General features: G+C 44.2%; 4 protein-coding genes across 4 annotated transcripts; all 4 read right to left on the bottom strand.

Moving 5' to 3' along the window:
- Positions 1-4,560: 4,560 nt before the first annotated feature.
- Positions 4,561-24,165, bottom strand: smg8 (SMG8 nonsense mediated mRNA decay factor). Its single transcript, XM_079508241.1, has 12 exons — positions 23,618-24,165; positions 19,880-20,115; positions 18,776-18,929; positions 17,484-17,797; positions 16,531-16,776; positions 15,017-15,139; positions 13,848-14,110; positions 12,500-12,645; positions 11,647-12,006; positions 10,638-11,117; positions 9,772-9,945; positions 4,561-7,341 (listed from the first exon to the last, which is right to left on the bottom strand). The coding sequence occupies exons 1-12, from the start codon at positions 23,843-23,845 to the stop codon at positions 7,129-7,131; spliced, it is 2,937 nt and encodes a 978-aa protein (XP_079364367.1). The 5' UTR covers positions 23,846-24,165; the 3' UTR covers positions 4,561-7,128.
- A 2,847-nt stretch (positions 24,166-27,012) lies between these two features.
- LOC306928763 (succinate dehydrogenase [ubiquinone] iron-sulfur subunit, mitochondrial-like) lies at positions 27,013-27,906 on the bottom strand (the record flags this gene model as incomplete). The annotated part of the gene is made up of 1 exon (XM_079509035.1): positions 27,013-27,906. The coding sequence occupies one exon, from the start codon at positions 27,904-27,906 to the stop codon at positions 27,013-27,015; it is 894 nt and encodes a 297-aa protein (XP_079365161.1).
- A 3,361-nt stretch (positions 27,907-31,267) lies between these two features.
- kctd7 (potassium channel tetramerization domain containing 7) lies at positions 31,268-41,300 on the bottom strand. Its single transcript, XM_079507735.1, has 4 exons — positions 40,311-41,300; positions 37,307-37,476; positions 36,100-36,278; positions 31,268-34,918 (listed from the first exon to the last, which is right to left on the bottom strand). Exons 1-4 carry the CDS (start codon positions 40,773-40,775, stop codon positions 34,539-34,541), a joined length of 1,194 nt encoding a protein of 397 aa, XP_079363861.1. The 5' UTR covers positions 40,776-41,300; the 3' UTR covers positions 31,268-34,538.
- Positions 41,301-45,540: 4,240 nt separating this feature from the next.
- On the bottom strand, positions 45,541-46,819 carry LOC306928145 (glutamate dehydrogenase, mitochondrial-like; the record flags this gene model as incomplete). Its single annotated transcript, XM_079508071.1, has 1 exon — positions 45,541-46,819. The coding sequence occupies exon 1, from the start codon at positions 46,714-46,716 to the stop codon at positions 45,541-45,543; it is 1,176 nt and encodes a 391-aa protein (XP_079364197.1). The 5' UTR covers positions 46,717-46,819.
- Positions 46,820-62,592: the final 15,773 nt, after the last annotated feature.

Below are 62,592 nucleotides of genomic sequence, written 5' to 3'. Positions count from 1 at the left end.
TTCAGTGCTCACTGCTCACACAAGAGAGTGCTGCATTTGCCTTGCATATTAGGTCTATACTAATTGAATTATTGAATCTGTTATATTTTGCACTAAATGCATTTCAAGACGAGATATGCATTGATTGATTGATTGATTGATATTTTTATTTCACAGTATGCAGACATGGATACATTTCAAAAGAAAGCACAAGTCAATACAAAAAATGTTTTATGGATGAACCATGATTAAGCATTATGTTTACAACAGGGTCCACCTTTTTCAATTCATCAGAACATGCGTGGCAACTTTTGCCATCCATTACGTATATATGTGAGATATGTCTGTACTTCCTAATATGGACAATTATATCTCATGCATCTGTACTGTCTGTTTGCATGTAGGCTACAGAGTGCAGACAATTACTTCAAACGACATTCAGCCTACTTATATAATAAACTCAAGAAATACAGTCTATTATCTTAGATCAGTGGTTTTCAACCAGTGGTCCAGGGACCACCAGTGGTCCTTGAGGGGGTTCTAGGTGTTCCCCAGCTAAATGGAGAGTTGGTAACCAAATGGATGGTATCTCTCATGTAAAAGCACACTGATGGCCTACTGTAAACATGTGTGGCAATAATTAAAGGCCAGCCAAATCCAATGATTCCCAATGCAACTCCTTACAACATGCAACTACTACTTGCAATCATTATTGGAGGTAATGGTGGAGGTGAACGGAACTATTCTTATATGTAAACAACATCAGTATCAGTGTATATTCGTACGTCTAATTGTTTTGATGAATTGAAAATGGTGGGCCCTATTGTAAACAAGTGTAATGCTTTATGGTGTCGTCCACTCACAGTTAACAGTTGTTGTATTGAGTTGTACTTGAAATGTACTGTAATTCTGCAAACTGTTAATAAATCAATCAAATCAATCAATCAAAGCTTGTGAGTGCAACTTGTTCCTGTTCGCGGATGACTCAGCACCGCTGGTCTCAGACAGAAACAAAGTGCAGGTTGAAAAGGCCCTCAGCACTGCTGGTCTCAGACAGAAACAAAGTGCAGGTTGAAAAGGCCCTCAGCTCTGAACTGGGTTTTGATTGATTGATTGATTGAAGAATTTATTAACAGTTTGCAGAATTACAGTACATTTCAAGCACAAACTCAATACAAAGGCTGTTAACTGTGAGTGGACGACCCAATTAAGCATTACACTTGTTTCCAACAGGGTCCACCATGTTCAAATCATCAAAACATTTAGAGACGTACAAATAGACACTTCTATAGACAGAACAGGAATTCATCAAAAAGGAGGTAAAAAGGGAAAAGAAATATATACAGTGAGGGGAAAAAAGGGGGGGGCGGGGGTAGAATCTGCACCTGGCTCGCTGATAACAAACTATCACTACACCTGGGAAAAACTGAACCCATTCTCTTTGGATCAAATAGTAGTCCGGCAGATGGGGTGGACGGGTGGGAAATTTGGTATAGTCTTTTTTATTGGCCTATAATAATATTGTCTATATACATTCATGAATCCCCTTGCTGACCAGCTGTCGGTATTGGGCAATTTGTTATAGGGGTTACTATAAAAACGGCCATAGACGTCATGACAAATGTGATGAGATCAGCAAAAAATTTGATGAGGTCAGCACATTTGGGCAAAGTGGCTATGGCTGTTTTTAGCCCAAGGAGTGTATTTTGTGCAAAACTAATGCTTGGAATGTATTCAGAATCATGAAAACCCCCTAGTTCGACATGTCACATGCTACTTAAAGCATAAGGGAAGTTTGACATTTTTGCCTGCCATAGGATGTTAATGGTAGGGCCACAAGAAACCCCTAAAAAAAAACTATAGGACTATAGTAATCTCAGCAAGGCCGACGGCTTCTAGTGGGTGACAATATTATCACACGAAAAGATGAAATTAGCTACCTAGGTTCCATCCTGGAGGCAAGTCTTTCCATGTGATAAAATGGCCACCAACGTAATCAAAAAAGTCAACCAAAATCCCATTCGAAGCGGGTGTAAGATTCCTCTACAGGATCTCCTCACATGGTCAATAAAAACACCTTGAAGATCCTTAACAGGAGCTCTCATACTAGGTTTCTTCGACTGCATGCACCTCTTGGTACCACAGCACCTCAAAAGGCCCTTAAAACAAGGCTCCAGACTTCCCAAAACAAACTGGGCAGTTGCATTGGTGTGGAGTCTGACCTTATAAATAACACTATAGTAGTAACATCTGGGCACCAGGCTGCGCCTCGATGTAAAATTGGCCATTTCGTCCAAATGTTACAATAGTATATATAGTCTATGATATGAACATCATATCAGACAGATTCCGACTTGATTTTATCCTTCAACTTCTTGTTTAAGCCCCCAAATGATTGGGGTTTTGTAGCAATTGTAGAAATATTATTTATACTACGATGTTAATATTGCTATAAATTATCATTATCGCATCATGAAATTATTTACGTCTCACCTGTAGGTAATTGTGCATTAGCACTACACTACTTTGACTCTAGCGCCACCTCCTGATATAAACAATGGTTTGCTTGACAGCGTCAGTAGGCTATACCTGTATACAAAAACAATAGAAAACAGACAACAGTGTGTGATATGTCATATTTCATTTCCTGTACTGTTTGGCAAAGGTCGCATTCAGTCAAACTAAAGGTTTATTCACATGTTTGTTTGTCCTCATATACATTCCATCCAACATCCAGTTGGCCTCCCAGCCATAGGCTCCCAGCAGATTAGAATGATGTGCTGTCAACATACGCCATCTCGTGGCCACAATGAAAATCCATGATGATCACATAATGGTAGTCCCTGATCAATGGTAGAATTATCAGGGACAACAGCTAACCAAAGTGCATTAATTTAGGAATAATAAAGCAGCTTTTGTTTTTACTCGTTGCATTGGAAATAGTGTATATCTTCTTGTCTTATGCAGTAAAACATTAAACATTTGGCATGATCTTTTCTCATAAGTAGCCGACTGAAGTATCTGCATTCTGAACATGTGACCTATATACAGTATCGTATGCATGAATGGATATTAATCATGATTCACTGTAAATCTAAGACAATATTATATCATAGTATATATTCTCAATTAGAAAGGTAGTGCAAATGCATTGGTTCCCCAACCAACATGGATGTTAGTCAGATGGGAGGGCCGTGTGAATTTTCAGAGCATGTTTATTTTTAATGACCAATCTATCGATTGTGTTCCAGCTTGGATCATTGGAACCAACCTAAATAACTAAGTATAGTAGTAGTAGTAATGTTTCAGGTTAACAGAACAATACCTTGACACTTTATCATTCAAATCTTGTTTTTTTGCCAAGTATTTGATGGCCCACTTGCAAATACCCTCAGTGTGCCAATTCATGCCATGTTGAACTTTAGGCTGTAGTGTCCAAACAGCCACCATGTTGAACTTTAGGCTGTAGTGTCCAAACAGCCACCATGTTGAACTTTAGGCTGTAGTGTCCAAACAGCCACCATGTTGAACTTTAGGCTGTAGTGTCCAAACAGCCACCTTGTTTGTCCTTTCTTCTCCTGTCCATCTTTCTCTCACATTTTTAAGTGGACAAAGTGTTCTTGAACATGTTGGTGCTTCGTTTAACTCTGGACAAGAAGAATCCACCTCGATCAACAGCAGCAACTCGCCACGACTGTAGTCTGTAACCATGGAATGGAGCTCATGTTCTTCATCAACTAACTTTATACAATTTTATTTTTGTATGTCTGGGATAACGCTGACGAAGGCCACACAGGCCGAAACGCGTTCGTTATCAACTCTCGTCAGAGGTAAATAAATTCATGTGAAAAGGACATACAATGAGTGCTGGCATTTTCTTCATTTCAACCTGTATATTCGAGCCTTGCACCGTAAGGATTTTGTTTTAACCTGGAGTGTTTGCGGGTTGTCTGCTTCGGCAGTACTTTCTTGCTCAGTATGTCTGGGCTTCCCACAAAAACACACCAATGAGCTCTATGCACCCATGCCATTTTGGAAAGGACTTGGGCACCTTCCCTACTTCCTTCACAGGTTTACCGCTGATACTAATGAAGGCTCTGTTCAAAGGCTCTGTTCAAGCTCAAACAGAGTCAGGGTGCTGCTATTGTGCGTGTTGGCACACTGGAAACATTCTGCTACACCAGTGAGTCTCAAAGTGTCCTTGAGAGTGACTGGGTTCCAAATGGCCCTGTACAGGTGTGTAACTCTGAGAGTGTACAAATGGAACCAAATGGACCCTTACGGGAGTCCATTTGTACACTCTCAGAGTTATGGGGGTCCTTGAAATGAAATGTGTCGAGAACCACTGCACACTAAATGGAACAGAGCCTTAATTAGTAGCATTGGTAACACCTGTGAAGGAAGTAGGGAAGCGGCCCGGAAGTAGCTAGTTATTCTGTGCGCATATAACTGTACCATGGCAGTAACCTCAGTGATATCATGTGAACACTGCATGCTGAGATGCCGGGCCAAATAATTCATCTATTTCAGTTATGCCTAATAATATCAAAATTGTTTTCAAATAGCAATCAGTGTTACGTCGTTTAACACAGGTGGAACTCAGCTTTAATACCTGAAAACAAGGTCATACAACAATAACTCAATATGGTATATCATCCTCAATATGGTAATATGGCATATCATCCCCCGTGCTGCTTTGCACAAACTCAATAGTACCGAACGGATCCAGCCAGTCATGTCACTATACCAACCACCATTATTCCGTTAACAACCCCAGCATCCATATTGTGGGGGGAACTTTCGCAGGCAAATAGCAGATCGACATGCTCACAACGTGTCGCGTCCCAGCGAACGCCTTCCCCACAATGACAGAAAAACACGGCTATAGAGGTATAGATTCCGGTCAACCATATATATATATATATAGGGTTTAGGTGCCAACGCACCAAATCCAGTTCAGTTCAGTGAAAGGACGGCAATGAAACAACGGCCATGTTGGTTTATATACAGCACCTAAAAGGTACTTTCAGAGGGGCATCGGTTAACGCAGACGTTGCCGCCTGGATCAACGATCAGGTCTGCTCAAGCGGGGCGCAACAACGCGAGCGTAAAAAAAATAGCTCAACAGAATCCGGGTCTAGTTTGTCGCGGGCGTGTGGCATACGCTGATGTTGTCGCCCCTCCACTTCTCCGCGTGTACAGTAAAAAAAGAAAGGCAGGTCTCATTGAAAATGAATGACCAGGTGCGTTAATCACTGCTCATCTGAAAGGACCTTAACCCATTTAGGCCCGACGTCGAAAAAAAAAAAAAAAGTCTTCTGAAAGAATATATATTCAAAGATTTGTGCCGCATTTTCACGATTCTTCAAAAATAGCAGACCTACAAGCTCGAGCTTGTAGATCTGCTATTTTTCAACAGCTAAAGTATAACATAATGCTTAGTTAAAACACCAAAAGGGGTTCCCGCCCAGAATGGGATAATACTGGTAATAAATCCAAAACAAAGCATCCCAATTACAAGCACACATGACGAACACAAAGGATTTTGAGAAGAAAAACAAATCTCTCTGGGAATCAAATCCAACGATAGCCAGAAGGTCAAAGCACAGGTCAGATGGATTATGGATTAAACATCCCTTCAACTGCTGTTCGCACTGGCGGACAGTAACGAAGTACAGTTACTTGAGTGCTTGTAAGAAACTCTGAATGCTTTTGAAAAAATAAACAAAAGTAAATACTCTAAGTACTTTAACGCGGGCACACATTTGACTTGTAGTGGAGTAATATTTGACCAGAAGTAACTAACTAGGTCAGGGGACGAGACATGGCCAAAGCATTTACGGGGGGCCAAAAAACATTGAGAAGCGCTGCTATACTGTAGAAGACACACTGGCTGCTGTGGAATCCCACTGACTGAAATCAGTTGTGAAGAATGAGAACCTGAATCCATGTGTCATTCAAAAATAGCAGATCTACAAGCTCATAGCGCGCCACCGAGTGGCGCGCTACGAGCTTGTAGGTCTGCTATTTTTGAAAAATCGTGAAAATATTTATTTCAGAAAACTGGAGGATTTAGAAGATTTTTTTTTAAATTTCGACATCAGGCCTGAATGGGTTAACCAATAATTCAATCTATCTCCTTCTATTATTCAGAACCAGAAGTAAGCGATCACACCACAGAGTAGGGCCTGGCGATATGGAAAAAAATCCAACAATATCCCAAACCTACACGACATCCAGTCTCTCATATACTATTATCGATATCACATCGACCAGCCCTATCATAGAGTGGGATTATTTGTCGACAACACGTCAATTCAGTTCCGTTACTTTTGTCCTGAAATGACTGAAACATTGCACATTAATCTCTCTGACAGACGCAAGGACCCTCTCTAATCTCTCTAATCCTTAACATGTACTTTAAAACGAGGCCTGTCTATAAATACACATCATGGTGCTCTCTCAATACCAATCACCCCTTCTTTTTGCGATACTAACCGCGTGACTGTGTGTGTGTGTTAATTCCGCCCCCAATTCCCATTCAAGTCAATGACGAAATAAATGACTATGACGTCATGTACCTTTTAGTGGGTGCAGCAGATAAACTCATGAAAGGCACCGCACACTTCACAGCACACTGAGGTGTGATTTTATTTCCTCCTTCTACACACGGGCGACAACCACCAACTCCTACTTAATATTTAGACACAATTAAGTACCCAACATTCAAAATAATAGCAACCCACATACGATACACCAAAACCAGCCTCGCCGTCTCCAACACACTTCAAATACTTCAGTAGGCCGCCATCGCCGAAAACAGTCAATCTACAAGCTCAAAACGCATTGCAAAGTAACGTGCCGTTAGCTTGCAGATCTTCTACTTCGCCAATTATGTCATGCCCAAAAAGATAGATGCTAAGGCTCTTGTGGTTAAGAGAACTTGCAGAATTATCCAGAGAAATTGATTTTGTATGCTCCATTTTCAGAGGACAATGCTCCTTCCAGATGTGTGGATCAGTTATCAGTTCATTCAGTCATTCTCTCAAGCACAGTCAGTACATAGTCAGTAGTACAACTACAAAGCCCGACACCAACCAGAGAGAAGCCAGTGTTTTTTGTTGGCGTTGGCTGTAGCATCATGGCGTTTCACTGTGCCGGTGGGCTTGTGGTGGTGGCACGCAGGATACCTCGCAGCACCTTGTGGTTGTTGAGGGGCTGGTTCTCTTTCGGGGGGTAACAGGGGCCTCGCTCCGTCACATACGAGTACGGGAAGCGCAGCACCCACAGGCCATCGGGAGGCAGTATGATTTCACTCTGCTCTGGGTAGAAGATCGGGCAGGGTGGAGGGCCTGGCTGGACCTGGACAACACCACAAAGACAACAAAATAAAGTTGTTTCCCTGTAACGTATGTCACAATGAATCACATAAAAATATATTTTTTTAAAGTAACCAATAATTCAATCCATCTCCTTCTTCTCCGTCTTGTTCCCTTCATTGTCAATGGCATTTAACCCATTCTGGGCGGGAACCCCTTTTGGTGTTTCAAGCATTCTGTTATACTTTAGCTATTGAAAAATAGCAGATCTACAAGCTCATAGCGTGCCACTCGGTGGCGCGCTATGAGCTTGTAGGTCTGCTATTTTTGAAAAATCGTTAAAATGATTTAGAAAACTTTTTTTTTCAAATTCCGACGTCAGGCCTGAATGGGTTAATGTTTGTGTTGCAGACATTTTGTGGGGACAAAAGCTGTAGCCTATTTAGGAGGGGCTAGCGCGTAGCGCCCCTCAAAATCACACCCCTGTGAAGTAAGGGGCGCTCTTATCATTGTACATCATCATGACGTAAAATAGACACTAAGCCTATTTGCTCAGACACTATGACGTCAAATTTTGTTTAAGACGAAGTTTGTGGACGGTAACAATCTCGGAGAGATTTGTTGTGTGAGCGGTGACCATTATTTGTGTGACTTATTAATCGTCAAATTTGTAACTGTGAGCGCCTCTTCTGTTTAAGAAAGATAGCCAAGTTTCAGGTAGATAAATCTTTAATGATCATCTTCTACAGAGCATTCATTTCATTTGCAGCCATTTGCTGGTTTGGTAACCTTGGAATTAGACAGAAAAATGTCCTTAACGGGTTTGTTAAGGGGGCTAGAAAGATTGTGGGGGAAAAATGTTGCTGTCCGAGTCATATATATGACAAACAGGTGCTTAAAAAGCCTTTACCTGTGGGTTGAGTCAGAGTAATGTCCAGGTGACAGCCCCTATACCTGTGGGTTGAGTCAGAGTAATGTCCAGGTGACAGCCCCTATACCTGTGGGTTGAGTCAGAGTAATGTCTAGGTGACAGCCCCTATACCTGTGGGTTGAGTCAGTGTAATGTCCAGGTGACAGCCCCTATACCTGTGGGTTGAGTCAGAGTAATGTCCAGGTGACAGCCCCTATACCTGTGGGTTGAGTCAGAGTAATGTCCAGGTGACAGCCCCTATACCTGTGGGTTGAGTCAGAGTAATGTCCAGGTGACAGCCCCTATACCTGTGGGTTGAGTCAGAGTAATGTCCAGGTGACAGCCCCTATACCTGTGGGTTGAGTCAGTGTAATGTCCAGGTGACGGTCTCTATTATACCTGTGGGTTGAGTCAGAGTAATGTCCAGGTGACAGCCCCTATACCTGTGGGTTGAGTCAGAGTAATGTCTAGGTGACAGCCCCTATACCTGTGGGTTGAGTCAGTGTAATGTCCAGGTGACAGCCCCTATACCTGTGGGTTGAGTCAGTGTAATGTCCAGGTGACAGCCCCTATACCTGTGGGTTGAGTCAGTGTAATGTCCAGGTGACAGCCCCTATACCTGTGGGTTGAGTCAGTGTAATGTCCAGGTGACGGTCTCTATTATACCTGTGGGTTGAGTCAGAGTAATGTCCAGGTGACAGCCCCTATACCTGTGGGTTGAGTCAGAGTAATGTCCAGGTGACGGTCTCTATTATACCTGTGGGTTGAGTCAGTGTAATGTCCAGGTGACAGCCCCTATACCTGTGGGTTGAGTCAGAGTAATGTCCAGGTGACAGCCCCTATACCTGTGGGTTGAGTCAGTGTAATGTCCAGGTGACAGCCCCTATACCTGTGGGTTGAGTCAGAGTAATGTCTAGGTGACAGCCCCTATACCTGTGGGTTGAGTCAGTGTAATGTCCAGGTGACAGCCCCTATACCTGTGGGTTGAGTCAGTGTAATGTCCAGGTGACAGCCCCTATACCTGTGGGTTGAGTCAGTGTAATGTCCAGGTGACAGCCCCTATACCTGTGGGTTGAGTCAGAGTAATGTCCAGGTGACGGTCTCTATTATACCTGTGGGTTGAGTCAGAGTAATGTCCAGGTGACAGCCCCTATACCTGTGGGTTGAGTCAGAGTAATGTCTAGGTGACAGCCCCTATACCTGTGGGTTGAGTCAGTGTAATGTCCAGGTGACAGCCCCTATACCTGTGGGTTGAGTCAGTGTAATGTCCAGGTGACAGCCCCTATACCTGTGGGTTGAGTCAGTGTAATGTCCAGGTGACAGCCCCTATACCTGTGGGTTGAGTCAGAGTAATGTCCAGGTGACGGTCTCTATTATACCTGTGGGTTGAGTCAGAGTAATGTCCAGGTGACAGCCCCTATACCTGTGGGTTGAGTCAGTGTAATGTCCAGGTGACGGTCTCTATTATACCTGTGGGTTGAGTCAGAGTAATGTCCAGGTGACAGCCCCTATACCTGTGGGTTGAGTCAGAGTAATGTCCAGGTGACGGTCTACTCTCTATACCTGTGGGTTGAGTGTAATGTCCAGGGGAACGTCGGGCACCACGACGAACAGCCGGGTCAGCTGCGCGTAGTGAGGCTTCAGCCCTCGGCCCTGGGCAGGGGAGGGGATGTAGAGAGGCATGTCCGTGTTCAGCACCCTGGTGGCAGGCTCCTTAGGTCCCCCGGGCCCCAGCACCTTAGATAGATAGATAGATATCTTTATTATCCCGTGGGGGGGGGGGGGGGGGCAGTCGCCCAGAGGCGGCACAGCAGTTAAGGTTACAGCTTAACTGCTGAAAAAGTACTGTAGTATACAGTAGAAACATGGCAAAAGACAAGATGCATAAAAAAAACCCAATAACACTAATACTACAGAGCAACGGTAAACAAGGGTAAAAAAAATCTAATCAGGTGTCTATACATAGTCAATCAGTGCGTCAGAAGTGTATCACACGTCTCGTCATAATAAAGACAAGAACAATAAAGTGTCCATTGGTCAGTGTAAGAAAGACGTGGGTGGAATGTCTTAACACATTTTGTGCCCAAAACGTCTGTGGACGTCCTGGGTATTACCGCACGTGCATAGCCCAAGACGTCTGTGGACGTCTTTGAAAAAAAAATAACAACACTTGGTGTTTTTTAACACGTGGTGCCAAAGTTTGTGTTTTCGCCATTGAGAATGCATTTGGCGTTTAAATTAAATAACTCAGAAACTATAAAACATTTCAAAGTAAAAAGTTCCAGCATGTGTCTCCACAGTCAGCTGAATTATAAAAAATGTGAATGGATTTTCTAGGTGAAAGTGATTTTGGGCAGTTTTGCGTGGGCTCTCAATGTGTTAAGAGGTCAGAGTCATGAAACAACCGTTTAATTCCAGGTTTAGGCTACCTTCACGATCTTGTCCGGCCCGGAGCTGAGGAAGCGCCTGCCCCGGCTGTCCTCGTACTCGAACCCGACGAAGACGCGCGCCACGTCGTCCCTCCGGCGGCTCCTCCTGTCCCCCAGCCCGCCGCCGGCGCTCCCGCGCTTCCCCGCCAGCAGCGCCTTGTTGGGCGCGGGCCACGACGACGAGGAGCCGCTTCCGTCCAGCGGCTCCCCGGCCGCCAGCCCCCCCAGCGCCTCTTCCTCGGAGGAGCGCGAGGAGCGGATCACCAGGTCCCACGGCAGCAGGAAGGACGAGCCGGGGAGGAAGCCCGGCTGCTCCAGGCCGGCGTGGGGGTTGTAGGCCTTGGCGGGGCCCAGCTTCACCAGCGACCAGCTGGAGAACTTGGGCAGCAGGCCCTTGAGGCAGCCAGAGTGCAGCATGCCGGGGAGGTACTCCACCGTGGACGGCTGCCGGTCCACCAGGCTGGGCCTCTTGTGCGGCACCTACCAGCACATTTACATTTTAGTTTCAGTCATAGTGTTTTCAGTACAATTGAATTTAGCTTTAGTTGTTTTGGTGTTAAGTCTAGTTTTAGCCGACCAAATATAAGATTTTAGTCGACTAAATCGACAGTTGATTTGGTGGACTAAAATGTATTTTGGTGAGCCTTGATGCCGTCGTAATAAAATATTTGACAAAATAGCCGATCTACAAGCTTGTAGATCGGCTATTTTCAGCATGCAACCAAGTGTAAAATGACTTTTTTTACTTATACTGGAGCTCTTGTCCACTAGTCTCTCCTGGAACATTTTAGTCTGGTTTTTATTTGTTGACATCAATAGATGTAGTCTTAGTTCTATAGCCTGGCTAATAAGCCAGACCGAATCAGCCGTTACAGTGTGATATTAGCCAGGCTATTAGTTCTAGTCATCGTAGCTTGGTTTTCGTTTAGTTTTCGTCAGTGCAAAGCGTTAAGTTGCCGGACATTTTTCGCCCATAGCATTAGTCGAAATCGAAATAAACACTGCTGACCTGCTGCGCCTCGCTTCCCACCACTCCGTCTCCGTAGGCGCCGAGGCTGTCCGTGGACTGGCCCAGGCTGAGGGCCAGGCTGAGGCTGGTGCTGTCCCCCGGCGTGTGGCTGTGGGCCATGGTGGTGCCAGCGCCGGCAGCAGCAGCAGCAGCAGCGGCGGCCGTAGAGGCGGAGGAGGAGGAGGAGGAGGAGGGGTCCTTCAGCCGCTCGCCGTCCCCGCCGCCTGGCCCGGAGGAGGACTCCGACGGGGGCTGCGGCGCTGCTTCGTTGCACGCAGCCGGGGCTGGGTCCGGGGTGCTGGGCTGGAACACGGGGAACTGGATCCTCTCCAGCTTCCCACAGCACTTCTCCTCCAGCATCTATACGAGACCAGGAGGGGAGAGGAGAGGAAGAAGAGGTTGAACAAGACTTAACACACCGACCGACAGCCATGGACGGAGGTCTCCATCTTTTCAAATCCAACCGTTCACAGCCATGGCTATGGGTTATAGTGCGGCAGCGCAGTTGCAGATTAGTTCCGCTCTTTCGCTATGGTAATGTTATGTAAGATAATATATTATATAATCGATTTTTGACATTTGTGAATCGATGATTTATCGACGTCATCACGATTATTTTAATGATTCTTTTTTGCACCACTAGTGAGTACTACTGACCAGAGTAATATAGTAAGAGAGTAGCAACACTAGCGTTGACTCACATTGTAGCAATGGAATGCGGAAGTGCTCATTCTATCTCAATGGGATAGTTCCAGCCATAGGAGCAATGTTTGGAACTATAGTCCATAGGCACCCGCTTTGCGGCGAGATCAAAGCGTGTCGCTACTCTCCTACTCTACACTCTGCTACTGACCTGGTAGAAGTCGTAGTTGGCAGCCTGGATGTCGAAGGGGTCTTCTCGGGGCGCCTGCTTCCTGCCGCAGTTGCAGGAGCTGGTGGAGCGCCCCCTGCTGTTGTGATTCAGGATGGGCGGGTTGTGGTCCATCTCTGGCTTCTCGCCTGCATGCGGAGGAGATCATTCGTCCCCACATTAAATGACTTGACGAAGTACAAATGTACAGGCCCTCATGTTGAAATGAACACAGTTTTACTTGACGAAGTACAAATGTACAGGCCCTCATGTTGAAATGAACACAGTTTTACTTGACGAAGTACAAATGTACAGGCCCTCAGGTTGAAATGAACACAGTTTTACTTGACGAAGTACAAATGTACAGGCCCTCATGTTGAAATGAACACAGTTTTACTTGACGAAGTACAAATGTACAGGCCCTCATGTTGAAATGAACACAGTTTTACTTGACGAAGTACAAATGTACAGGCCCTCAGGTTGAAATGAACACAGTTTTACTTGACGAAGTACAAATGTACAGGCCCTCAGGTTGAAATGAACACAGTTTTACTTGACGAAGTACAAATGTACAGGCCCTCATGTTGAAATGAAGTTTTACTTGACGAAGTACAAATGTACAGGCCCTCATGTTGAAATGAAGTTTTACTTGACGAAGTACAAATGTACAGGCCCTCATGTTGAAATTAACACAAGAGGAGTTGCTCCGCTCTACCCTATTAACCAGTGGTGGAAAAAAGTACTCAAATGTTTTACTTAAGTAAAAGTATCAATACTGCAAATATAGAAATACGTAGAAATAAATATAGACATTTTACAAGTAAAAGTCTGGAACTCAAAATGTACTCGAGTAAAAGTACAAAAGTATCAGCATCAAAATGTACTTAAAGTACATAAATGTAAAAGTACTCATTGTGCAGAATGTCCCATTTCAAAATTGTACAAAAATCTTTTGAAAATAGCCGGTCTACAAGCTCACAATGCGTCGCGATGGCTGAAATGTATATAGCTTAAATAGAAATTTCTCTAAAAGAGACATTTCTCAAGTGGTTAATGTTAGCCTGGCTCCATCCCTGAATCGCTAGCCACGCCCATTAAGAAAATATGTTCTGGCGTGAAACGAAATGAGATTCAGAGTGTTAGGCTAGGTTAATGTATGTTTTGTAATAATAATCAAAATCTACAAAGTAACTAGCAACTAAAGTAGAAGTAAAAGCACTGGAAATTGGAAATACTCAAGTACAAATACCTCAAAATTGTACTTAAATACAGTACTTGAGTAATTGTACTTAGTTACTTTCCACCACTGCTAATTAACTAATAATAACGCAACAACAACAACGGTTCGCACCTGGCTGCGGCAGCAGGTGGAACTTGTGCACGCAGTGCTGGTCGCTGAGGCTGCGCTCCTCGCACAGCTGGTGGCCGTTGCTCCAGAAGGCGTAGCAGTCCTCGTGCAGCTGCACGGCGTAGCGCTGGAAGGCCACGCCGCGCGCGTGCTGGCTGTAGACGCGCAGCGCCGCCGCCAGCTGGTTCTTGTGCACGGCCGTGGTGTAGTTGTGGGGCAGGTTGGACTGGTAGGCGCTGTGGGCCAGCGGCAGCGCCTTCTGGCACCTGCGACGTGGATTTAAAACAAGAATCACACGCGTATCATTAACTGGCAGGTGAAGCAAGCGCCGTCTCCGTTGTGCATCTGTCGTCGTCCCCCCTTTTTTTATTATTATTATTCATATTTTTTTAATGTGTGTGTTTCTCTGTCACAACCTCGCGGCAGTTGGTTTCGTTCGTTTCCGAGGTGCTTTGGTTGGTTCAATCACTGTGTTTTGTTATGCTGTTGTCACACTTCCGCGTTGCGGCGTTTCGGGGACTTCCATTGGCTTAGGGTTAGGGTTAGGGTTATGGTTAGGTTGTGACTAGGTCGCAAAAGAAAAAAGATCTATGATAAGGACAGGTTTCACCTGCCAAACAAATCATTAAGACCTGGAGAACTTGGCGTCTGTGTGAGAAGGTTACCTGTTCTCAGAGAACTTGGCGTCAGCGTGAGAAGGTTACCTGTTCTCAGAGAACTTGGCGTCTGCATGAGAAGGTTACCTGTTCTCAGAGAACTTGCCGTCTGCGTGAGAAGGTTACCTGTTCTCAGAGAACTTGGCGTCAGCGTGAGAAGGTTACCTGTTCTCAGAGAACTTGGCGTCTGCGTGAGAAGGTTACCTGTTCTCAGAGAACTTGCCGTCTGCGTGAGAAGGTTACCTGTTCTCAGAGAACTTGGCGTCTGCATGAGAAGGTTACCTGTTCTCAGAGAACTTGGCGTCTGCATGAGAAGGTTACCTGTTCTCAGAGAACTTGCCGTCTGCGTGAGAAGGTTACCTGTTCTCAGAGAACTTGGCGTCTGCATGAGAAGGTTACCTGTTCTCAGAGAACTTGCCGTCTGCGTGAGAAGGTTACCTGTTCTCAGAGAACTTGGCGTCTGCGTGAGAAGGTTACCTGTTCTCAGAGAACTTGGCGTCAGCGTGAGAAGGTTACCTGTTCTCAGAGAACTTGGCGTCTGCGTCCAGGAAGGCCTCCAGGACCTTCAGCTGGCCCTGCACCTTCAGGGCCAGCTCGGATGTCTCCTCCTCCGTGTTGCTGATCATCACCTGGTGGAGCCTGTGGGTGGGCGTCATGTCACCATCATGGCATTTTACACATATTCATTCAAATAATTACCATTTCATTGTGTTTTTCTTTCCTTTTTTCCTTCCTTCCTTTTGCATTGAACACTGGAATACAACATTACCTTTTTGTTTGTCTTTTACGCTTTGTAAAAAATAAAATAAAATAAAAAAATGTACAGGGTAAATATGAAAAACGACTTAAATATACAAATAAATTACAATGACCGGTACCATTAAAAAAGTAATAATAATGTACTATGGCCAAAATAGGCCATGCGTAATGATAACTAAAAATACATGGCATGGATGCACCTGGGACGTATCCTCAGTGATGTTTCCTGAGGTTCAACGGGGTTTCGGGTCTTCCAACATCATACCCCTCACTCAGACGACCCAGCCGGGGTTGATCAAATCCCGATTTAAGTCCCAGTAGCTACCCTCGATCAGTCCATCAGGGAATGAGCAAGCCAAGGCCACACAATCCGTTGCTCCGGAACTACTCTGCCGGGACTGGGAGAACCAAATTCTGGCGTGTGGAAGGACTAGGCTCTGTGGGTTGACTCCTGTCCGGGCCCCTCCTACGTCTCACCAGGTCCACTCCTGCTCTCACCAGGCCCAGGACCTGTGCGTTGCACCAGACTCCCAGCACCATGCACTCCATTCAGGAGTGGTGGATTATAATGGCCCTCCTAAAGGCCTCACCGAGGTTTGTTGGGCTTCCTCCTCACGGAGGACACAGGCTGGGACGCTAACCCATACTGCTCACCCGGGTGCCATCTACATGCGGGCTGTCACCCGTCTCTCCGGTCGTCACCAGACTATAACCGGTTGTCACATAGTCTATTCCTATGAGTCACTATAAATAGAATAACTATAACTAAAAATACATCGCATGGACGCACCTGGGACGTATCCTCAGTGATGTTTCCTGAGGTCAACGGGGTTTCGGGTCTACGTAAGATTTTATAATGGATAAATTGATTTAAAAAAAATGTGGAAAAAATTTGGAATTGTGAGGACACAAAATTGGAACTGGAACACTATAAAAATTAAGCTCATAAATAGCTACTCTCTCCTGATTGGATGAAATTTTGTCACCTACCTGAAAATGAATGTTCTGTTTATTACTAAAGAGCTGGAGAACAATCACTCTTTAGCAATGATTACTATGAGAATATACTAGTGATTTAACCTTTTAACAAAAAAACGTTTTAGTTTTAACCAAAACATATCACTTACCCTACCTTTAATGGGATCATTTGCGATTTGGAGTCACGATTACGTTAATCGTTCCGACACGCCTGCCCTTACCTGTGAGCCACCAGCGCCCACTTGCCCTACTAGTTGGGCAGCTCAAAGTGTGCGGGCTGCGGGTTGCCTTACCTGTGGGCCACCAGCGCCCACTTGCCGTAGTTGGGCAGCTCAAAGTGAGCGGGCTGCGGGTTGCGGCCCACGCTGTCGTCGAAGCCCTTCTTGGTCAGAACCAGCTCGATGTGCTGCCACAGGAACTCCCTCAGGCTGCAGTCCACCAGCTGACCCCCGCCGCCGCCCGTCGACGACATGCTGCCGGGGGAGTCCACGCTGAAATACGGCTGCTTGGCCGCCGCAGAGCGACGCACCTGCTGATACCTAGTGTTGATTTTGACAAGCAGTTTTTTTATTGACTTGTATTTTAGTTCTAATGGATCTCTTTCCAAACATTTTAGTCTAGTCTTTTTTTTGAGTGGTGCAACCACTCCCTTACGGAGCTATGTGTGCGTTTGCCTGGCTGGGTGCCTGGGTATGAGCACGAAAATAGCATGGTTGTTTTTCACCACCTGTGCGCAACCTAACACACACACACACAAACACACACGCACATTAACTGTAATATGTGTGCCAGTACAGTACAATTACAGTACAGTACAGTAGAGGGTACAGTAGAGGGACCCCCACACAGTAACTCTGTCGGTCTGGATATTCCGGGGAACCCCCCAGGGACTCCCCGGGGACCCCCCCAGACCCCCACATGGTAACTCTCTCATTTCTCTACCGTTTCGGACGTGGGGCGACTCGCCGGAACCGGGCCGGCACCCTGGCTGTGGTCCTGTGGGTCTGGAACTTCCGGAGACCCCACGGGGACCCCCACACGGAGTTGCACCACTCACTTCACACAGGTGTGATTTTTTTATTTGCTGACAAAATTGTCAATAGATTTAGCCTTAGTTTTAGTTATCGTAGCTTGGCTTTTATTTCGTTTTAATTTTGTTTTCGTCAGTGAATAAACGTTACTTCGACAAACATGTTTCGTCATAGTTTTTTAAGTCGACAGAAATCGACACCATACTGATACATACCGCCTCGGCCCGGAGAGCGCGTTGGCCGGCGGCGCATTGGCGTCCTGCTCCCGCAGGGCGCAGTTGGAGCGCAGGTGTCCGATCAAAGCGCCCATGGGGTCCTCGTCGGGCCCTGGGATCACGTAGACGAAGGCCTGGTTGGCGGGCACGGTGAACAGGCAGTTGCTGCTCTGGTTGGTGAGGACTCGGCTCTTGCGGAAGATGCGGTAGATCTGGTCCTCCAGCGCGTGCTGGAGGCGCCGCCGCGGCGAGTGCTTCTTGGGCTTGTCGGGGTTAATGGCCCCGGCGGAGGAGTCGCCGTTTCCCCCGGAGACCTTCAGGTAGGTAGGGGTGGTGGGCGATATGGAAAATACATTATATCACGTTATAAGAGACCTTCAGGTAGGTAGGGGTGGTGGGCGATATGGAAAATACATTATATCACATTATATGAGACCTTCAGGTAGGTAGGGGTGGTGGGCGATATGGAAAATACATTATATCACATTATAAGAGACCTTCAGGTAGGTAGGGGTGGTGGGCGATATGGAAAATACATTATATCACGTTATAAGAGACCTTCAGGTAGGTAGGGGTGGTGGGCGATATGGAAAATACATTATATCACATTATAAGAGACCTTCAGGTAGGTAGGGGTGGTGGGCGATATGGAAAATACATTATATCAGATATTCTTTTCCAAGCAGTATCACAATACACAATATTATCCAGGGACCACCAGTGGTCCTTGAGAGGGTTCCAGGTGGTCCCCAGCTAAATGAGTTGGTAACCAATTTGGACCCTTAAAGATCTTTAAGTTTTGAGAGTAAAATGAAACCAAATGGACCCGTACGGCTCCATTTGGTTTCATTTTACGCTCTCAAGAGTTACATTATTGTTAAACATCTGCATTACCGGTACTTCATTTACAATAAGTCTGCACAATTAGAGAACGTAGAACATTTGCCAACAGCATGGAATTGTGTGTCAACGATAACAAAATATTCTTTGGTTTTGGGTCCGAGGCTAGATTTCATCAAAAATGGTGGTCCGTGGATTAAATGCCGAATAAATAATGGACCTTGATATGAAAAAGCTTGAAAATCACTGATTTAGACCACAATACGTATTATTTTAGGTCGTTTTAGGTCGTTCTACAGAAGTATAAATTAAAGTACCACTGTATCATGATATATATATATATATATATATATATATATATATATACGATATCTCTGAAAAGGCATATCGTGGGGAGACATTGTATCGTCTCGACGATGTTTATCAGGACAATATGGCCCACCCCCTCCTACCTTCAGGGTCCCGTTCATGTGGAAGACGAAGAGCAGGCGGGGAGGGCAGGGCCTGCAGTTGAGCTTCCACTCCTTGGACACGGGGCAGTCTTTGATGGCGGCGCGCACCAACGGCAGGATCTTCTGCCGCAGGGCGTCCAGGGCCCGGAAGAGCCTGTGAGTAGGATCAGAACAATCACAATCAGCTTTATGGGCTCTATCTATGCACACACGCCATTTTGGAAATAACTTGGGTTGGGCCCCTTCCCTACTTCCGTCACAGGTGTGTTACCACTGATACTAATGAAGGCTCTGTTCCATTCTGGTCAAACAGAGGCAGGGTGCTGCTATTGTGAGTGTTGGCGCACTGGAAACACTTCTACACCAGTGGCTCTCAAAGTGTCCTTGAGTGGGTTCCAAATGGCCCTGTGCGGGTGTGTAACTCTGACCGTGTACAAATGGAACCAAATGGGCCCATGAGGGTCCATTTGGTTCCATTTGTACACTCTCAGAGTTATGAGGGTCCATTTGAAATTAAAACGTTTGAGAACCACTGCACACTAAATGGACCAGACAGAGCCTTAATTTGTATCATCGGTAACACCTGTGAAGGAAGTAGGGAGGCGGCCTGGAAGTAGGAAGAGTTATTCTGTGTGCATATAGCCCATTGTCACATCCACACTTTTACAAGTTAAAAAAAGTGGGTGAAATTAGTTGTTGTGCATTGTTCCCATCGTGTTATTTTTCCAGAAAACTAAGAAAGGGAAGGAGAGAGAGAGAGAGAGGAGGTAAGGAAAGAATAAAGGCAGGAAAGAATGAAGTTTGAGCACTTTTACCACAAAAAAGTAAATACGCTCAAACGTCCTTCTTTCCTGCCTTGATCTCCTTACCCCTTTACTGCTGTCTGGGCACGTCTTTTCCGGCAGCTGGTGGATGGAAATTAAGCTGACTGCCACGGGGGCAAGCGTTTCCGGGAATCTGGCCGTCGCGGCATTCAGCCGCTTGGGTGGAGCTTCTTTTCCATCCACCAGCTGTCTAAAAACCCGGAAAAGACGCCGTCAGTCAGCTTCCTTTGGCCGCGCTTGTCTGCTCAAGTGTGGAACCAGTGACAGCCCTCCTCTCTACCTGTCATAGGTGACGTCGAAGGTGCAGTTGGGGTGCACCAGCAGCAGCACGTGGCACAGAGAGAACAGGTAGAGCAGCTGGAGGCAGTGCTGCCTGTCGGTGCCCTTCCAGAAGTCCTGCGCGTCGGCGTGCGCCACCCCGGCGCTCAGCGACTCGCATGCGCGCAGCAGCTGCCGGTTGTCGCACACGGAGGTGAGCATCAGGTACAGCACGCGGTTCTCCTGGCTGTAGTACGCCTGGGTGGAGGACGTGGTGGGAACACAAAAAAGGATTATCGCTGCTGTGTCGGGGCAGACATTTTTGTGTGTGTTTGTGCTAGCCCCTGTGTGTGTGTGCGTGTGTACTCAATACCCTGTAGAGATGATTTGATTGCTTGAGCATCCAATAGCGATGATTTGATTTGAGCAATGCACGTATTGAGGATAAACAAAATCACACCCGTGTGAAGTGAGGTGCGCTCTTATCATCGTACATCATGACGTAAAATTGCCCATTCATTGTCAATGGGAATTTAATGTTTGTGTGCACATACACCAAAAGGTGGACATAGGAGGGACTAGTGCCCTCCTATGAGGACAGAAAATTGAGGACGACACATGTGATTACCCTTGAGGATTAGAGGAAATAAGGACTTGAGGATAAAAAGTGAGGACACTGCACACAGGTGTGATGTTTTTAAACACCAAACCTTTTTTCATAAGTTAACATGCTACTTGACACATATATTGATGAGATGATGTAAAATGATAAGAGCGCCCCTCACTTCACACGGGTGTGATTTTTGAGGGGCCCTCCTATATACAGGTTTAATGTTTGTTTTTAGTCCAACATTTGTTTTAAAAAACGCCATTGACAATGAAGGGAAAATGTACATCCTATTGTCCCTCATTACGTCATATTGTCTCTTTATTGTTAATGGCATTTAATGTTTGTGTTGGCACAGTTTGTTTTACATCACCTAATCAACATGAGTTAGACGTTGATATATTAGCGGCGCTAATTTAGCTCCCCTCACTTCACACAGGTGTGATTTATTTTAATATCAATGATGCTTGATATGGTGAGCTTGGAGATCAGCTATTTTCACTGAATTTGAAATAGGGCCGACGTTAATTCATAGTATATCTTTTGAAAGTTTGGGTCCCATGAGTCTCCTTCTAGAAATGTACAGACTGAAAGTCACGAGCTTGAGCAAAACAACAACAACAACAACAAATAGAACCTCAAGAAATGTACCAACGTGGGAGGTTCTCCAATCTCTCCATCCCCGTCTCTCGGACTCTCTCCAGCACTTTGGTAAAACAGAAAAGTCATTTCCAGATCGGGATACCAATATTATCCAATCATACATGATTATACTGATACAGGATTGACACAAAGAAATGACCCCCGTGTCAATTATCTAATGTGATCCTGGGCTCTACACACCCTCCGCCAACCTGGGGAGAGCAACGGACTTGAACTCATGCTTCCTTCATGCATGAGTGTCCAAGTTGCTCCTTTACACCTGACAGGGGGGAGTTACCCTGGTTGGACGTAGCGCGTGGAAGGAACACGTTATTCCAACCAGTTCCATTCCCCTCCATCAGGCACCCCGTCTGGCCAGGGGGAGGCAGTTTAGAGACCAGGATTACTCTACATTTTAAGCTGACAAATGGGTACTCGCTCTTGATTTGAAATTGGCAACTCACGACCCACCTGAAAATGTATCCGTTTAATTAAAGAGCTGAGATGGAGAGACGGGGAGATCCATCCATGTTACTGAACAAACACAAACATAATATAGAAGAACCCCTTTTCACCATCTTTAAGTATAGTACTCAAATAAATGTACTTAGGGGCATGAAACCCTAAGATGATTTTGTAGGGTTTCTTTTTTCTTTTTTAAAGATTTGTTTTAGGCTTTTCTTCCTTTATTGATAGTGGAAGTGAAGATAGACAGGAAAGAGGGAGGGAGAGAAGGGGAGAGACAAGCAGCTAGGTTGTCATGAACAGGACTGGAACATGAGACGCCTGTCAGGCCGGAGCCTATATATGGCATGCGCCTGGACCACAAGGCCTGTAGTTTGTTTTCCACTTCAGGTTAAGAACTACAGCAGGGTAAACACATGGCAGACTGCATATATCAATGACGTAAGCAACACAGCTCATTAATAATGGGTGGTTGGGTGTGCCTATCATGCTTGGACATTGACATGCCCTTGACCAGTGGTGTAAAGTAAATAAGTACATTTACTAAGGAATTATAATGCGCCAGAAGTGTACCTCCCAGCCCTGGCAGAGTAGTTCTGGAGTAGTTCCAACGGATTGTGTGCCCCTGGTTTTTCCCTAGTGGGACTGATTGAGGGTAGCTACTGGGACGTAAGTCGGGACTTGACACTCCCTGCTGGGTCGCCTGAGTGAGGGGTATGATGTTGAGAGACCCGAAACCCCGTTGACCTCAGGATACATCACTGAGGATACGTCCCAGGTGCATCCATGTGATGTTTTTTAGTTATATTATTAAGTATTTCCAATTGTCAATACTTTCTGCTTCTACTCCACTAGGTCTCAGAAGCAAATATTGTACTTTTATACTCCACTATAATTATTATAGTAAGGGGTTCATGTGGTTAATGCAAGCACAATGTACCAAGTTATCATGTCGAGTTAAACTTAAGAAAAAAGGAGGGGGGGATAAAAAAGAAAAAAAAGAAAACACATGAACCAGTGAACATTCTGCAAAAATAGCCAATCTGCAATCTCTGCTGAAAACTCCCACTTGTGTGAAGTGAGGGGCGCCTTTGGGAGCACACACAAAGTCCATAGACTTGGCTGTCACATGATGTCCCGGGGGGCATAATTAAAAACAAACTCATGTGACCTCAAAATGTCCATAGACTTGAAGCCACAATGAAAAAGCTAGGTGTTGGAGGGGCTAGCACCCCTCAAAAAGTAGAATTGAAGATGTTTTGTGAATGATGCATGTTGTGTTAAATACATGAGCTGGACCCACTCACAACTCAAATCGTGAACAGTTACAAAGACTGGAAATGTTTTCTTTTTACCCACATGTCTGGATACACTGGTGTCTCTTCAGGTCACGTAACACACTGAGACTATTGTCATACTGTTGACATTGGTAAGGCTTTTTTCTGCAGGCGTCTACTGTTAACAATTGTAAAGGTTTTTCTCCAGTACACTGATGTGACTTCAAGTTAGATGAACTGTACTGTTTACAGTTGGAAAGGCCTTTCACCAGTGTGGACACGCAGGTGCCTCTTGTGTTCACACAAACACTCAAAGCTAGGCAGAGGAGGGAGGGGCTAGCACCCCTCAAAAACATCCGCATTACTTAATTTACAAGAAGCCTTGACACAATTAGAGAATGTGTACAATAATTCTTATTTTGATCAACACCGGTTGTCTGAGTCTCTCCTAGCCCCTCTCGGAACCCTCGTAAAAGGTTTCTGACATTTGGATGTTTACCTTTAAACATCCAAATGTCAGAAACCTTTTACGAGGGTTCCCAGAGGGGCTAAGTCTCTCATATGGTACCACAATACATCATGGACTTGTGGACAAAATCTTATCCAACGACAATTAAGTCTTGGATCTGAGCGGCTAAATCTAATCAAATGGTGGGTGGTCCGTGGCTCAAATGCCGAATAAATAATAGACCTTGATCCTTGACATGAAAGGCACATGGTAACCCACTGCTTTAGTTAAGTTACCGTGCACCAAACACACACAACTCGCCTGGATCAGACTGCCTCCCTCGGGGATCATGTCATAGTGCTCTGGTCCTCCGAACAGGGGGAACAGGTGCTTGTCGGCCAACGTGTTCAGGAGGGACTCTTTGGGCGGCCCGGGCTGCATGGAGCTCTTCCCGAAGATGCCCAGGACGCAGAGACCCTCGTCCTTGTACAGCGCGTCCTCGATCACCTCCGACTGCAGCAACGAGCCTATGCTCGCAGGGACTGACATGTTTTGGTTTGTCTCTCTCTCCAGTCCAATCGTCTAGCCAGACTGTTGTCGACACGAGAGAGACCGAGGCTGCTGGAGACTCGCACGGTTTTCAAATGCTTCAAATGGTTAGCATTAGCATTGTTAAAATGTATAGTATTACAACATTCAGTCGCGAGCTTTAAATAAATGCTTTAATACGTGTTTTCACTGGACTGTTTTCCGGTCCACATTATTTCTACATTGAGAGATAAATGATGAGTTCTGTAGTTTGGTTTCAGTCATTTTACGCGACGCGCAGCGGACAGTAAACTTCCGGGTCCCTACGACAAAACAGTCCGTGTGGGAACTATGTCCCGCATAACAAACGGCCCATGTAGTTTTTTCTTTCATTATTTTCTCCTCCTTGCAATCTGAGAGCCCATCTGCAAAACAAAGGGAAAACAGCGACGTATTTAGTTGACGTGTCACGTGAGTCATAAACATCAAGTCGAACGACACCCTTATTTATCACTGACAAACTTGATGTAGCCAACTACTTAAACATCTTCTTTACAAACATTGCAACAACGCTGGTTAACAAGTACAGGACATCTATGGAAAATACAGGATCAACCTCTAACTAATTGCAAAAAAAACGAACTCAGCTGATTTTGCATCTTCAATATATCCTGAATAACAGAAAAGAAGTTGCCTGGAATTGTCTGAGGGGAAAGTGTTGAAAATGGCCTGTACAGTCTGGCCACCATTGACATCCTATTATAAGGCAATATTTTCTAAATGTCTTTATGCTTTAAGTAGCATGTGACATATCAAACTAGAGGTTTTTCATGATGCTGAATCCATTCCAAGCATTAGTTTTGCATAAAAACACTCATTGGGCTAAATTTGGCCATAGCAACTTGCCCAAATGTGCTGACCTCATTACATTTTGGCAAGTTGCTATGGCCAAATTTAGCCCAATGAGTGTTTTTATGCAAAACTAATGCTTGGAATGGCTTCAGCATCATGAAAACCCCCTAGTTTGATATGTCACATGCTACTTAAAGCATAAGGAAATTTAGAAAATATTGCCTTATAATAGGATGTCAATGGTGGCCATACTGTACAGGCCATTTTCAACACTTTCCCCTCAGACAATTCCAGGCAACTTTCTTTCTGTTATTCAGGATATATTGAAGATGCAAAATCAGTTGAGTTTGGTTTTTTTGCAATTAGTTAGAGGTCAAATTACATTATTACTGGACTACCTCCCAGTCTGGGAGCTTTGGTGTAGAGCACATCAAAGCCTTCTACAAAAACCTAGGTGTTTGTAAAGATTTTAAGCTGACTTAAAATCTGAGGAGGTACTTAAAAACGGTGTGCCCTTCAACCCCACAAGGCCACTGGCCATGACAATATTCCCTCAAAATTTGTCAGAGACTCGACTATCTCTGATAGCTGCAATCATCACCCACATAATAAACCTCTCCATCAAACAATATCATTCAAGTGCACAAACAGTATACACCGTAAGTAATAAATAAATAGCTACAGAAGCTATATAATCTGTGAAAATTTGCATTTGGCAATTATACAAAGATCACACCCGTGTGAAGTGAGGGTTTGATTGATTGATTGATTGAAATATTTATTAACAGTTTGTAGAATTACAGTACATTTCAAGCACAAACTCAATACAAAGATTGTTAACTGTGAGTGGACAACCCAATTAAGCATTACACTTGTTTACAAGAGGGTCCACCATGTTCAATTCATCAAAACATTTAGAGACGTACAAATAGACACTTCTATATAGTCAAAGAACAGAACAGGAATTCATCATAAAGGGGCTTACAACATCGAGGACGATTTGCGCAGTAACAGACAAAACAAACACAGACAAAACAAACATTAAACTCTGTCCATTGTCAATGACGTTTTTAATGTTTGTCTAAGGAAAAACAAACATTAAACCTGTATATAGCGCCCCTCAACAATAAAAACACATCATTGCATAACGTACACAAATGCATTAAAATACTATAGGCTATAAAATGCATTCACAGCAACAGTGATCATGGGGCATGGGCATTAGGTGGTATAGAGGCTAGAGCTATTTAAACATTTTTTTATTTATATTTATTTATATAAAATGTCCACTGCAGTTGGCACAAACAAAGTTACAACCCTTATTTTTTGAGGGCCCCTCCTATATACAGCTTTTGTCACGTCTCAATATTTGCCATTGACAATGAAAGGGGAAATTAGGTCAAATGTCCGCCAAATATGACATAAATTTAACCAGATGTTCATGAGATGATGTATGAGGATTTATATTTTTGCTAGTGCCATTAGCACTCTATAGGCTATAGTCTATAGCCTCCTGCCTGACGGTAACAGGTCAAATTCGCAGAATCTCAAACCATGCAGATGGAATTATAGTAACTCTCCCATTAATTGTGGTGGTTTGGAAATAGAGAGGAACAGAACATATATGTACTGTATGTAATTTAATAGATATTGGAAAGGTTTAAGGATGTTTTCATGCAGTAGCCTAAGCCAAAGGTTCTGAAAAATGTTCACGTCAAGGTCAAGGACCCTGCCTGTGACAATAACTTGCACCAGGGACCTGATAGTCTCTCAGGACAGACTTTTTCTCAGATTGGGGACCTGAAGATTATTGTTAAGTATAGTTCTACAATTGTATAGGAGTGGAGAGAGTGAAACCAATGATCCCAAATAGTCATTCTTATACACGTCATTAGGGGCTTAACTTCTAGCCTGTGAAATAGTAGTGAAATTTAAGAGTCTCATTTTCTGGGGACCTCCTGGAAACCCCCTCAATGGTAACTGGAAAGCTTGCCCGAAAACACACTCGCCCTCATTTCTTTCACCGACCACACGCCCCTAGCAGTCAGGTATTCTTGTATTTATTTTACCGAGTATTAGGTTAGGAATGCGTTTAGGGTTAAGCATAGTTTTATTAATGCTAGGTAGAAATAACGTAAGGTTTTGGCATATAGTTAAAATGAGGTTACATTTAGGACCAAGGTCAGGTTTAGGCATAGTTTTACCGAGGTTAGGTTTAGGCATAGTTCTACTGGGGTTACGTTTAGGAATACCCGGTGGCGACTGGCAACCGTTCCGAGGTCACCGGATTTGACCCAGGGTGAGTATGTCTTGGGGCGAGCGTTCTTGTATTCCCCTCAACCACCCATGGGTGTCCCCAGATCCCAGTTCGAGAATGCCAACTGCCGATGTCTCCTCATAGTATTAGTGGGCATCATCTTCTTAATCTCAGCTATGGCCTCACCTGGGTTCAGACCCTTGGGGCAGGCCTGAGTGCAGTTCATGATAGTGTGACAGCGGTAGAGTTTGAAGTCATCCTCCAGCTTAGACAATCGCTCGTCTCTGAACTCATCTCGTGAGTCAATTATCCATCGGTAGGCCTGCATAAGAACAGCCGGCCCGAGGTATTTATCGCCATTCCACCAGTAGCTGGGGCAACTCGTGGTGCAGCAGGCGCAGAGAATACATTCGTACAGGCCGTCCAGTTTCTTTCTGTCCCCCACAGTCTGCAGGTATTGCTCCTTCCCTTCATTTGTCTCATCTTTCTTCTTCAGATAGGGCTCAATGTGCTTGTACTGGGCATAGAAGTTATTCATATCGGGCACCAGATCCTTGATCACGTACATGTGTGGCAGGGGTCGAATCTTTACTGGCCTGTTGAGGTCGGTGTCAATCTTGTCAAGGCAGGCCAGTGTGTTGCCCCCGCCGATGTTCATCGCACAAGAACCACAAATGCCTTCTCTGCAGGAGCGGCGGAAGGTCAGTGTGGCGTCCATCTCATTCTTGATCTTGATGAGAGCATCCAGAACCATGGGGCCACACGCGTTGAGGTCGATGTCATAGGTCTGCATACGGGGCTTGACCCCTGGAGTGTCTGGGTCCCAACGGTACACCTGGAATTCTTTTACTCTGGGCTGTGGTGCTGGAGCTGCTGCTGCTGTTTGGACACACCGAATCGCCATTAATCTGATGGGGGAGCGGAGTGCCAAAACACCACAGCGACTCAAGGAGGACAGAGCAGCAACCAACATGTTGGAAAAGGGAGGTTGATTTTGATCGACATTTAAAGCAGGTGCTCTCAGCTTTAATCCAATGGTCGTAGAGCCAGTTTGGACTGTTTAAAGTGTGTGATGTGAAGGAGCTATCGTTGTTTATTTGCTATGTGCTGTCACTGTGTAACCACTGTGCTACAGAGACCAATGCCTGGTCTGATGTCACACACGACAAACTGTTACCTAACAACACTGATTCGCGCAGTCAATCTTTGACGTCAGTCATCTATGACAGGGGTTCTCAACGTTTTTGGCCGGGGACCCCCGGAAATGCTTTGGCAACGTCTCGGGACCCCCGCCCCGCCCCCTCCCGACCCCCAATATAAATTGACTGCTACAATAACCTTAACCCATTTTGGGCGGGAACCCCTTTTGGTGTTTTAAGCATTGTTATAATTTAGCTATTTAAAAATAGCAGATCTACAAGCTCATAGCGCGCCACCGAGTGGCGCGCTACGAGCTTGTAGGTCTGCTATTTTTGAAAAATCGTGAAAATAAAATTAAAAAACCCCCCTTTTTTTTTCTTTTTTTTTTTATAATTTGGGGACCCCCCTAAAATAATTTGGCGACCCCCCGAGGGGTCGCGACCCACGGGTTGAGAACCCCTGATCTATGACATGTGCCTCCATATTGGGGTTCATCCCAATGCAAACGACATTGACATAGCCAGCCAAAAATAGCCAATAGAAGCTCACAACGTTAGTTAACTGTGGCACCCTTTCCCCCCCATCTCAAAGAGGAATCTTTCAGACGTTAGGATGAGAAGTAACCTAGATGGCGTAGAGATGCTCGATCTAGACATTAATTGTACCAACTTCCATCTGCAATTTTGCTGCAGCATAACAGATCCGTAATAACATTGCTTGGCTACCAAGCAGCTCTGTATAAACAATGCTATTTATCAACCAAGGACTCAGTTGCCTGTCTAGTGCAGCTACAGTAATCATCTTTGGAAGACTGAATGCCAAAATGTGCTCGATCTAATTTCGAAGCAACATTCTCCAAAAAGAAGGAATGAACGAGCGCCATGACCCTTTATCCACCACCAGGGGAAACAAATGACAAAGGAGACATTAGCTTTATACAGAATTAGGCAAACTGTATTTTACTTTGTTATAAAATCCATAAAATATACATAACTTACTATTTGCACAATATAGCAGAGCATTACAACAAACAATGCAATAGATTCATGTTTAACACAAGAGTCATCTGGTAAGACTAGTGAACTAATGGAAGCCTGGCATTAGCCAGACTGATAACTCACACGTTGCTCCACAGTGGAGAAAAACGTGTGAGTGAATCCACGTTATCAGTCTGGCTAATCGCAGGCTAGAATCGTGGGACACTGGTGAAGCTGCACACACCTTTTTACTTTCTTGTGCCAATGGTGGCTAGAGCCAGCAATGAAATGATACACAATGATGATGACATTCACCGGCCAATAAAGGAGCTCCCGAGAGTTCATTCAACTCAGAGAGTGTACAAAATGTACAAATGTAACCGAAAATGTGATTTTCAAAGTGGGCCAGGGCCAAGCGGAAAGAATAAATTCATAATTATTAAAAAGCAATCATTTAAATTCAATTCATAAGATTATTGTGCCAATTCAAACATTTTTAACCTGCCGTCCCCCTTTTGGGCATTCGGAATTTTAAGCCGTTTCGCATTTGGTCCATTTGCTCAAACATTTATACACTTTCAGGGTAAACACTCAAACTCACAATCTGACTGTGATGTGAAGGGAATTAAGAGAGCCATAAACATAATAACCTTACGGGTTGTTAAATAAATTATACCTGCAAAACAACGAAATAGACGCCACTATAGATTTAAAAAAAGAGGACACCCTACACTACGATTGTACTAGCTAACTCATTGCACTTTTTCACCAGTCACTTAAAACAAAAAACTCTGGAAACACATTATAATGGAATGCAAATAATTGGTGAATTAGGCTACTAGTAATTGGAAAACTGCAGTGCCTTTGGGAGAAGGCACTTTAGTCAGCCCTGACTTTAACCTGGACTCAACGGATTTCCATGAAACACCTGGACTCATTTATGTCACGTTGTAAGTGCAGCTGTTGCTATGGTACCATAAAGGTTACAAGGTATTTGAAGAGCATTTATCTTGAAAGAAGTAATCAGGGGTTCTCCAGATAATGAGATCTATAGGGCCCCATCTTGCACTCCGCGTAAGGTGGCGCCCACGATAGGGCCCCTATAGTCTCTTTCTGGCAACCTGAGCTTTAACTGTAATATGAGATATTTTTCTCTGTGCATCACATTCATAGTTAGTCCAAGAGAGGGCGCCATTGCATCTGTATGTAGAGTTTGTTTGCTGACAAATCACACCAATGTATCGCTCACAATGTTCCAGTTATAGAAGCATCATAACATTTTGTCATTAATGCACTTAAAACAAAATAGAATTGGACGTTTTAAAGTACAGAAACAGTACAGAAATGTAAAGAGTGTCTATGTTGCTTTGTACAGTATACAGATATGACTTCTAATAATAATATGGATTTGCAAATAATGTGTGCCATGTGCACAGCATGAGCAAATGCAGTCATATCACCGTGATTGTGATTAGGCCTGTCACAATTATTACATAATCGCAATTATTTATAAATCGCCATAATGGTTACAATCATTTCCATATGTTAAAAATGTCAATGCATTTTCCCAAACTTAAAAAATAGTGGTAATAGCAGATCTACAAGCTCAAAACGTGTCGCAGCTGTGTCGTTTTGATTTGAACGTTCCACATAGGCTACAGTATATTGACATCAATAACATGACGTCCATATCAGTATCAGACCTGCTGTTAACCTTGACCACTTCCAACCTGGTGTCTGTCCCTACCGTACGTTGGCCATGACATCAGTATCAGACCTGCTGTTAACCTTGACCACTTCCAACCTGGTGTCTGTCCCTACCGTACGTTGGCCATGACACTATAGGCATTCTTTATTCTTTCTCTTTCCCCTATGTTTTCAGAAAGATTTACGAAAAGCATGTGCAAAAATAATGTGATCTACAAGCTTGTAGATGGGCTATTGTCCCTTTTTGTCACAAGACGAAGTCCTGTAGGGCTTAATTAGTTAATTAATCTACTGTAGCACCACAAGATCAGTAATCTGGTGATTAAGGCAGTATATCCTAAATCTCTTTCAGTTGCTGTACACATGAAGCCAACAAGAAGCATGTTGGCAGAAATGTGCAATAAGCGCCTTGGAATAGGAAGGCAATAGCCACCACCTTTCTTGATTGTAACAGATAAAAAGCCATTCACTTGGACACACATTTAAATTAATTAGGGTGGTACAGGGGGTAAAAGACAGGTATCAGGTATCAGACGGAACAAATGATCCAATATGGGATGATCAGATAAAAATAAACTTTGGGTTGACCGAAAATAACGCCTGGCCGTTACTTAAAAGTATTAGACCGTCGCAAAGTCTGCCTGCCGAGTGTCCTTGATTAATAATAATGAGAAATGACACGTATAGACTGCATACCGAGAAGAGATATCAATATAATGAGAAAATGTCAACAGTGCAAATGTGTTGACGTTAGAAAAAACCCTAACCAAATTCCTTTTGGAGATGAATGCAATACACTCCTGCAGCAAGCAAGAATTGTGATGCAGTAATGAGTTGGTCAAATACAATCTTTTTCTTGTCTTGACAAAATCAAACATAATGCTATTATTATGATATTTCTGTACAATATCAGATTCAAATTTAGTTTTGGATTGGGGTTGACCGAGTTACCACAACATCTAAGAACACCATTCCATATGGATAAACTAGTATAAAGCTTATTCTTTTCAAGTCAATTGATCAGGTGATTCATACTTAGTTGTGCATCGGTTCCGTGCGATGAAAACAGCCGATCTACAACGCGTCGCAGCGTTATGCCTTTGTGAGCCTGTACATCGGCTATTGTCAGTGTGCAACAATGGCACACAACTTACAAGTATAAATCAAGGGTTACTTTACTAACTGTAGTGTATACGTAGCTGATACTTCAGTATACGTATTGTATACTGAAGAAAACTTTGGAAGTTCTGAATACCAATTATGGCACCTTTTAGTAGTCACATTCCCGCTCTTGAAACCGCCATGAATCTTTTGCCAGTGTTTGCATTAACAGCTCACGATTGAAAATGGTACCATATGTGGTGTTTGCAGAAGAGGAATGTCACCCTACCCCAACAGCTCCAATATTTAAACACAAAGGAAGATTTTTATCTCAGCCAGACTCAACTCAATATGGGGTGTTTGGTGTTTATACTTTGGTTACAAGTTGAAGATGCACTTGAGCCCTGTCCAGTGGAAGCCTTGTACTGTCATATCCTCGATTGATTAACCCGTGTTATTACTTACTATTAACTAAACTAAACTAAACTATGTCCAAAACCTTTACTTTCCAGGAAATGGAGAAAATAACCTGTAATTCAATGGATCCAACCATGCTCTTCAGTTAATACTTTTCATTGGTTATATAAAACTCACAGACTTACTTTTAAAATGTTTCAAAAGTAGCGGAAATAGCTGGTTATACATCAAGCTCACAAACTGACGTGTTGTGAGCTTGCAATCTGGCCTTTTCGCTACTTTTGTGTGATATTCTTGCATGACGAAGTAGGACATTAATTTTACAAAAAATATATAAAAAGTTGAAACATGGAGATACAAGGTCTCTGCCTGACAGCAACGATTTCAGGCCACCTTATAACCGTGTCTTTTTTTATGAAGCTGGCTTTACTATTGGTCTACAGATTATTATGAAGATGAATAGGTGTTATTGATCACCTCAATAGAAGGATAGAAGTCATCAGAACCAAAAGAGTTACTTACATGTATGTAGTATATTCATACAGCGCTGGCTACACTGAATCCTGGGTGAATTTGAAGGCGTACCTTTCATATCAAAGATACCATAGGGTCATAACAGGATGGGGATTGTGGATGAGAATTAAAATGTGAACTTAGCATTAAACCCTAACAATCCTTGGACAGATGACTAGTAGCTTATAGTTGGAGGTGTATGGAAAGCTCGTACATCTGTTTTCGAAATTCTCAAAAAAACGTTCAACATTTTTTTGAAAGAACTTCATACAGCATACATGATCATGATTAACAGGAAAACTGAAAGCAAATGACACCAAACGACTGGCTTACAAAACCTCCAACTTGCTCATTCATTAAAATATTACAGTAGCAGCATGATAAGATTCTCAGGAGATTTTCAGAAACAAATGAGGGAGCCTACTGTCTGTCTCCTAGCGCACGGGACCCCAACTTCAAGTCCGGGGACCCCCAGGGGTCCGAACGGATGCTTATGGGTCTGTAACTTTGAGGTTGTACAAATGGGAACCACATTTTGCAGTGTAGGTTCGGGGTATGTCCAGTAGGAGTTTAGTTCAGAGATTTCCAGCTGTTTTAATTTCAAGGACCCCCCAGTTATGCATCAAGGGCTTTTCACACGTGCCATGGAAATCATTTTCAATGAGCGCCGAGCGGGCATTTAGGGAGTCGCGGGCAATCAGACAGGCGAAGCGACAAGCGGGTGCACTCCTGTGACACTGCCCGCACCTTAGTTAGCCCATAGCACAGTTTGACCTACGTGATGACCACGCAGACGTACCGTGGTCATTTTGTTCTCATGTTTTTGTTCTCATGTTTTTCCTGACCACAAAGTAAAGATTTAGATAGCACGTCATTTAGACAGATTCTATGGTTCATTCATTGTTTACCTGGTACAGTGGTTCAATGTACAGCTTATTATTTTTGATAGCATATTGTTCTTCAGACTGATGCTAGGTTCTTGGTTTACTCATGATGCTAGTTTTTTACTGAGGTACTGCACTGTCTCTCTGCATGTGTTTACCTTGTTTATTGTAAGTCGCTCTGCTAAATGTCTAAATACTAGTAAATTGTGCAAACTGTCACATTTGTTCTACACAACGTGTTAAAAACACATCTATTCCTATGAGGAGCCAGGTGAGACCAACGGAGGCGCTATGTCGCTCCCTGTCTGATGGAGCCCCATTTGATACTAGAGTTACAGACCTGTAAGGGCCCATTTGGATTTTGGACACCTGGTGATGGTCCCCAAACCCTTCGTTGTGAAACTGTATCCTAGAAGATCATTTCTGCTGTCTTTCGGCAATGTCTTCCGTGTGTCTTTAATCAGGGTGATCAATCATCCACTCACATCAACCCAGGTTCGGTCCAAGACAAAAGCACCCATTCAGGACATTCATAGTGTCCCCCCCCCCCCACACACACACACACACGGGAGTCGTAAAGGTGAACATATAGCGCGGTCCATACTCCTTCCGATCCTCCAATCTTTTCTTCGGAAAGGGAGGTGACATAACCATAATTTGGCGTCATTCCGACCTTCAGAAAGGACGGTCCAAGAACTTTTTCCTCTGAAATCCCTGCACCTACACGATGTCCCGACTCCCGAACCCTCCGAACTCTAGCATCGGGAAGCCTTCCCGAACCCCGTGGGAGAGATCTTCCGACGTCAGAAGGAGCATGTCATTTGGCTTTTAGGTCCCCCCCCCCTGCTCCTCCTCCTCCATGTCTCTCACCACCACGTGATCTTGAACTCGTAGATGGGCCTCTTGCAGTAGTAGTGGTTGATCAGGTGCTTGTCACAGACGCCGATGCACTGCTGATCGGCGGTGATGCCGCGCTCCGCCAGGTCGCCCACGATGCAGTGCAGCAGGTCGTACACGTCCGCCACCGCCTCCCACGGCCCGAACGAGACGTCCACCTCGCAGTGGTGCTCGAACAGCTTGCCCTCACCGTCGCCGCTGCGCTCGAAGCGCAGCGAGTTGAAGAGCGGCCGCTCGTACGGCGTGATGGGCATCTCCTCCTTGTACACACAGATCTTCAGCTTGGCGAAGCGCGCCTTCCGCTGCATGGCCCGCAGCTTCGCGATCTCCACGATGCGCTCCAGATTGTCTGAGGAGGAGGGAGAAAAAAGTTTGGGGTTGTTGTTGTTTGTGTGTTTTTTGAGTGGTGTAAACCACTCCAACAACTGGCTTTGTTAGTTTACGTGTCCACGTGTTTGTTCGTACCAAAAAAATTAGCATGGTTGCTATGGTCACTCAGTTCACACGGGTGTGATTTCATTACGTCAGATATTATGTCAGACCACAGCTGATCAGGCTATATAATACCTTACACCACTCAGTTCACACGGGTGTGTTTTTGAGTGGTGTAAACCAATCCTACAACTGGCTTTGTTAGTTTACATGTCTGTTCGTACCAAAAAATGAGCATGGTTGCTATGGTCACCCAGTTCACACGGGTGTGATTTCATTACGTCAGACATTACGTCAGACCACAGCTGATCAGTCTATATAAGACCTTACACCACTCAGTTCACACGGGTGTGATTTTTTAGGTTTAGACTAGATTTAACACTATTTAGTACCCCTCCTGACAAAGCCAGATGTTTTGACAAATAGATGTCGTTTCACGTTCATTTATTGGGCGTGCATTCAGTATGCCAGATGACGCGAAGCGACGTGTTTGGCGACACGCCTGAACACAAACGCATTCCACTGAACAAATACACAGAAGACATGTATTGCAATACGTATATTATCTCCTCACATCGGAACAACAGGATTTACGTTCAAAATCAACTTTGCCTAGTACATTCATTAATCAATAATTAATCAATTATTCCGCCACCACCAGTGATTTTCAGTGTACTTATTTTGTCGACCCACGATGTGTCCAGGATGTAAACAAAAGCTGTCTGGACAATACATTTCATCGGTTCTTCATTTATGGTGCTGTTGAATTTGAATATTGCTCATTTTGACCAAATACGCAATCTGCGCTGGTTGATAGAATATAGAATAAATATATTTTTTCAAAATCTTATAAGGCGGGGGCGAACGGAATGAAGAATAGTTTACTTCTGCTTCATTTCCGGGTTGTATCCGTCTTCTAGCAACCTAGCGTCATTCATACGTCGGCGAAGAACACCCTCTAGCGAGTCTAGCGCAATCGCTGAAAACACAAAGTGTTGGTTTTGGTATGACGTCCAGGGACGTCCATGGCCAGTCAATGTGTTAACACTGAGGCTTCTGCTTTGCAGATTCAGATACAAACGAATGCCAGGCACACACCTTTGTAGTAGGGCAGCAGGTCCAGAAAGGCCTGCCGTACTTTCTCTCCGGTGAGTGGCTGTCGGTCCTCCAGGCTGTCCAGCAAGGGTCCCAGGGCGTAGTACTGTGCTTCCCTGTGCACCGCCCGGATCCGGTCTCTGTGAGGTAGCTCACCTTCTCGCAGGAAGTTTAGGATGTCACTTTGGAAGGGAAACGATATATACTGTTGGCAGACGCAACCCGTGTGACAGTACAAAAGCTTATCATCACGCGACCCAAGTTTAAAAATGGATATACAGCAGCAACAGCATCTGTATCAATAACACACAGACCGATGCGGAATAGAAAGGAGTATTGTACACATGCAGAAATTACTCTTGGCTTCATTGTGGTGCATTTAATTGATACAAGACAATGGATATGCCTCAAACACCACCACAACATAGCATAATGTCCAGCATACATTCACATTCAGACTCACAGATGGGGAAAATAAATGACGAAATTCACTTAAAATTAAGTAAAGTCATAAAGAAGTGATTCTAGATAGGGGGCTGGGTAATAAATCATTATATTAATATAATTATATGAAACTAGATATGGTCTGGGATATCTTAACATCATGATAAGGCCAAGTGTTATTTTTTCCTCTTATGAAAGACTAATCTAAGCATTACAGTGAAGTGATGTCAAGCTGTAAACTTACCTGGCTGTTTTAGCTATACTATTATTTCCCTTTACCCACGTAGTTGTTATATAGACATTGTTACTGATGATTATTCATCAAAAAAAATTATCATTGTGTAAATATTTTGTGAAAGCACGAATAACCATCCACAACGTGGATGGGGTAATTTGTCAAAACTATTGTGACATTAGATTTTGTCAATATCAGCTAGACCTAGTTCGAGATACGCCCAGTGACAATTTAAGGACTTTTAAGACTGTCTGACTACCTCAAAGGAAAATAAAGAGAAGAAAAAAACAAGGAAAGAAAAAAGAGAGAGAACAAAAGACCATTACTGCATAAAAAGTAATCAACAAACTATACTATAAAAACTGGTCAAACAAATAATGTAAAAAAGAGGCAAACATCTTGAAAATAGCTTGTAGATCTGCTATTTTCACAATATTCATCTATGGAACCGAGTAAAAGTAAATGTAATGGATCGAATCCTACGCGGCCCGAAAAGGTTGAGAAGTTAACCACTGGTCGGAAGGTGCTCACCCGAAGTATGCCCCATCCCGGTCAATGAAGAAGCGCCCCTCTGCGTCGCGTGGGATGTGATGTCGTCCGCTGAACATGGCGGCCAGCATGGTGTCCTCGTAGCGCCGCAGTGTGGACAGGCGGGTGGTGAAGTACGTGCCCCCCACGTTGAGGGGGATGACCTCCGGGAACTGGATGGGATCAGACGGAAAGGGAAGCGGCCGTGAAGATGAGACTCACACAGCGAGCGGCGTGCGATAATCCATTTACTCTTGGTGTATTTAGCAGTGATGTAAATAGGTTTTCAATGTACAGTAGTAGTCCTGGGATGCAGGGATGGGCTTTTAGGGGACATTTTATGAGTCCCACTTCAACGACATTATAGGAGTCATATTTTGCCATTTTTACAAATTGCAGCATTTAACTCCCATTTCAGCTTTATATGGTTATATAATGTGGTTATATTCATGTAGAAAACAGAAGAAGAAATTATTATTATAACTAAAGCTAGCAAAATAAACTAGAATAAAAAAACAGTACAGTAGTACAGTAGTGCTATGTAGAGGATGTAGAGGTCGTTGTTTTATTGCATCCCTTAACTATAAACTGCGTTTTGGGATGCAAAATGCACCCTATTTTAATCTCCGATTTAGGAAGTTGGAAATTGTGAGATCCCCCCCCCCCCCCCCCCCCCCCCCATAAATAGCTAAAATTGTGATCTACAAGCTCGCAATGTGACGTGATGTGACGTGTGTGAGCTTGTAGATCAGTAGGGTAATTTGGCCCCACAAACCTTGCGGCCATCTTTTCTAAAAAATATATATAATTTAAATTTATATACAGTATTATCATTGCAAATTCCAGGATCTCTTCTTTCCTGCAATGCATAACCTTAAAGATACATGGAGGGGGGTCTCATTTACGTTGTGAGCTTGTCGATCGGCTATTTTCAGCAAAAGCTTTCCCCACAATAACGAAGAAAAGACACTACTATGGGGCCCTGAGGAACTATACAGGGTATAAAGGGTTAGTTCAGATTTTTGACTTATTTGTTTGTGTCCAGTATCGCTACGCCAGCAGCACAAAAACATAGTTCCATGTGAGAGAGGGGTCAAAGTTGAACAAAAGCGCTATGGTAGAAATAGGTCAACAATACAAATGATGCTATTGTTTTGTATTCATTTATTTTTAATGAGTGGCCCCTAGACCCGCACAAAACCAAATGATTGGAACTACTTAATATTCACCAAAACCAGCCCAGAACTCCCACCACAGGACACAGACAATCAATTAATACCTTTGCAACCACTACTGGTACATATTAATGGCAAAGTATTTCCTACAGCTTTAAGTCCGAAAATCTGAACTAACCCTTTAAGTGGTTAAAGAGACAAGATTATCCGACTGGGTATTATACCGTACTAGCAAGCCCAACACTGTTGACAGGCCATATGGGGATCCATCAGCTCGGCTTGAACATTATGAGACCTGACACTTACAGTAACACGTAGTCATGATCCAGCTAGTAGCTACTGGCTACAGATCACTGCCATATTGTGAGCCAAGACGTGTGGACACTGGACAGACCCCTGGAGAATATGCAGTGCGTGCATGTGTAATATCACTAACCCTAGAACACTAAACCCAACTTTTGTCACACCATCACTAAACCCGGGTATATTTTACCCGATGTAATATATACCATTAAAAAGAAATCACACCTGTGTGAAGTGAGGGGCGCTCTTATCATCGTACATCATCATGGTGTAAAATACCATTCAAATGATTTTTAAATGAAAAATAATGTGATACATTTTAAAACAAACAAATCTAAGAAATCCCATAAATAAAAAAGAATAATTATTAAGAAGTAGAAGTAGTGAAAATAGCCGGTCTACAAGCTCGCACCACAGCGCAAAGCAACGCGTTGTGTGCTTGTAGATCGGCAATTTAAATTTCACTAGTTTGGGTCCCAGGCAAACGTCTAATCTCTCTTTTGGGTCTCTCTCGACCTGAACAGTTTCTGAAACACTAGCTACTGTATGTGTACAGTCACTCAACCACGGCATCTATCAGCAATGACACATGTACAGCGATTATCCTGACTGCAGGCATGTTGTGTGGTGCATTGGTTCTCAAAGTGGAGTCTGTCCGGGGACCCCCAGGGTTCCTTGGGGAGGGTTCAACTTCAGGGGGTCCGCAGCAAAAGTAGTTAATCAAGCATTAATTAAGCATCACAATCATTTTACCATTTTATCCATTTATAAATGTATTTCTAACCTTATTCTCAGTAAAACAAAATAAAGAATACAAGAACCCCGGCACCGATGGTCGGTGTGAGGTCGGCGGAAAGAATCGAGGGTCGAGATGGTTTAGGGGCGACCGTACCTGATACCTTTATATACAGTACGTTGGCAAAATAGACGATCATCAGGTGGGTGGCTCCTTCAGTACCTTTATGATGCTCAGTGACATCAGAAGGTAGCTTTGTTTCGGTGCCCGCATCCCAGGTGTTTTCTACAGGAAGGTGTTCGGATGCAGCGAGCTTGTAGGCTACATCTGCTATTTAGTATTTTTTAAGATGTTTGAATATTATTATTTTATTTTTCATAAATCTTCTCCTCTGGAGGGGTCCCTGCCCTGGAGAAACCTTTTCAGATGGTGGTGGTCCGTGGGGAAACAAATAATACATGTGCATTTGGGGTTATTTTTTGAGAACTACAGGTGTGTAGTCAAGTGCCAGTGCTGGTCCATGATGTGCAACTGTGTCAGAGAAAGTCAAGTAGGACTCAGGAGTCATTCATCCAAGAACAGAACAGAACAGAACGTATCCACGTTGAGGACACACCAAGCCATACCATAATATGAGGCTGCTGCCCTGCATTCTCTATGTGCAATATGCTGGCAGTACAGTAGCAATGACACACGCGCGCGCGCGCGACACACACACACACACACACACACACACACACACACACACACACACAGCAGGGCCCCTACTACTACTACTGTAACGGTTACCTACCTCCTGTGATGCACTGAAGGTCGAGCGGAGCGCCTTGCCCAGGGTCAGACTGGGAGTCGCCGCCGCCGGACTCGGAGCGATGGCCAGCGGCGGCTTTCTGAACTCCTCCTCCGCGGAGGAGTCCGAGGAGCAGCTCGCCATGGCGGCGGCAATGGCATCGGGCTTGTTGTTGTTGTTGTTCTCGCTGCCGCTGTGGTCGCTGGAGAACACCACCATCACTCTGGGCAGCGGCAGCGTCCGCTGTCTCTCTTGGACGAACCTCCTCACCCGCGAAGACGACGACGACGATGATGATGATGTGGCCGCCGCGGGCGAGAGCAGCAGCGGGCCGGCACCGGGGCCAGGGCTAGGGCCGGGGGGGACGTTGTTGAACGAGTGGGACGGCGGTGGTGGCGGTGGGGGGTGGTGGCGGCGGGGGTCGCCGCCGCTGTTGGCCGGTGGTTCGTCGGATCCATTCTGCTGCATGCAAGCAAGCAAGCACACCAGCGACGTGGTTGTAGCGACGGTGTAGATCAGACCGAGCGAGCGAGGCCCCGGCGGGGGTGAAGTGAGTCCGTTAGTCCGATGCAACGATCGCTATGGAAACACACTGCGATCCTCCTCCTCCTCTACGCTGGAGCTGGAACACACACACACACACACACACACACACACACACACACACACACACACACACACACACACACACAGCCTCCCAGCCAGCCAGGCAGCCACGCAGAGAGAACCGAGGAGGGTCTGTCTGGTCTGGGTCAGGAGGGGAGGCACCCACCCGTCAAATAAATCCACTGTACATTCTTCCTCAGTGCAGCCAGGGTTCCGCTGAAGTGCCGTCCGGACCGCGAGCAAGGGTGTTTCATATAGAACAGGAGCTGTTGTTAAATATTAATACAGGACTACAACAACAACCAACCACAAAACAAACATAGGTGGTTGTTGTAGTAGCAGAATGAATGCCGCACACCAGACAGACACAAATCACGTGGTTGACAATAATAAACTAGCCTCTGAACTGAACTGGTGTTACGCCGAAATTGGTGACCTATTATGAGGGCAGCAGCGACAACAGCTCTTCTCTTACTCTCTGGTCAGGTTTTATTAAGTAATGTATATTTACGTTGAAAAACACCCAAGAGGAGAAAGAAACCCCGTGCCAGTAGTGAGTATTGATGAAAGTAGAGTACATATTCTGACAGGTCACCAATTCTGGTATAACAAGAGGGCGGCTCTGTGTGGTGCGTTCAGTATGCTCGTAATGTATAAACTAAAATCGACTAATCTAATATACGGCAGCCTTCCCCGTGTTTCTTGAAATGAAATGAAATGATTACTATATTTACCCAGGGTATCTGGGCTAAGCTCAAGAACTTGTTTCCAGCCAGGCCCTGCTCATAGAACATTTCATCGTAGTGGTTCAATGCCTTGTTCAAGGGCACTTCAGCGGTGGTAATTTTAACGTGTCGGACAGCTGATTCGAACTGGCGACCTTCCGGTATCAAGACCGCTCCGCTATCCGTTCGGCCACCGCTGCCACTAGTCCGATCCAGAAGAACACAGTTTCCCGGCCACTGCTACAGACTACAGAGCTGACTGAGGTTATATCTTCCCTTCTTCTCTGGAGTCCTGCCTCAAAGCGGACCAGACCCAAGGTAAAAATCACACCCGTGTGAACTGAGTGGTGCAACCCCCCCCCCCCCCCCCCCCCTCTCTCTCTCTCTCTCTCTCTCTCATTAGCAGGCACAACAGCGCCACTTTTGCCCCTACTGGTACTCATAGTCACACATGAGTCACACACAAACATAGTCACATATGTTAACACGGACATTGCTGTTCCTTGGAGTGGTTGCACCACTCAAAAACTCTCGTTCCCTCATCGCTAGGGACACATGCATCAGTAAGCAGGAACTGGGGATGGTAATGAAGGGCCGGGAAGTCTGGCATGGCATTGTGAAATCCATGATCTCGACCGCGGTCGAAAAATGATGCTGATAAACTGAAAAGGTAGCCTCCTTTCAGCTGAATACGGTATTGCGTTTTTGTGATTTGATCGTGTTTTCCGGTTGTGTACACGCACTTTTTGTTAATGTCCAAGTTGAATTCTTATGGTCTTTACATTTAATACAAAAATATTGTCAGATGAAGAAACTAAAGGATCTGAACTTGTATGCAAAACAATCACAGTTGAACATTTTTGGAATTCAATGAATTAATCAAATTAATTGAATATAAAGGACCCCAATGGAATAAGCCATAAGCTTTCTTGGGGTTTTAAATCCTCTTAGCAGTTTATTGAACTCTACTTTCCTGTGCTTTTTTCTTTTTTCTGCAAACTGTTAATTAATTAATTATTATGAATGAATTAATGCATTAATACATTCACTCATTCAATGAATTGATTCAATGAATTAATGGATTCATTCATTCATTCAAAACATATATGAGATGAATCAATGTATATAGGATTGGTGACATAGAACAATAGTTTAACAACTATAAGATAAGTGCAAACAGCATTTGCATTTCGAGGAAGGCACGAAGCCATCCGGATTCCAAATGTAAATCTCTAGTTATTTTAACCAATTAAATCATGTCAAAGAATATGACCTTTTCCTGAAAATAGCAAGGCCACATTACACCAATGAATGTTGTTGTTAATGTTACGGTTACCTGATCAATGGTATCAGTGCCTTATAATCAACGCAATTCCAACTTTGTCTCAGTGCATGCGATACTGCCACCTGTCCAAACACTTGTATATGTATATGAATTTCCAACACTGCTCTTTCACAACATGAAACACTGATTGCTGTGTTGTTAAGTGTACTGCAATACAGAGTAGAGCAGTAACAAGTGTTTTGGGCGTAGCGTAGCCTACGTGTTGCCTGGGAACAATAGGTTTGGACAATATATCGATAATATTGATATTGTGATATGCGATTAGATATCATTTGAGATTGTGGATATGTAATATCGCGTTGTGTTGTCTTGATGTATGTACAAGCTGAACTCCCATGGCAATTAACCAGAGACTTCCAGGAAAGTCTGGAGGGCAACCGAAGAAGGTCGGTGACGCTGTAGAGACAGCTGACCCCCAGGAAAGACTGGCGGGGTAACAGGGGCCAGCAACTCCTGTTGCAGCACTCGCAAGAGGGCACCATGCAAGCTATACAGATCGTACACATGAGCGGACCCCCAGAGTCTCCCGAGAGGAGGGAAGGAAGAAAGATAGGACAGATTCAACGATAACGACAGTGACAGAGATGTAGAGAAGGCTCCCTTGACTCAAATACACCAAAGTGTGGCCAAGGACGGACACATGCACACCGCACAGCCACAGACGAAAAGTCTGGTGAGACGTGGACTAGGACCCTATAGGCAGGAAGCAGACCATAGTCCTAGAGACCTCTCAGTGCCTGCAGTCCCCCAAGAACACACAAGGCAGTGAGAGCCTCCTGTTGGCTCTGGCATAAGAGAAAGGACAATGGGCAGGTCCGCGGGGTTGTGCCCTGGACGTGACGGTTGCTGGGGTGTGGTCAGCAGACTCAGCACTGGTTGGCTGCACCTGGCCGGCAGGGCACTGCTCCATGGATACGGTGCCCTGTTGGCCAGGTGTGACTCTCTATGCTAGAAACAACTTAGACTAGAGACGACGTAGATGGACAATATCAGAGACTAACTAGAAACTTGAATTAATTATGTTGTAAATTAATATAATGTCGCATCAAGGAGTCATGTATGTCCATTTAATAAAATCCATGAAGTCTGTGCATGAGATGTTAACTTAATAGCCAATCTAAGCTCATAATAAGGGAGTTTGGGGGATTCTGGAAAAAGAAAATGTATCATAGCAAACTATGATATTATCTTCACAATATTGATATCACAGTTTTGTTTAGTTTTTCAAGAAAACAAAACACAACATTGTAATATTAGATTCCCATACCACCTAGCCCTGATGGGAACGCTATCAGGCATACAAAGAACTATGTATTATGCCTAAGGAAACTCTGCCTATAAACTATACTCGTGCCTTCCATGCATGAAAATAAAGAAAACTTTGCACTAGTATAAACAAACTTCCTCAGTTGGCATATTGTGGCCTAAAAATGTTGATGGTTGTGCTATAGGCTAGCCATCCAAAGTTTAAAATTTGAACATTCAGAATAACAAACAAGCTGCATGCAGGACTATTGTTGTGAATTATTCATCAGCGCAACGCAAGTGCCTTCTCATAGCTACGTGACTAGAGACACGTCGCTGAGACACGTTCTTGTTGTGCGAGGGCTGACATGTGCATCTGCTATTAAACCATAACCTTTCTGACCCTTATGTTTTCCAACACCTATAACACCTGTTTTATCTAGAAGTTAGTTGCCTAACCACTTACCGTATATGATGTTTATCAATCTGTCTGCAAATATACATGATGCTTATCTGCTGTTAGGTGTCGTTGCGCTGTTATGTTTCCTTGGTACTGCAGGGCAACGCTGTACAGGAAGCATCCGTAGGAAACGTCTTACCACAAAGAGGCCCCTCAGCTCACCGGTGTATGACACGGGCAAAGGAGGAACCATCCGTGGGGAAGGTATTATTCTTTCGTTGGGGTATTATGGGGGGCGGTAAACGCTAACGGGTGACGGGCTGTTTAAGTCAGGGGTGCAGGGCAACTTTGACGATGGAGAGGGCCACTATATTTCCACACTAGCTCCAGAGGGCCACATTGCATATTACTGTCGTAGCAAAAATAGCCGATCTACAAGCTCCAAACACGTTGCAATGTGACGCGTTTTGAGCTTGTAGATCAGCTATTTTTGCTATATTTGAATTGAAATCCTGAATATCTTTTTGTTATTTTTTAATTGGAATCCAAAAAAGTTAATTTCAAATGCCTTTAGTTCTGTTAACTTTATGAACTAAATACATTTGACATAAAAAAATCACACCCGTGTGAACTGAGTGGTGTAAGGTCTTATATAGCCTGTCTGACGTAATGAAATCACACCCGGGTGAACATAGCAACCATGCTCATTTTTTCTGCACTAACAAAGCCAGTTGTAGGAGTGGTTTACACCACTCAAAAAAAGACCCTAACCCTAAACCCTTAATACTAGTCATTAAGATATACATAAAAGTAATTAAAGCGGGTCATGTTTAGAATTGCAACAGCTGAAATATATCAGTATTTTGATATTAAGTGATGGTGGGGCCCGGGCCGCCAGTTGCCCATGTATGGTTAAGTGAAAGTAAGCCCGGCCTCGTTGTACACCTTGAAGACCTTCTCGATGGCATTGACGTAGGCGGCCGTCCGCAGGTCCAAGCCCAGGTTGTACTTGCTGGCTGTGCACATGATTTGCCTGGCGGATCTCTCCATAGTGTAGGCCAATCCGGAGTGGACAATGTCCTTCTCAGAAGCACCAGCAACTATGGCCTGGAAATCAGCTGTGGGCACAACAGGAATGGGTCCTCCCTGCTTGCCAAACTTCCTCTCCAAACTCTCCTGTACGGACATGAGGAGGTGGCGGTTGGCCTCACTCTCGTACTTGAAGGTCAGTCGTCCGTAACTGACGTGGTTGAGGTTCTTCAGCCACTCAAAGTAGGACACTGTGACACCACCAGCGTTCAGGTACATGTCGGGGATGACCATAACCTTGTTCTCAAGGAAGATCTCGTCGGCGCCTGGAGTTGTGGGACCGTTGGCACCTTCGGCAACAATCTTGGCCTTGACCCTGGGGGCGTTGTCGCGTCTTAGCTGCTTCTCTCCGGCGGCGGGGATCAGGATGTGGCAGTCAGCCTCCAGGATGCTGCCCTCATAAGGCTCGGCTCCAGGGAAACCCACGATGGTCCCATGTTGAAGTTTGTAGTCCTCCAGCTGTTTGGGATCGATGCCCTCCGGGTTGTAGATGTTGCCGTCTATCTCGCCCACACCGACACACTTGGCCCCAAACCTGTGGAGGTACCTCATGGAATGGTGACCCACGTTACCAAAGCCCTGAATGACGAAGGTCTTGTCCTGGAAGCCAGGGTTCAGACCCACCATGCTCATGTACGAAGCCTCATTGATGAAGTTCTCGATGCCGTGGAACACTCCACGACCCGTGGCAGAAGTACGACCATGGATACCGCCCTGGCTGATGGGCTTCCCTGTCACACACGCATGTGCGTTGATGTCTGTGTGTGCGATGGTGTTGGCGTATGTGTCAGCGATCCAGGACATCTCCCTCTCTCCTGTACTCATGTCAGGAGCCGGGACGTCGATGCCGGGTCCGATGAATCCCTTCTTGGCCAGCTCAATAGTGAACCTCCTTGTGATTTTCTCCAGCTCATTGTCAGAGTAATTCTTAGGGTTGATCTTGACTCCGGCTTTGGCCCCTCCGAACGGCACATCAACAACGGCACATTTGTAGGTCATCAGAGATGCCAGGGCCTTCACCTCATCTAAAGACACATCCGCACTGTAACGGATACCGCCCTTGCAGGGCGTCCTGTGCTGACTGTGCTGGGCACGGTACGCCTCGATCACCTCCCACTCGCCGTTGTCCCTCTTGATGGGGAACGAGACACTCAGTACGTGGTTGCACGGCTTGATGATGCTCAGGATGCCACGAACGCGGTTCCTCTTCTGCTGGGTGCTCTCGCGGGTGCGCAGGTCCTCCATCAGCTGGTCCTCCACGATGGCGGCGCCGCGGTCGAAGAAGCCCTCCACCATCCGGAAGAAGTTGGGGTCGTCGTCGTGCTGGTCTGCAACGGAGCCGTAGCGCCGCACCCGCGGCAGAGATGCACACGCCGGGAGAGTGCGGTCCACGTGGCCGGAGGCCAGCGCCGCGCTCCCCGCGGAGCGGGTGAGCAGCTCCCTGAAATAGCGGTAGTACATCATGGTTTAAACCAGTTTATTATTTTCCTCTTCTTAGTGATATGCTTAAATTCAGCGGGACCCCTCGTCTGATCTGAGGTCGTATTAGTCGGTTTGGGTCGTGGCTCTGTTGATAGCAACTAAATAAATGGCCAAACAAAGGGGTGACTCATCCTCATCCTCTGGCTGAGTGGAGCGACTAATGCCAGATTTAACTGGCGTTCTAAACGCTTTCAAAAGTGTAAACCGGAAAGAGCAGATCTATATATTTAAGTTGATCCAGCCAATATGCCCATGTGGATATTTCTGATGTCATCAGTAAATGGCCATATATGAAGAAAAAAAACACATGGCATACATGCTCTCTGTACACAACCACACAAAACACATAATGTGAATGCAGGGAGTCATCTGGTAGGGAAGCCATACTCATCTGCATTTGCACTTAGACCGAGGAAGAGTCTGACATTGTTGGTAAATGGTGCATTTGCCATTTATATATGGTAAATGGTGCATTTATATAGCGCCTTTATCCAAGGCGCTTTACATAGATTGTGCATTACATTCACCCATTCACACACACATTCATACACCGATTGCGGCGGAAGCCATGCAAGGTACCAACCAGCACATCGGGAGCAATTTGGGGTTCAGTGTCTTGCCCAAGGACACTTCGACATGTAGACAGGAGGAGCCGGGATTCGAACCGCCGACCCATGGATCATTGGACGACCTGCTCTACCTCTTGAGCCACATATAATTGTGTGTTGTGCTGCTGCATAGCATAAACTCACCACCCATTACCGTACTGTGCAGTAACTGTGAGGTAGTGATCTGTTGCATCACTGCTCCATATCCATCAGCGGTCACTGCAACATGGTCAAGTTTCATCTTCACATTATTCATCTCTGCATTATACCAAGCTGGTGTCTGTCAGAAGATTTCTGGAGGGGGGTGGGGAGAGTATTTGGGGTTCAGGGTGTAATGGATATTTTAGAATGCCAAATAGATTGGCAAATATATGTATTATTGTGTATTTCTCTGCCTTCCATTCAGTATCTTTGCTCACCAATGTGCTCAACTAAACTGCAGCTGTCAATCTAACAGCTGACTTGACTCCTCCACGCTGTCAGCAAAGGTATACTTATTTGTGTGTCGCCCTTCTGTTTAGTGCAGATCCTTATATGGACATTCAGTATAGCATCTCTGTTAAGGCAAGACTATAAGAACTGTCTGAGAATGGGGTTGAGGAGGCTCGCGCCCAGAGGGGCTGCTGGAATAGGCAAGGAGGCCTGTTCCTCACTCTCTGTATGTTGTTACTCTGCTGAACAGACAGATAGTTAAAACGGGTGCTATGACAACGGGTATTATTAGGTTCCCAAGTTGCATCGTTCTCAAGACCGGTGGCCGACGGGCACGTACAGGTCTAGTTATATAAATTGTGGATCATGGTAAATTCAGGGGTTGAAAGTTGGGGTATCATTAAAAACCTATATATAAGGCAAAAACTCCAAATTATAATTATGCTTTAAGTAGCATGTGATATGTCAAACTAGGGGGTTTTCATGGTTCTGAATCCATAGCAAGCATTAGGTTTGCACGAAAAGCACTCATTGGGCTAAATTCGGCCATAGCCATTTGCCCAAATGTGATGACCTCATCACATTTGTGACGACGGCTATGGCCGTTTTCTTGCTGGGCTGTGACATCATTGTGGGTCATGTGGGTCAATCAATAGGAATAGGAAGACAGAGGGACGTTGTGTGACGGGCCGGTTCAGGGGGGACATGGATGGGCAGAGCCCACGCAAACGTCCTGACCACCCAATAAAAATATTAGATAGATTGATAGATAAACTGATATAATGATAGCATAGTTTTCTACGCACTTCAGGTGTTTATGGGGATTTGACCCCCCAAATATTTCCTTTTTCATGGAGCTTTTACAGACTATATAGGAGTCTGTGATCCACCCTTAGCACCGACGTAGGTCCCAGGACCAAAACTATTTTAATCTCACTTTATAGCACATTATAACGAGCATGAAATAAAATAAATGTTATTTTAGCGAGTCTGTTTCTACCTTTTTTTTCTAGGTGAAAATAACACAATGTGTATTATGGAAAAGCTACCGTGTTATTATCATATTGATTTACTTATTGACAAGTTTAATATATAGGAATGGTTTTGCCCACTCATTTGATAATCATGGACAATTACTATCTCCTGATGTTCTGAATTAATGTTCTGTTTATTATAGAGGTGGAGAGACGGGGAGACCCCTGTTACTGAACATTATATAGCAATGACTACTATCAACTATATGACTAATATCACTTACTCTACCTTTTAATAATCTGTAAAAAGCTGAAACATTATAATGTCCCCCTCGTGTGTCCCAACGCACATACTCTGCTTGCCACCTTAAAATAGTCATTTTATTACAAAGAGTTTACAAAAACCCAACAAAAAAATGATACAAAACAAACTATACTCAAACTTCAACGAAAAGGTTTATAACAATAACAATGACTATTGACATAACAATAACACTGTCTGTTAGTTATGTAACATAAGAGGATTAGGCCAGGCCCAATTTCTTATTGTTCAATTGTTGACTTAGGCAAATTGTTTGGCCAAATCATTTTATTTCTATACTGTTCTATTTCTATTTTGGGCCCAAGTCCGATATCCTGTTAGTCTGACCTACGTGGCCAGTTAAGACTTAGGCAATGACATGTTGTTACCCCATAAGTCACACTCTTATAGGCAATGACATGTTGTTACCCCATAAGTCACACTCTTATAGGCAATGACATGTTGTTACCCCATAAGTCACACTCTTATAGGCAATGACATGTTGTTACCCCATAAGTCACACTCTTATAGGCAATGACATGTTGTTACCCCATAAGTCACACTCGTATAGGCCATTTTACTAATAGGGTCAGGAACAGCATGATGCTTTTCAATTAGGACTTAGGCCCTTTTACCAGGAAGAGCTGACTTAATTGGGCAAAAATAAAATCTTCCTAACAAAAATGACTTAGGCCATTATTTTAAGAAGGTGACGTTATGGAACATCCATGCATTAAGGAGGTGCTTAATGCATGGATGGAGGGCTGCTTCCTCCTGCCCAGTCACCCAGTGTTGCTCCAATAAACAGCAGTAAAACACACACATTTCCCCCCCCAGAAAATGTAACTTTAAAAAGAACTCTAGCCACAGTGAAGATTGATAAAAATGCTGTATTTGCGTTGCCATGTGAGCGAAATAAATTGAGGTTTCGCAGCATGCACAGTGGGTGTACAGCATAGCCTACACCATTTATTTAATATTCCTCACTTTCAATCCATAGCCTGTCGTCCTAATCCTATACACTTAGGATGTTCTGTTACAATCGAATTGCATTCCGTATGAATATAGGTTTAATGTGTATGTGATCATAGCCTAAACCTTCTTTTCCTTTCTTTCTTTTTTATCAGCAGAGATTAAACCCACATTTTACAGTGGTAAAGGTAAAAAAGTGAACCCAGCTTTACATTTACATTAACGAGATACAGTACTTTAGGGTGTATCAGCCAAGGCACATCATGCTGATATAGACACTGGTGAGGGACACGTTAAAAAAAGCCAAATGTAATATCGCTGACGGGAGACTAAAGAACTGGTTCTCAATGTCAGGTCTGGGGACCACCAGCGGTCCACATGGACCCCTATTAATCTGTCACTCTGAGTTAATCACTGAGTATCATAGATATTAAAAAAGTTAATGTTCAATGTGGATCCGTGGTCTAATGCAGATCAAACTGGGGGTCCTTTCCTTGAAATAAAAAAAGTTGAGTCACATGACTAAAGGAGCTTTTCATCTACAGTGCAAAGAGGACGTGCAGGTCTTCAACAAGCAGTCAGAATAACATAAAGTGATTTAGCAGTACGCACACCAGGCCTTAGGTAGCGTTCACACTATGACCCTTTAAAAAAAAGAGACCTCCCTGTAACTGGGAGCGAACTGACTAAAACGAACTGAAACTGCTCAAAGAGGGTTCCCCTACCCACCTGGAACTGTATGACCCGTAACACAATGAAAGTTGATAATAATGAATGTAACAAATGACTTGTAACAATTACAAAATGTACTGTGATGCCCTATGTGACCCGAAAATTCTGAATAAAAACAAAGTTTAAAAAAAAAAAAAAAAAAAGAGACCTGCTGTAACCATGACAACAATCTGATTTGTTTGTGTTCATGGAAACCAATGATAACTTCTTGCACACGCGCACACACACACACACACACACACACACACACACACACACACACACACACACACACACACACACACACACACACACACACACACACACACACACGTAGGAGATGGAAACACTTCATTGAACTCAATAGTTTAATCTTTATTGAGGTTCTTTTTTTCACAAGATATTAAACAGATATTAATAATAATCAAACATAACATAACATAACATGATTAAAGTATGGATGTACGTAAGTGTTTAACGCTGCTGCCAAATGTCAAATTTAACAGTGAACGTTACAGCTGTTAAACGCACAATGGTTGAATGGTTTGATGAAACCTCATCCATGGCCCAGGCGGTGGCGTAACCGTCTGGGCACCCGACTGGTAATCCAGTCGCAGTGTGCCGCAAGTTCGACTCCCGAGCCCGACACGGCCTTTACTGCATGTCTTCCCCCATCTCTCTCCCGTTTCCTGTCAGCCTACTGTCTGTCCCTTCAAAAAACCAATAAAAGGCGTAAGCCGCAAAAAAATATCTTAAAAAAAAAAGAAAAAACCTCATCCATAATGGGTTGAATGGTTTGATGGATAGGCTCATCCATTATGAACCAATACCAACTTTCACTTCAACATCAATACAAGAACAATACATATATTAAGTTACATAGTACAGAACACAAGAGAGATAAGGAATGACATGGAAATAAGAAAAAGGTTATATGCACTAAGAGATTATAAATAATGTAAAGAAAACCTATCTATATTGCTATATACACTAAGGGTTAAGGTGGCCTTACACTAGCCGATAATCGGGCATTTTTGACGCTCGGGGGGTGCCCGACTCAATCGGGCACCCCCCGCGCGCGATCGGGATCGGCCCGATCAACATCAAGAATGTTTGATATTCGCTCGGCCCCGCTCCGATTATCCTGTAGTGTGTGGTGCTGTCAGATTTCAAATGCCCGATTATCGGCTAGTGTAAGGCCACCTTAACTGCTCATAACAAGCTTGTTTCAAATAATATGAACAAAAACAGAAAAGATCACACCACTGATGCAACTTTTAATAAAACGTCAGGCAAAATTACAACTGTAATTAACGATAAAATGATAATGATCCTCAGAAGTGGTGCTAAAAAAAAGCATATACAAGATAGACATGTTAAGTAAAAATCTATATTCATCATATTTTACCCCATATGCTACGAATATAACGTCTAAACGACAAAGAATGTGTCGTGGATGACCTCTGCCGGTGGTGTTGACCGTACCTCTGAAAAGAAAGAAAGAAAGAAAGAAAGAAAGGTTGCACTTCATAAAATGTCCCGTACTCTGATTGGTTGGGAGGACGCACGAGACTATACCATCCACGTCCTTGTTCATGTTCTGTGGCAACGCAGACAGTATGGATGCTTTCAAAATTCAAACAAATTGGCCTTTAGAGATCCACCTCGTACACAGGTGGTCTCCTGCCTCTTCCTGCCCCTTCAGCACCTCCTCGTACACCCACATCATCATACTGGTGGTATTCTGTCTCTTCAGCACCTCCTCGTACACCCACATCATCATACAGGAGTTGTGTCTCCTCACTGGGTGCAGCTTCAGCACCTCCTCGTACACCCACATCATCATACTGGTGGTATTCTGTCTCTTCAGCACCTCCTCGTACACCCACATCATCATACTGGTGGTATTCTGTCTCTTCAGCACCTCCTCGTACACCCACATCATCATACAGGAGTTGTGTCTCCTCACTGGGTGCAGCTTCAGCACCTCCTCGTACACCCACATCATCATACAGGTATTGTGTCTCCTCACTGGGTGCAGCTTCAGCACCTCCTCGTACACCCACATCATACAGGTATTGTGTCTCCTCACTGGGTGCAGCTTCAGCACCTCCTCGTACACCCACATCATCATACAGGTGGTATTCTGGCTCCTCACTGGGTGCAGCTTCAGCACCTCCTCGTACACCCACATCATCATACTGATGGTAATCTGTCTCCTCACAGGGTGCAGCTTCAGCACCTCCTTGTACACCCACATCATCATACTGGTGGTAATCTGTCTCCTCAATGGGTGCAGCTTCAGCACCTCCTCGTACACCCACATCATCATACTGGTGGTAATCTGTCTCCTCACTGGGTGCAGCTTCAGCACCTCCTCGTACACCCACATCATCATACTGGTGGTATTCTGTCTCCTCACTGGGTGCAGCTTCAGCACCTCCTCGTACACCCACATCATCATACTGGTGGTGTGTCTCCTCACTGGGTGCAGCTTCAGCATCTCCTCGTACACCCACATCATCATACAGGTATTGTGTCTCTTCACTGGGTGCAGCTTCAGCACCTCCTTGTTGATCTGGCTCTTCATACTGGTGGTAATCTGGCTCCTCACTCAGTCCGGCTTCAACATCGGAACGAGCAAATTCGTTATAATAAACGATCTCAACGCTCTCCCGTCTTACATTATAATAAACAACGCCAATGTCCTGCGCTCCCGCACGACGCCTTCTGATGACCTGGAGAAACACAGCAGTGCCCGGCTTTAATTAACCGGCTCTCTTAAATGAAAAATGTCTGACTAAACTGCTGCATCTACATTGCAGTCTTATGTTGAATAAAGAAGTATAATTACCTTCCAGAGACGATAGAGGACAGCAATTATCAGGATCAAGAGCAGCACCATGACTGTACATTTGAGAACGTTAGATGTCAGATGAGAAGCTGTGAGGGAAATATGTTAAATATGTTAGAACATCAAGCATCATGCAAAAGAACAGCTTAAAGATTGCTTGATTGAGTTTTAAATTGTGATTTGAAAAGACCACATTTCATGTTACCTGTGACAGTGATAGAGAGGACCTCGCTCTTAGAGGAGAAGTTGTGAGAGAAAACGTGGATGTGATAAACACAGATGTAACTTCCCTGGTGGGTGTGGTTTGCTGCAGGAAACAGGAATGTGGCAGAGTGATTGACAGCTGTCTGGGTATGGTTCTGAGTTTCGCTGCATCCAGAGATGTTGTGTGTTGCATTCAGTGGTGTTGTGTGTTGTGTTGTATCCAGAGATGTTGTGTGTTGTGTTGTATCCAGAGATGCTGTGTGTTGTGTTGTATCCAGAGATGTTGTGTGTTGTGTTGTATCCAGAGATGCTGTGTGTTGTGTTGTAAATAGTGGTGTTGTGTGTCGTGTTGTATCCAGAGATGCTGTGTGTTGTGTTGTATCCAGTGACGTTGTGTGTTGTGTTGTATTCAGAGATGTCTGTTGTGTTGAATACAGTGGTGTTGTCTGTTGTGTTCTATCCAGTGGTGTTGTGTGTTGTGTTGTATCCAGTGGTGTTGTGTGTTGTGTTGTATCCAGTGGCGTTGTGTGCTGTGTTGTATCCAGCGATGTTGTGTTGGATGCAGTGACGTTGTGTGTTGTGTTGGATACAGAATGGTTGTCAGCTGGATGGGTGTAGTTGTGTGTGGTGTTGGATCCAGTGAAGGTGATGTGGAAGAAGCCTCCTGGGTACTGTGGCAGGATGGAGCATCTGGTGCTGAAGCTGGAACCCTCCATCACCTGCAGCCCCTGCTGATGGCTTTCAGAAATGGAGTGTACTAAGGTACGCACTGATGTTGTGTGTTGTGTTGTATCCAGTGATGTGTGTTGTGTGTATCCAGTGTTGTGTGTTGTGTTGTATCCAGTGGTGTTGTGTGTTGTGTTGTATCCAGTGATGTGTGTTGTGTTGTATCCAGTGGTGTTGTGTGTTGTGTTGTATCCAGAGATGTTGTGTGTTGTGTTGTATCCAGTGATGTTGTGTGTTGTGTTGTATCCAGTGATGGTGTGTTGGATGCAATGATGTTATGTGTTGTGTTGGATGCAGTGCTGTGTGTTGTGTTGGATGCAATGATGTTATGTGTTGTGTTGGATGCAGTGCTGTGTGTTGTGTTGGATGCAATGATGTTATGTGTTGTGTTGGATGCAGTGCTGTGTGTTGTGTTGGATGCAGAGTGATTGACAGCTGGCTGGATGGAGCAGCTGGTGTTGAAGCTGGAAGCCTCCATCAGCTGCAGCTCCTGCTGCTGGCTTTCAGAAATGGAGCGTACAAAGGTGATGATTGGCTTAAACAGCAGATCTGGAACAAGACAGAGGTGATTGGCTGAAATTGGTAATACTGTAGATAGTAGATAGTATATTGTAGTTAGTAGATAGTATATTGTACTGACAGATAGATGAGATAATGTAAATGTGTCATTGTTGAAGTCATTGTTTTACCTGAACAGATAATCTCCAGTCTGGCAGTTGAATTGCCAGACCTCTTTGTTCCACACTCCCTCAGTGAAGACTCAGAACCAACACATGAAGCTGAAATCCACCATACAGGTTCATGTGTAGAAGCAGAAGTCCTTTCTCTTGATACAGCAGAGCCACACTCCAGCTGTCGACACGCTACAGATGATGACTTCAGGTTCCAGTCAGACCGACCATCCACTGGTCTCCACTCTCCCTGGTGTTTCATCTCCAGTATCCCAATACACTTACTGGTTCCCCTCACCAACCTGACATCGCGTGACTCTGTAACAGAGACCAGAGAGTAAACAGTAAAGATTCATATTAATTTATTCATGAAATAATAATCCAAAGTTCCAAACCAAAAGTTTAGCTTGTCTTTTACCTGAGCAGGTGAGTCCAACAGACTTGTAAGGTGAGCTTGTGTTTCTAGTTGAGTCTGAAGTTCCACAGTCCAGGAGAACAGACTCGTGGCCTTTACACTGGAACTCTTTGGTCCACATTGAAACATTGGCTTCTCCATAGAGCGCCCCCTGGAGGACTGAAGGAGCCTCACACCCAAGCTCCCTACAGACCACCTCTGCATCCTGCTGGTCAAAGTCACCTTCACACACTGAGACCCAAGACTCATTAGACTTCACCTCCACTCTGCCTGAACACACACTAGGACCATTCAACAACCTCACAGACTCTGGAGAGAGAGAGAGAGAGAGAGAGAGAGAGAGAATACAATTATGTTAGTGATCTACAAGAGAATGTATGAATGCATTGTGGATGCAAATTGAATCTAATCACATCAGAGGAAAGTCAACATTGTTTTACTGAAAACCTAAACAGATAACAGTGTTGTACCCATTCTAAAATAAAGTAATTAATATGGAAATATCAATAAATCAAAACACAAATAACTAATCATCATCATCATCATCACGAGATCTTCCCCAGTAGCTCATGACACTAAAGGCATTTTCTAGTCACTACACACATAGGCATGCACACACGCATAAACACACATGCACACACAAGCACATGCACACAACTTACGCATGCACGCACGCACGCACGCATGCACGCATATACACGCACGCATATACACGCACGCACACAGATTAAATTAAAGACTGTAAGGACTGCTGTCATTGTGTTACCTGAACAGTTCACAGTGGGTTTGCCTGTAATCAAACCTTTCCGTGTGACATGATTCTCCATTATGTCGCTCAGTGAAGACTCAGACCCAACACAGTAAGGTGTAATCCTCCATACAGGTTGTTGTGTGAAACCAGAAGTCCTTTCTGTTGACACGGCAGAGCCGCAGTCCAACTGTCTGCACACTACAGAGGAGGACTTCAGGTTCCAGTGAAACCCACCGTCCACTGATCTCCACTCTCCCTGGTGTTTAATTTCCAGTATACCAGAACAGGTACTGGTTCCTCCCACCAACCTGACATCTTCAACCACTGTAAAGAGACAAGTGAGTAAACATTTAAACAGTATTACTTTATAATAAACATGAAAGATCACACTTGTGTGAAGTGAGGGGCGCTCTTATCATCATACATCATCACATTCCGGCCAATCACAATTGGCGTCCTCACTTTTCTGTCCTCACTTTTAGCCTCAATTATGTGGCACACACAGACACAGAACTATACTAGCCTATACTACAACGTACTTTCCTATAGCTAGCGCCCCTCAAAAATGATTGCAGGGTGTAGCTTGTCTTTACCTGAGCAGGTGAGTCCAATGGTCTTGTCAGGCAAACAGGTGTTTCTGGTTGAGTTTGAGGCTCTACAGTCCAGGAGAGCAGACTCAGTGCCTTCACACTGGAACTCTTTGGCCCATATGGGACTTCTCCATAGAGCGCCCCCTTGAGGGCCAAAAAAGCTCCGCAACCAAGCTCCCCACAGACCACCTCTGCATCCTGCTGGTCAAAGTCACCTTCACACACTGAGGCCCACGACTCTTTAGACTTCACCTCCACTCTGCCTGAACACAAACTAGGACCATTCACCAACCTCACAGACTCTGGAGAGAGAGGGGGGGGGCAGTATTTAGAAGAAAGTTGTATTATATCTTGAGCGCGGAATTATTATACTTTCAATAATTGTGGGCTCACGACTAGAGCCCACAATTATTATTATTATTATTATTTAAATATAAATAAATCGTGTGAAGTGAGGGGCGCTTCACATCCTTAAACAAACATTGAACTCTAACAAACAGTCTATTTGGCTGCCACATGACATCATGAGTGGTGCTGTTTTATTTTTGTGTTTATGTCAACTCATTGCCTGCATAGAACGAGTTAGACAAGATTTTAAGTTTAGTTTCATATTGCATTCAACTTAGTCTCTGTGCTGTACGTGACTCTAAACACATCCCTTGTCAGGTATTAATTAATTATTCCCTAACTGGCAGCATTTTTCAGTGAAACCCTTCTTTTGAAGGTTCTGGAACTAACGTATACAAGTACAAGCAGTGAAATGTTTCCTTTTAGGCACTACACAGTTCCCTCAGTCCTCTACACTTGTTTCTGCATTTGTGTGATTCTTTAACTTGTTGACTACAGTTCATGCTAGCTCCGTTTGGAACCTCTATATCTATATGCTACACTTTAGCTCCGAGATGAGGTTCCGTCAAAAGCTATCCCTGCGCTGGTTGAAATGGAGTCTAGCTGTGTAGAGCCCGTCGACAAGTAGTGGATTAAACCCCTTCCGCAGTATTTATTTCAAAAAGTAAAGGTATCAGAACCAAGATACAGTTGATAAACTTAACATAGGCACCTAACATTTTAACTGAGGCATCAACCAACCAAAGCGGTTGTTTGTCAACCCCTGTCGGCGCATGCCGACAGGGGTTGACTGGACTACATTTTTATTTAAGCCTGATTTAAGCGGTTGTTTGATGCCTCAGTTAAAATGTTAGGTGCCTATGTTAAGTTTAGCAACTGTAAATTGGTTCTGATACCTTTACTTTTTTAAATAAATCCTGCGAAAGGGGTTTATTCCACTACTGGGCTCAACCCATTTCTACCAGCGCAGGGATAGCTTTTGTTGGAACCTCATCTCGGAGCTAAAGCGTAGCAGCGTAGATATAGAGGTTCCAAGCGGAGCTAAGTTCATGCTTGCTTTGCGTATTCCGATCACACATGTAAATTGCTCTGTATGATGTAACTGTTGATGATAACACAACTTTTACATTGTTGATGCATATACTGTTTATTCCTTTTACCTGAACAGTTGAGCTTCAGTGTAATAGTGGAATTATACGACTTTACTGGTCCACACTCCATCAGTGAAGACTCAGAGCCAACACAGGAAGATGGAATAACCCATCCTGGTTGACGTGTAGAACTAGAAGCAAATTCTGTTGAAAGAGCAGATCCACAATCCAACTGTCTACACACTACAGATGATGACATCCTGTTCCAGTCAAACCAAGCCAACACTGGTCTCCACTCTCCCTGGTGTTTCATCTCCAGTATACCAGTACAGTTACTGGTTCCTCCCACCAACCTGACATCTTCGGACTCTGTACAGAGAGCAATAAGCAGTAAAAACGGATTACATTCATTACAATACCTTGGATAATACAATATAAAAATCATTTTCAATTTTGTTCACCTGTTGAGTTGTGAGTTGGTTTTAGTTGGAGAGCTGAAGAGAAAAATAATGAATAAATTAGTTTCACTCTAATGTTACTCTGGAAATGAAGTCTGTCTGTCTAATGCATTCATACTGTGTTATCAACCATCCTGTGAATAGGACACACACGGACGGAGTGCAAAACATACTCTCTCCCCATGCCTTCGGCCTGGTGGAGACAATAAAGAGAGTGTTACAGCAGGTGGTACAGACCCTCAGGTTGTCTAGAGGGGTGGTAGATGTGGATGCCCCATGGATAGTTCAGCTTGCTGATGATTGTGGTCTTGCTGATACCATGAGTATCCTGACTCACAACTACAGACACACAGAACCCCAAATAAAAAGAGTCAGGCTGTTATAAAATGCATGAATAAAGTACTACAAATACTGCTTTAACATACATTAGAGTATAACAAAGTGAACAATGTTTTATGTGTGTGTGTGTGTGTGTATGTGTGAGTGCATGCGTGCGTGCGTGCGTGCGTGCGTGTGTGCGTGAGTGAGTGAGTGAGTGAGCATGGGTCGGTATGCATGTGTTCTGTGTGTGTTTGCACGTGCGCGCGTGTGTGTGTACGTGTGTGTGTGTGAGTGTGTGTGTGTGTGTGTGTGTGTGTGTGTGCGTGCGTGCGTGCGTGCGTGCGTGCGTATACATGTGTTCTGCACCTGTCTGTCTGTTGGTTCCATCCAGGTTGGCAAACTCAATGTATTCCCTATCGTTGGTCCAGTAGATGTGATCATTGATGTAGTCTAACGTCAGGCCGTAGGGCTTGGAGATCTTATCCTTCACGATGACTGTCCTGGTGGTGCCGTCCATCCCCATCCTCCCTATGTGGGGGTTGTTGTCACTTATGTCTGACCAGTACAAGTATCTGTCAGGGAGACACTGTGTCAGGGTCAGGTGTGTGTGTGTGTGTGTGTGTGTGTGTGTGTGTTTAAATGTATCTGTATTTATTTAACATATATTTTTTGAAAGTATACTATTAAATATGTCAGTATATGTCTGCATATTTATTGTCATAATCTGTCCTGTGCAATTTTTTATTACGAAGCCTTAAAGGCAATCTGAAATTAAATTTGATTCATATGTTTTAATGTTCAAAAACACAATTAAATATTGAATAGCAATTATTTGTGTGACAATAAATTAATCAACAAGTGTAAACGTGACAGCCCTATTCACAGGATGGTTGATAAATTCAGTGTGTGGTTCATGATGTCACCACAGTGTTCTTACCCGTAGCGTACATCCACAGCTATGGAGTATGGCAGGTCCAGGTCAGTGTTGAGCAGGACTGTTGGGTACGACCCGTTTAGTTTGGACACACCTATGGTGTCATGCACCCAGTCAGTCCAGTATAGGTTTCCTCCTATCCAATCAACAGCCAGAGCCAGTGGTGTGATGGCCGACGTGTCGTGAATGACCTGTCAATGAACCATACATGCACTCTGAATATACTCACCATGCCTTCATTCTTACATTATGGTAGTTAGAGTTTGGGCTGCATGGGGTACGTGTGTGTGTGTGCGTGCGTGCGTGCGTGCGTGCGTGCGTGCGTGCGTGCGTGCGTGCGTGCGTGCGTGCGTGCGTGCTGAACTCAGTGGTTCTCAATATCAAGAGTAATATATTACATATTATATTAAACCCCGACCTCCTGCAAAAAAAAAAAACAACAACAAAACAATCTGTTTAGCCAGCTCCTTTCAAATCAAACTGAGTCAAACTGAATAATATAAAACAAAAATAGTCTCTCATCTTTTTCTGCTGCATATTCCACATTGTGTACAGTAGATATCTGTATAAAATACACAGCAGTTAAATCTCTCTTGACCTTTTAAACTAAATGTTTTCAAAAGGCAGCCAACAAAACTGTTTACTCTGAGAAATATGTAATGTGCTATTTTTTACATATTACATGTTATTGGTTAAGTAATACCTTACAGTACTCGTTACTGGGTTAAATAATAATATTACAGTAATATACAACAAGTAACTCGTTACTGCCCAACTGGCTATTAAAAGTACTCTGAGTACTAGTATAAATACAACAAGTATCCTTCATTCATCCTCATAGTTGTCGTTGTCACACTGACCTGGACGTCACTGCCGTTGATGTTCATGACACTGATCATGGTGCGAAAGGAGGAGGTCTGTTGTGTCACCTCTATCCAGTAGATCTGCTGCTGCTGATAGTCATAGTCCAGAGACACTGCACGCTTCAAGTCCTGTCACACCACAGCAGTTGTGGAATACATTCCAGCATGTCAAAAGCAGTGTGTGTAGAATATTGTATAGGATTACATAGGATGTGTTGTTAATTATGTCCAATGGTTTTCACCTGTTTTGGTGAAAACCTATGAGCTTTGAGCTGGAGCCGTTCAAGCTGATCCTCATCAGGTTGTCATCGTTGGCTAAGATGAGGAAGGGCTCCACCTCTGGATAAAGTGAGACATTACACTTGAGTTGGTTTACTTTTAGAAATACACAAACCCTAAAGCAAGTTAGTTAGTTAGTTTAATTTATTGTCCACGTGTGGAAATTTGTCTTCGGTCTCAACAGTAAAAAACAAACAGCGACAACAACAGCAACAACACTTACACAATTATTTTTCATGGCAAAAAATGCAGGACAACAGTGGCAAATACATTAAAAACAACAAATCTAGCGATACATGGTATCATTTAGTGCCTTAATGGCATTAGGGATGAAGGAATTTTAAAAAATGCTACGGTTAGCTTTTGGTAGCGTCTACCAGAGGGAAGTAGTTCGAACTCCCTGCAGAGTGGATGAAAGGGGTCGTTTGCTATCTTGACAGCTTTTCCCCCCAAAGTACTTCCTTGTAGATACAACTTAGTTTTTTCTGTCTCTTCCCAATTATTTTTGAGGCTAGGTTCACTATTCGCTGCAGCTTGCTTCTTCCTTTTATATTAAGATTGCCATACCACATTGTCATGTTAAAAGTCAAGATTCCCTCTGTCAGGTTCTTATAGACTGTGTCCATGATATGCTTGCTCACTTTAAAAGGAGTTGAGCAAGTTGGTCACAAGTTTTAAAAATCTGGTCAGTATTTTCACTGAAATTGAGTTTATCTCTGCTTCCCCTAGGGGGAAGCAGAGATAAATTATGTCATAAGTGACACAGGTATTTAAGGCCTTTTTGAACAGGCAGGCAGGAGATTGCCAATCTGTGGGTCCTCACAACACCTTACCGGTTACTGTGTTGTGAGAGGTTTGTTTGAATGCCAACTTGACAATTGGTAAGCCTG

Source organism: Electrona antarctica (genome assembly GCF_951216825.1).
Source record: "Electrona antarctica genome assembly, chromosome: 8".
Lineage (NCBI taxonomy): Eukaryota > Metazoa > Chordata > Actinopteri > Myctophiformes > Myctophidae > Electrona > Electrona antarctica.
Note: the sequence above shows the minus strand (reverse complement) of the source record. Positions and strands in the feature narration are given on the sequence as shown.

What these genes read in the sequence shown, in the direction of transcription:
- kctd7 (XM_079507735.1), bottom strand. Translation starts at nt 40,775, where the DNA reads ATGCAGCAGAATGGATCCGACGAACCACCGGCCAACAGCGGCGGCGAC. An exon ending in CCTTCAGTGCATCACAGGAG is followed by an intron (nt 37,477 to 40,310) that starts GTAGGTAACCGT and finishes GATCCCATCCAG; the next exon opens with TTCCCGGAGGTCATCCCCCT. An exon ending in CGGGATGGGGCATACTTCGG is followed by an intron (nt 36,279 to 37,306) that starts GTGAGCACCTTC and finishes TCCCTTCCAAAG; the next exon opens with TGACATCCTAAACTTCCTGC.
- smg8 (XM_079508241.1), bottom strand. Translation starts at nt 23,845, where the DNA reads ATGTCAGTCCCTGCGAGCATAGGCTCGTTGCTGCAGTCGGAGGTGATC. An exon ending in AGGGAGGCAGTCTGATCCAG is followed by an intron (nt 20,116 to 23,617) that starts GCGAGTTGTGTG and finishes TCCTCCACCCAG; the next exon opens with GCGTACTACAGCCAGGAGAA. An exon ending in TGGGCGCTGGTGGCCCACAG is followed by an intron (nt 15,140 to 16,530) that starts GTAAGGCAACCC and finishes GCCCACCCACAG; the next exon opens with GCTCCACCAGGTGATGATCA.